We start from the raw sequence: 63045 nt of genomic DNA on the forward strand, positions 1-63045 counted from the left end.
ACTCACATAAGGCTGTTCCTCCATAACCTAGAGTCTTCAGTTCTTTCTCTCTTTATTGTGCCGACCCACATCCTTCGGTTTTCTTTCTCTTGCATCTCTCCACCACTTACTTGTTCCTCTTGGTGGCACCTGGGGTCTCTGGGTGTCTAGGATCCTCCCAGGAGCGCTAGGCCCTGCTTGTGCATTATGGTGCCCGGCAAGGGTCATCTCAGGCATGGTCTGCCACACTGGGCCTGCATGCTCGGGCTGGTGATCTTGGGCTAGCTCCTTGTCCAGAACCCATGGAGTGGGTTTGGTGGTCACCTTCAGCTCACATTTTTTAGGGAATGTTAGGCTATTAATTATTCAGATGTTCAGAATGATTCAGGTCAGAACACTGAGTGGAAACATAGCTTTCCTCCTCTCTGCCATCTGCTGATGCACATGGGACACGCAACCACAGCTGCAACACCTCTAGGGGCAGGACCACTTCTCTTTTGTACACGCCAGTTTTGTGATTTCTTCTTTCAGTGCTGGGGATTAAATACATGACCTCATGCATTCTAGGAAAACGTTCTACCACCAAGCTGTATCAGCACCACTTTAAGTCTGAAAACAAAATAGACCTTATAGATAGAAGGAGATGTCTCTGTAGGCAATTTATAAGTGAAGAAACTGACTAGTAAGTTCTGTGATCTTAAGCAAGTCAATGAAACTCTCTGACGTAGGGTTACTTGGTTAACAAATTAAAAGACTGGGCTGAGGGTGCAGTTTAATTGGTAGAGTGCTTGCCTAGCATTACAGAAGGCCTGGGTTCAGACCTCAGCTCTGAGTAAACTAGACAGGGTGGCACACATCTTTTTTTTTTCTCTTTTCTTTTTTTCGGAGCTGGGGACCGAACCCAGGGCCTTGTGCTTGCTAGGCAAGCGCTCTACCACTGAGCTAAATCCCCAACCCTGGTGGCATACATCTTTAATCCCAGCTCTTAGGAGGTAGAGGCAGAAGGATCAGGATTTCAAGGTCATCTAGGCTAGTTATTGATTTCAAGGTCAGCCTAAGATCCCTGGGTACATATGACCCCATCCCCCTCCCCTGCAAGAAAGAAAGAAAGAAAGAAAGAAAGAAAGAAAGAAAGAAAGAAAGAAAGAAAGGAAGGAAGAAAGGAAGAAAGGAAGAAAGGAAAGAAGGAAGGAAGGAAGGAAGGAAGGAAGGAAGGAAGGAAGGAAGGAAGGAAGAAAAAGAGAGAAAAGAAAAGTTAAGAAACGGAATTTCTGTGCTCGCACATATACTAAAATTGGAACGATACAGAGAAGATTAGCATGGCCCCTGCGCAAGGATGACACACAAATACGTGAAGCGTTCCATGTTTTTAAAAAAATAGGAAAAAAAAAAAAGAAACGGAATTTCTTCAGCATCTAGATTCTTTCATCCTCTTGATTTCTCTGGAGTCTTCTCCTGGCTATGATGCCTTTTTGAATGACTCAGTTATGTTTTGAGTCTTAATCTCATGAGCTGAAAGCAAGGCAGTAATCCCTTCCCTCTTTACCTTGAAGGCCTATATTTCACTAGAATCTCAGCTCATACCAGACAACCTTTATTATTCCCAAATGGCTATCTATCTGTTCCAAAGCATTTTTTGATTTAACTTAAATTTTTGAGACAGTCTCGTGGCTCTCAGGCTGGGTTCAAACCCTTCACCTCCTGAGTGCTAGGATGACAGAAATGAATGTGTCACCATGCCCAACCTCCAAGACAATCTTTCCATTTTTATAAAGGAAGCAAGAGACAGGTGTAGAGGAGCATGTCTTTCATTCCAGCACTTGGGAGGCAGAGGCAGGAGGATCTCTGAGTTCCAAGCCAGTCTGGTCTATAGAGTGAGTTCCAGTACAACCAGGGCTACCTCAAGAAACCCTGTCTCAAAAAGACAAATAAGATGATGATGATGGTGATGGTGATGGTGATGATGATGATGATGATGATGATGATGATGATGATGATGATGATGATAATAATAATAATAATAATAATAATAATAATAATAATAATAAAGAATTCTTACAGTGCCAGGAATCAAACCCAGGGCCTCCATGTTCAGAAAATACTCTGCTACAGACTACATCCTTAACCCCATGATAAGAGTCTTCAGGTAGATTTATGAGGTGGCTTCCCCTCAGTATTATCTTGGAAAGAGTCTAATGTAGACCGTATTTGGATGAAGTCTGAGAGATGGCATTAGATGGGTGGTTCTCAACCTACCTACCTACCTAATGCTGTGATCCTTTAAGACAGTTCCTCATGTTGTGATGACCCCTGACCATAAAATTATTTTTGTTGCTACTTCATAACTGTACTTTTGTTACTGTTATGAATCATAATGTAAACATTTTTAGAGATAGAGTTTTGCCAAAGGGGTCACCACCCACAGATTAAGAACAGCTGCACTCGAAGCTTTCTTGAGTCCTTGTGAGCTGTGTAGGGAGCCGCTTGCATGATAGAATCAATTTGTATAGATACTGAGAGGCATGCTGAGAGATCCCATAGGACAGAAGGGAACAGAAGGTAGAACTAGAGCATCTACTGAGGAAGAAGATGGATGTGTCTGGGAAGAGAGGCCAAATAGACAAGACACAAACAGACTAGAACAGACTAGAGCTCAACTCCTTGGATACACACTTTAGGCAGACAACTGGTATCTGCTTTGTTAATTATTCCTCTTTGTATTCCTAGGAGGATGTCAGGCTGCTGAGGGGGGCTGTGGCTTGGCAATCTTTTCTATTTATAAGACAATATTACAGTATGATAGGGACCATGACTGCCTGATTGGTATGGTTGGGAAGCTTGGGAAAGAATCCAAGAACAGGACAAAGTGTCAGGGTGTCATCATCAGACACATAAAAGAAGAGGAGGTAGAAAAGGATGCATTTGGATTTCAGAGTCAATAACGAGCCAGAAGTGAGTGTTAAATTATTCAACCTCCTTTATTGATCCATTGATCTCTATTTGCAGGACTTGGTTTATTCTTGGTTGGCATTTCCTGTGTCTGAGGACACTGAAAACAGGGGATTTTGAGACTCAGAAAGAGACAGGAGATAAAGGGCATGGTGGCATACACCTGTCACCTAGTACTTGGGATGAGAGAGCATGAGGATCATAAGTTTGGGGATAACCCGAGCTACTTTTTTGTTCATAAGATTGCTAGTTTTTCTTAAGACAGGGTCTCACTATTTAGTACTGGCTGGCCTGGAAGACCAGGCTGGCCTCCAACTCACAGAGATCCTCCTGTCTCTGCTTTATCTCTCCCTCTCCCTCTCTCTTGCTCAAGTATTGGGATTAAAGGCTTTACCATCATGCTGCCCAGCCATAGTGGGTTCTTATCTGAAGAGGGGGGTTTGGGGACAAAGAAGAGGAAAAGGCAGTATCACAAAGAAATTTAGCAACATAATATGTATTGGGAAATTTACAATGTCTTTATCTTTGGTTCTAGTAGTTCTACTTCTGAAAACTGGTACTAAAAACACTATACAGATCTTTTAAGAAAATGTCTATGCATCACAACCTTCATAGCAGCCTTATCTGTAATAATGAATAACAGGAAACAATGTAAATGTCTGTGTGATAGTGAATAACAGGGAACAATCTAAATGTCTACGCAATAATGAATAATAAGAAATGATCTAAATGTCCAACAATAAGGGCTTGGAACAGTGGATCAAGAAGGTGTCGTTAAGAATATTAAGTGGTGGGTTGGGGATTTAGCTCAGTGGTAGAGCGCTTGCCTAGCAAGTGCAAGGGCCTGGGTTCAGTCCCCAGCTTCGAAAAAAAGAAAAAAGGAAAAAAGAATATTAAGTGGTGTCATGGGAAAATGCTTGTACCATAGGTTTATGGTGATACCCTTCAAAATTGTACATCTCGAATGTCAGAGCTCTGTAGTAAAGTGTGTGGATGGAACAGGCCAAAGGAAATACACTAGAATATTAGGAATTGTCTGTTGTTAGTGCGGTGCTGGTTTCTTGGGATATTTTTGTTGGTGATGGTTTTGAGATGGGGGTCTCAGAGTATTGCCCAGACTGGTCTTGAACTTGTGGGATTAAAGTTCAAGAAACCTCCCAACTGCAGTCTTTGGAGTATCTGAGTCTGTAACAATGATTGCTTTTAAGCTGACAGAATATTTATTTTCCATAATTCCTAATTGCCTTTTTTTTACAAAAAAAATGTGCTTTTTTTAAAATAATTTCTTTAAAAGTTCTAGTTCTGTTCATTAGCAGAGTAAAAGAGTGGAGCCAACAAGATGGCTCACTGGGTAAAAGGTGCTTGCCTCCAAGCCTAGCAACCAGAGTTTGATCCCTGAGATCCACATGGTAGGAGAGAACTAAGTCCCACAAGTTGTCACCTGACCACCATACATCCTCATACCATAGCATGCACGCTCCCCACTTGCCCAAAATAAAATGTAACCAAAAAGAAAAGGAGGAAGAGGAGGGTTGGGAAGAAGTACTCAGTCACTCTGTGGGAAACAGAGGCCCCTAAACTTATATTTAAAGGATAAGCTCTCCCTGCAGAGAAGAGGGAGAAAGTCATGCCAGAGGCATGTGGGAAACATGAGCAGCCTAGTATGGATTGCAGGGTGCCATGGGGAGAAATGAGAGATGGGAGTTGGAAAGGAAAGGAAAGATTGTCTAGGGTCTGGCATGCTATGCTGAAGGCCTTTGTCTTTCTGCCAGGAAAAAAAAAAAAGAAAGAAAGAGGAGACTTGGGGGAGGGGTCTTAAGCAAGAGCATGGTGTGATTCAAGTTCATGGCTGATATCCCCTAACCTGTCTAGTCTGTTTCCCATCACTTGCCAGAAGTTAGTGGGGGAGGGGGAAAAGCATTAGTACAGCTCCATAAGGTCAGCCAGGTCTCTTGACCCTAGCCAGGACCTCTTCCCACCACATCAGGCTCCCTCTCCATCCTCAGGCACCCAGACAAACCCCTCCACCGACTATGACAAAGAGGCTCATTTGGAGCCTGGGCAAGATTTGCAAACGTCAACCTTGTAATTACAAGGATGAAATCATCTGGTTCCTTTTAAGCAAAAGGGTTTATTGATCCCAACACTGAAGAAATGCTATTCTGGGTAAATTTGCTCCTCTTTCCTTTCCCTATGGCTGGGCTGCACTGGTGGGGGAGGATGACAGGAAAGCTGAAAGGGGTAGGACAGCTCTGGGACAAAAGAGAAATTCTATAGGGCCCAGGGGTGACTTTATGGAATGTTGAGTTGTACATCAAAAAGAAAAAAAAGTTAGAGGCCCAGGAAACTGCCTTGCTCAGGCAGAAGACACATTTGTCCTGGATAGTGGCCCATCTTCTGAAACCCAGAAGCTGAGTGGAACCAGGGCTTTAGGCATGGTGCCAGCTACCAATTTCTCTTCCTTCCCCTCATGCCTCATTTGTGGCTTAGATCCCATTTCAGCTTCAAGATGGTACAATATTTCCCCAGTAACTGAAGGGAAACCGTTTTCCTTAGGAAAGAAGAAGACTAAAGGCTCAGAGACCCTGAAAGTCAGATGTGGGTAGCTCTGATACCAGACCCAGAAAAGCCATCCTCCCTATTGGCCTTGGGGGAACAAGCCAGCTAGACCTTGACTTTCCAGGACAGAGAAGGACAAACAGCTGGGTTCAGGGTTGGGAATGAGTAAATCAAATACAAGCGTTGCACCCTCCTACAAAAGCCTATAATAAGATTCCATATTCAACAGTAATGGGCCCCCAAGAGATGGTGGGTCCAATTACAGCTTTTTGTGGGTTTACAACTCAGTAAGAGATACAGGCAGGACTTTTGGCCTTTCCACCAGTGGGAAAGGAGGATGGTTAAGATGATTGAAATTGGAGGTTTAGCTTAGTGGTAGAGTGCTTGCCTAGCAAGGACAAGACCCTAAATGTGGACCCAGCACCAGGTGTGTGTGTGTGTGTGTGTGTGTGTGTGTGTGTGTGTGTGTGTGTGTGTGTGTGCAAGACACACACAATACTCTTTCTAGGTATGGTGGCGCATACCTGCACTTGAGAGGCTGAAGCAAAACAGCTGAAAATTTAGGGACAGTCTAGACAACATGGAGAAACTGTCTCAAAACACAACCTCACACAATCATGGGATCATTCAGCCCTTCTGAGCCTCAGTTTCCTCATCCATAGAATAGTTGCAATGATGTTGAGCTTGCAGGGCTATGTGGTGTAAATAAAAATGATACAGTTGGTGCTCATAACCCAACATGTGAGGGTCTTGTAATTTACCTTATTTGCCTTCTCACTCTAATTTCCTTATCTTCCCAATAGGCACAGAAGACCTGACTTAGAAAATGCTTGTGTGAATGAACTGAGATGAGGGCAGGAAAAATACTCGGGCCATGTTTCATAATTGAGCTAGATAGTGAAAGCTTCTCGATTCCCACTGGGTTTATTGAGTCCTTTTCTTTGTGTGTGCATATGAAGGGTACACATGAACACATGCATGTATTGGTGGGCCAGGGGTTGGCATCAGTGTCTTCTCTAGTTGCTCTCTTTTTGCATCTTTCATTGAACCTAGAACTTATCAATCTAAGTATTCTGACTGGCCAGCAAGTCCCAGTGATAGCTCCTGTCTCTGCCTCTCCAGCATTGAGATGGGCCACCAGGCTCACTTTTAAAAGAGGTGGGCTTGGGGCTGGAGAGATGGCTTAGTGGTTAAGAGCACTGACTGCTCTTTCAGAGGTCCTGAATTCAAATCCCAGCAACCATATGGTGGCTCGCAACCATCTGTAATGAGATCTGGTGTCCTCTTCTGGTGTGTCTGATTATTAATTATATAATAATATATTAATTAATTATATAATAAATAAATTTAAAATAAAACAAATGCTTTAAAAAAAAGAGGTGGACTCTAGGGATCCTAGTACTTATGTAGCAAGCACTCTGCTGACTGATCCATCTCCCCAGTATCTCTAGTGTATATTTCTGTCTACTGGAGGTCAGACTGGGGGTCCCAGGAAATGACTACCCAGACAGAATGGTAGGGAAATGCTCAGGGGAGTGCCTAAGCTAGTTGGATGCTTAGGACAGAAAGCTTCCAGGCAACAAAGATCCAGGGGAATTATTAGTGTCTGGGACAAGTGATGGGGAAGGTTTTTCTAAGCAGCACAAAGACACTCACTGGTTGCCATACTTGGACCTGAGTAAACTTCACAGGTGTCTGAATCAATCCATACTCAACCAGACTGCTGCCAGAACTGTTAGGAGTGCAGGCCCAAATGTACCTCATTTGCATGAAATTTTCCTTTATAATTTTTTTAAACCCCGTTTTTAAAATAAGGCATACAGAGGTCAGCTGAGGAGAGTCCCCACAGCCACAGCTTGTTCCCAGACGTCTTTTCCCAGCCAGGCCACTCACAGGCCAGACCCTGGTGAGTGTGGCTTACCCTGTGGCCTGGGGTTGCTGGGCAGATTTTGTCACTTATTTCCCTAAGGATGTTGCCCATCCCCATTCAGCTGACAGTTAGAGTAAGTACTCTGGTTTGCTCTGCGTTTCCCTGAACTAGTTAGTCCAAATCCCTTGTCCTTGAGATTACTTTTCCTTTCAGGGGACTATAATGATCAGTTTTTCTTTCTTTTTTCTTTCTTTTTCTTTTTTGGTTGTTGTTTATTTGATTGATTTGCTGTTGTTGTTGTGTTGTGGTGTGGGGGTGGGGGTGGGGCGGGGGTTGGACAGTCTCCTGTGTAGCAGCCCAAGCTGGTCTGAGACTTGACATGCTCCTGCCTCAGTCTCTGAGTCCTAGGCTAGCGTTACAGGACTGGGCCATCCGTTCCAGCTTCAATTTTTATTTCCAATATAAGAAACAATTACCGCACAGAAAACATAAATACATAAACAAAAACTGTACCTTTTGCCAGATATAGCTGATACAGATTATTCAGTGGGCCCATAGCACGTCTTTGTTCATTCTGTTTTTGGGGGGAAAATGGCTTTTTTTCTCTCAATTTATCAAACTGTCTCTGATGCTGCCAATCACGGGCCTTAAACCTCTGATGAATGGGCATATAATGTAAACTGATAGATTATATCAGTACGTCTGTCTGGATATTTTACAGAAGGGAGGCTATGTGAACCCAGGACAAGCGAGCAAACAAAGTCCTTCCCCGTAATTTTCAAGAAGTTGAAAAACGGCTGATGCTATCGTTTGCCAGGAAACAGATGAGGTGGCTAAGAGAGCCTTTTCAAGAGTGAAAGGAAAGGAGAAACAGAAGTGGGGACTTACGTCTGGATGATTTCATTTGTACCTGTCTCTGGTTTGTTCACTTGAAACAGGTGACCTCTTTCAGTTTTAAGTTTGTTGGAATAGGGTTTCGGTCCCTTGCAACTGAAAGGGGACTGAGCAGAGCCAGCCAGAGAGCTGAGCAAGCTAAAGAGCGCTTGCTGTGTGAGAGCCCGATGACCTGAGTTCAATGTCTGGAACCCAAGTACAGGTGGCAAGGGACAACTGACTCCACAGAGTTGCCCTCTGAACTCCACATACAAGCCATGGCGTATGTGTCCACATGCAGGCCTTATACCCATGTCTGTGCATGCACAAGCACACATAGATGAAAACATTAAAAACAAATAAATGGGAGTTGGGGATTTAGCTCAGTGGTAGAGCGCTTGCCTAGCAAGCGAAAGGCCCTGGGTTCGGTCCCCAGCTCCGAAAACAAAAACAAAAACAAAAAAACAAATAAATGAAGCTGGGCAGTGGTGGTGCACACCTTTAGTCCCCGCACTTGTGAGGCAGAGGCAGGTGGGTCTCTGAGTTCCAGGTCAATCTGCCAGACAGAGTGAGTTCCAGGACAGCTAGAGCTTCATAAAGAAACCATATCTCAAAATAAATAAATAAAAATAAATAAATAAGTGAAAAGATTGTAAAATAGCTGAAGGTCCATCAATGGCAGTGGTTGACATCTTTGGCTGCATCCTCTCTATTCATGCACCTATATCTATTCTACAGGCTTGGGAGGAATGGGAGGTACCTGCCCCAAAAAGGAGCTAACTCCATATCTGCTAATGGAAAGAATATGTCTTTTAAAACCATCAACCTAAGGACCTCCTTCCTCCTTTTTTTGTTTCTCTTTTGGTCCAGGTCCTGTGCTCAAGAAATCTTCCCACCTCAGTGGTCAAAGTCACTGGCACTGTAAATACATGGTGCTTACAAATTTCACTGCTAAAAAAACCTGGACCATGAAGGCTAGGAATGCAGTTCAGTGGTATAGTACTTGGTGAGATGAATCCCTTGGTTTGAACTGCATCACCCAGACTGTGATGGTTTGAATGAGAAATGTCCCCCCATAGGCTCAGAGGTTAGAATACTTAATCCCCAGGGGTGGCACTGTTTAGGTAGGTTTAGAAGATGAGGCCTTGCTGGAGGAAATATGTCCCCAGGGCCATCTTTGAGGCTTCAAAGCCACTAGCATTCCTAAATCTTATTTTGCTTTATGCTTTTGATTTAAGATGTGAGCCCTCAGTTTCCTGTCTCTGTAACCATGCCTCACCGTCACGAACTCTAACCCTCTGGAGTGTTAAGCCTACATAAACTCTTCTATAAGTTGCCTTAAACATAGTGTTTTATCACAGCAGAAGAGTAACAACACACACACACACACACACACACACACACCCCACTCCCACCAACAAACCTTTGACTTTGGGCAATCAACTCTCCAGACTTCAGTTAAGATGTTTAGCCCTGGGGTGGAGAGATGGTTCAGTGGTTAAGAGCACTGACTGCTCTTCCAGAGGTCCTGGGTTCAATTCCCAGCAACTGCATCGTGGCTTACAACATTCTATAATGGGATACAATGCCCTCTTCTGGTGTGTCTGAAGACAGTGACAGTGTACTACATACATGAAATAAATAAATCTTTTTAAAGAAAAGTCCAACCCTCCTAGTTTGTTAGGGACTGAGCAGCTTCTGAGTCTTGAGGCATGGGTGGTCATTGCTAAAACAGGAGCTGTCTATGGCAAACTAGGACAGTTCCTTAGCCAAGTTTAAGTCCCTATCTAATGAGATCGGGCTGGACTGGCAGTGAAATTCTGCCAAAATCTATTCAAACAGGAGTTAACAACTGACTTCAGAGCTGATTCCAGTGACTTTAGGTATCTTTTCACAATCCTTTAGCATCTGGCCAGCTGCTAGATGTTGCATTGCCATTTTTGAACTAAACTTTTAACAAACTGCGATTTTAAGGATCAGGATTTATTGAGGGTCAGTTTTAGATCATGCTCTGTTGCAAATCCAGAGTCAGACTTTCTTCTGCTCTGGCAAGTTCTCTAAAACTTGCAGATCTTGGTTTTGTTGTTGTTGTTGTTGTTGTTGTTTTGTTTTGTTTTCTTTCCCGTATTTGATTGCACATTTGGGTAAAAATATGGACTGGCAACGGGTTACATATAATTAAGATAGTTTTCCTTTAAATGATGTGCTAGATCTACATAAACACTCTCCTACTAACGCTCTGAATTTATGAGTGTGCTTTTTGGAAATTACTAATCTGAGACTTACTGGTCTGGTACTTGTCTAAACCTTGTCTGGGAACAGAACTACGCAGAATCCTAAAGCCAACCTAGCCCCAACAGCCACCAACTTTCCACCAAGATGCCTACTTCCACCTTTCAGTGTACAGTCCACATCCCTCCCTATCGGTGTGGAGTATGCAAAGTCCTCAACGACTTAGGTTTCCTTAACTTCAAGTGGCCCATCTGGGGTTATTCTGCGTGGCTGGCTGGGGAACCAAGAAGTTCCAGATCGCCCATAAAGGGCAGAAAAAAGGTCTGCGGGGCCGTTCCTACTTGCTAAGGGAGGGGCGGATCCCTTCTAGGCGGTTGTTCGCAGAGAAGCCCGAGAACAGGCTAGGGGAAGGAGATTGTGCTGCGGAAGGAGCTGGGTTTCACTGCAACCAAGCCGCCCCGCAAGCTAGTGGGTGGCGCATGCGCGGCGCGGGTCGTGGAGTTGTGAATGGTGCGTCTTGTTTGCTAGAGTTTGAGGCGGGCGGGCGCGCGAGGAGGAGGAGGGGTGGGGCCGGCGCGGGGCGGGGGTGGGGGACGGGAGAGCGAGGGGGGCGGCGAGAGGAAGTGGCGGCTGCGGCCGGGGGAGGCTAGAGCTGTGTCTGCGCGGGCGGCAGGCAACGGCTGAGGCGGTGGTAGCGTGGGTTGGGCTCAAGCAGACGGCCGCACCTCAGACTCCCTGGAGCGGGAGCCCACGCGGGCGGGCTCCTGAAACAAAGAGAAGCGGGAATCCGGACGCCGCGAGTGGGCGATCAGCCCGTCAGCACTAGGGCCCGCCAGCGGGTGCCCGCGCTAGCTTGGAGCGCGGCCGGCCGGCGCGGCCTGAGGGCGGGAAGATGCCGCGCGTCGTACCGGACCAGAGGAGCAAGTTCGAGAACGAGGAGTTCTTCAGGAAGCTGAGCCGCGAGTGTGAGGTGAGGCGGCCGGGAGGCGCGGAGGCCTCGGCGCGCCCCGAGTGGGCCCGGGAGGAGAAAAGTTTGAGTGGCTCGGTTCCCGCGAAGCCCGAGGCGACGCGCCGGCCGAGGGTAATCTCGCCGGAGCAGCAGTCCGCCCACAGACTCTGCTTGCCCTTATCGGAGCCGCGGGGTGCGGGCGGGCGAGTGGGCGCCGCCGCGGATTTGACTCCTGATTTTGGGCCGTCTCTGCCTTGCAGATTAAGTACACGGGCTTCAGGGACCGGCCCCACGAGGAGCGCCAGACACGCTTCCAGAACGCTTGCCGCGACGGCCGCTCGGAGATCGTAAGTCGCCGGGCCCTGGTGCGCGGGGAGGCCGCGGGGACCCAGGCGCGCGCCAGTCACTTGTTGCGCGCGGCCCCGGCGGGTTCCGGACTGCGCCGCGGACGCTACGGCTCCCGGAACTGAGCGGGCGCAGGCTCACTTCCTAGTCCGGATTCGAAAGGCAAGAGGCAGATGCTTGGCGGGTCGGCCCTTGGGCGGACTCGCGTTCTCCTCGGCCCGCCGCGATGGTTCGTGTGATGGTTTGCGTTTTCCAGTGCCGGCTCGGCTTTCGGAGCGGAGCTCAAACCCGAGCCAGGCAGAGGTTATCGTCTAGGCTGCGACCTCCGTCAGGGATGGATCGGGAGTGCTTGTAGGAAGGATACAGCCCTTTGTGAAAAGAATTATAGGAGGGATCAGCGATAGGCTTGTTTCTGAGAAGCGAGATTGGTAAATCTATATGAGAAGCTTTCTCCCAATACAGCTTAGAGTAAATCTACTCCACTTCCCTGTCGTCCTAGTAGTAGATGGGAGGGGAAAAAAAGGACCCCAATAGATGAACCATTTTCTTAAAATGTTAAGAATCCGAAAGAAATCTTTATTCTTCCTTTTTCTAACCTAAACATGTCTGTCTTAGTATTGGAGTTGCTAAAGAATCGCCTGGTGCTACGAAAACAAACCCCATAGTTGATCTAGAGGCTCCTATTTTATGTTTGAAGAAGACTACTACATACTCATCAAGTCCTGGGTTGAAAAATATTGAAGTGATCTAGTTCCTCTCTTGCCCCTTCGTTATCCTCCTTAGAGGTGTTGGTTAGGAAGCAACAAAGAGAAGAAACTGTAGGAAAGAGACTTTTTTGGTTGTGTGGTTTTCGTTTTTTTTAAACTGAAGAACTTTGTAATGAAGTCCTAATATTTGCTCAAGTGACAAGCCCATTGCCTTAGCTCAAACTTGAAGTGAAGGTACAATTTGAATACAGGTTAACAGTATAAGGCGAATGTATTCCGTACCCCAGTATTTTTTTTTAATTGAGATTTAGTTCATATAACGATGAACTCAACTTTTTGTCACTGAAACCAGATTTATTTTTAAAGATTAACTAATATTTAAAGTGAAGGCTGTTGGAATTGAATTGCTAGTGAGGTAACACTAAATATAGCAAGAACTATAGAATATTTGATCATTAAGGTGTTTCGTAAAAGAGAACCTACCACTTTCAACCCATACCTGGTAGTTTCTTGAGAGGAATTGTGATAGTTACACGATTCAAAAAAAAAAAAAAAAAAAAAAAACCCTGCAAGAAATGCTTTTTAGTTTTGGCCCTGAGCGGTGGAAGAAAATCCTTCAGTGACGATGGCATGCTCGGCCTGCATTTCTGGCCTGCAAAAGGCAGATGGTATGCTTGGTAAGGGATTTCCTGGATGTGGCTAATGTTAAGTATAAAGATAAAATAAAAATAAAATAACTCGCTGTATGTTAAGTTGATTTTCTTTCTTAAATGCAGTGATGCATAGCCAGTAGGATTTGTTTGTCCTATCAGAGTTTGGTGTATGCAGTTAACAGACTGGGCGTATGATGTACAATGTGTCTGTCTGAAAAACTGTATTTAAATGTTGTGATACAGCAGTGTCATGTTTGCCTTAAGTTTCTTTTTAGGATGAGTTAGACATCCAAGGGTCTCTTCTAAATATTTGATCCTACAATTTGTATTTTTCCATTTTTCTTTGAGAATAGGTTGTATGTGACCCAGGTTAGCAATATGTAGCCTTGGATGAATTTACAGACCTCCCATGTCCTAGGATTATATAGGTGTTTGCCATGCCTAGTACAACTGAGAAGCCTGCCTAGCTCCTTATAAATTTTAATAAGCTTCGTTTATTATTTTTCTGAAAATTTTTATGTTAAGAATGATAGGTTGAACTGGGCATAGTGGCAAAGGCCTTTAATCCCAGCTCTCAGGATGCAAAGGCAGACTGATCTCTTAGAGTTTGAGGCCAGCTGGTCTGCATAAGTGTGATCCAGGATATCCAGAACTACAAAACACTCTGGAGGGGGGAGATGGGGAATGGAGGGAATGGGAAAGGGATTAAATTCTGTAAGATTTGCATTTATGATATATATTTTATTTTATTTTTTACACTTTATCTATTTATTATTTGGGTGTGTGTGCATGTGTGCCAGGATGTACATGATGGTCAGATAGCAGTTTCCTCCTACCATGTAGATTCCAGGGATTGAAGTTGTCAGTCTTGGTAGCAAGCATCTTCACCCAGTGAGCCATCTCACCAGGTCTTGTCCCCTTTTCCTTATTTTTCTTTTCCCAAGCTGGCTTGGAAATATGTTTCTTCATTTTGTTTTTTAATTTCTTGAAACATGACTTTATAGCTCAGGCTAGCCATGTCTGTACAGCAGGCCTCCCATCTCAGACTCTTGTATGCTGAGATTACAGATGTGAGCCTCCATGTCTAGTTACAGGTCTTATTTTGTTGAATAATTTATTTTTTAACTTAAAAAGAACATTTTCATTCCATACTCTTTTGAGATTATAATTACATTTCTCCCCTCCCTTTCTTTCCTCCAAGCTTTCCCATATACCCTCCACTCTTCTTCAAATTCACGGTCTCCTTTTTCATTGTGTTCTGATATGAATGTACATACATATTTCTAAATATAACTTGTTCGGTCCATATAATGTTGCTTTCACGTATGTTTTCAGGACTTACCATTTGGCAAGGACAGCCAGTCAGCAAGCTCTTCCCTATACTCTAGCTAGACTACCTCTCCCACTCCCAGCTTCCCTCCCTTGGTTGTCCCAGTTCTTAGTGTAGGATTTGATTCCTAGTGGGCTTGTCCCTGGCCACTTTGGCATGTCCAATGTCATCCTTGTTCAGTTCTGGTTGGACAGTGATGTTGGTGAGCTTTATGAGTATAGCTTCTGACATTACTAGGAAACACAGTCTCATAGCAGAATCCCCTGATCCTCTGGCCCTCAGAATCATTCTGTTCCTCTTCCTCAGTGTTACCCAAGCCTTAGGTGCAGGAATGTTTTACAGATGTATCCATTGGGACTGTCTCCACAAGTATTTTTTTTCTTTTTAAACATCTTGATTTAGTGGAGTGGGCAGAATGTATGCCATGGTGAATGGGTGGAGGTCAAAGGATAATTTAAGAAATTGGTTCTTTCACCTCAAATTCACAGAGATCTTCCAGCCTTTGCCTTCCAGTGGACCACTACCATGTAGCTTTTAGTGCCTTCTGACTAACTAGGATTTTGTTACCTGTATTTATTTCATTTATTTTTGATAGATTTAGGAACAGAGGCAGTAGGCAAGTTTTCAAGTAGCCCAGACTGGCCTCAAATTCAGCATGTAGCTGAGGATAGCCTTGAACTGATTCTTTTTCCTCACATTTAAATATAGGATCCTCTGGTCTAGGGATGCAATAGCCAGTGATCGAAGTCCTGCCTAGCCCTTCTCCAGAGAAAACTTACAGAGGACTCTTAGCTCTTAGAAGTAGAGATCATATTCTGAATATCTTCGGAATACAGATCATAGGTTTTTTTCTTTTACATCAAAAATACTTGATAATCTGAATACTTCAGGGGTTATATAATTTAATGCCTGAAATTTATGTCTTCTAAACTGGCTATTCTGGAACTTAACTTTGTAGACCAGGCAGGCCTTAAACTCAGAGATCACCTGCCTCTGCCTCCTGAGTGCTGGGATTGAAGCTATTGCCTACACATCTAGTCATCAATTCTTAGAGTAAGCATGTTGGAAATGTATTTAATACTAATAATACAACAAGAAATAATTATGAGAAAAATTACTTAATCAGTCATTCTGCTGTGAGAAAAGTAAAAGCTAGTTCGCGTGTGTGTGTTGAGACAGGTTCTCACTTTGTAACAGGCTAGCCTCAAACTCCTAATCCTCCTGTCTTTAATATATACACTACTATTTTATTTATTTAATTTTTACTTTTTCATTGTCTCACTAATATATATGTGCCTGAAATTTGAATGGTAAGAAGTTTGGGGGTTAAAAACAGTGTGCCATTTTACTATTTTCAGAGTTTTCCTAACTCTTTTATATGTGTAGTTATTCCTTTAAAAAGATTTTATTTGTTAAAGAAATAAAGCACCAGATGAGTTATCTGGTGTTTTGCTGGGCAAGATGGCGAACCTCTTTGATCCTAGATCTCAGGAGTCAGGCAGATGATATGAATTTCAGGCTAGCCTGGTCTCTGGTGAGTTTCAGGCTAACCAGGCCTACATAGCGAGACTGTCTCAAAAAACGGGAAGGAAAGAAGAAAAAGATGGGGTTATAGTACTTGCTTATCAGTTTCTGCCACTTTTCTTCCTCATGAGAGGAATCTTTAGATAATCGGCATGAAGTTAGGGAAGCAGAAACTTTCTTTTTTAATATTAAATTTATTATACACATGTACAAGAGTACATGGGCACTCTCGCATGAATGCTGTACTTGTGGAAATCAGAGGACAGTTCAACTGGAATCAGTTTTCTTTCCACCATGTGGATACTGAAGGTGAAAGTCAGTTGTATGGTACCTTTATCCACTGAACCGTCTCCCAAGCCCCTTTTCTGTGTTTTGAGATAAAGATTTATGTAGCACAGGCCAACCTTGGAACTTCTGGTTATCCTGCCTCTGCTGCTTGAGTACTTTAATTATAGGTGTGAATGATACCTACCTTAGGAACAGGCTAAGGTTGCCATCCAAACAGAATGTGAGGTAATAGGATCTGTAGTGTCTTGTTGCAGAGCTGATTTGGAGCACTAGAACTCGCCTCTTAACAGTTATCAATAAACGCGTCTCACAGGCTATATTTAACCAGCCAACTCTCTGCTCTGAAAATGTCATTATCCAAGGCTAAGAGACTTTGCTCTCAGGAATTTCTCTTTGGTTGTGTATAGGTTTCTCCTGTAGTCTCAGTACTGAAGAAACTGAGTGAAAAAGATTCCTTAGGCCCTGGAGCTTGAAGAAAGCTTGGGCAAAATAGCCAGATATGGTCTCCAAAAACAAAGACAGACCACCCACACCCCTGCTTATGATGACAGGTCTTGGGTACTCAAGACTGCCTTGAATTTAAACAACATGGCTTCAGACCTACTTAAGGGCATTCTGTCAGGGAAGGATTAATTCTTATATTATTTGGCATACATTTAGTGCTGATTGGTACTTTTCTAAGCTTAATAAATAAGGCAACTGAGGTATGCCTTAGGTCATATAGCCTAAGCAGATTTCCATCTACAATAATGGTTTTCATTTTGGGGGAAAGATAGGGTTAAACAGGATCTCATGTAGCCCAGGCAGGTTTTAAACTTAAGGTGTAGCCAAAGTTGAACTTGAGTTTATGAATGTTTTTCATTTGAACTTGTACTGATGGGGCTTTTAATGGGTAAAACTTACCCAGTTTAGAGATTGAGCAGTTAGGCTGATAAAGTGTACCTACAATACTGGTAGTAGAAGTAGGAGGTGTAGAAGGAAAAGGTTTAATTCAAGGTCAGTTTGGGCTGCATAGTGAGGCCCCCTTCTCTGAAGTTGTTAATCCTGAGGGTGAGGAGAACTGATGTATAAATGTATTATCTAGTGACTTTGAGCACATCCCCTGATTTAAGCACCTTGCTTTCAAATGAAGATTATGTTTCAAAACAATTGATGCTTCGAAATTTAATTAGCAGAATAAAACTGTGCTTCCAGCAAAGAGTTCATAACTAGATGACTTTAAAACTTTTTTAAAATGTGTATGGGTATTTTATTTTGCCTTCACATATGTCTGTGCACTTTATAATGAGCCTGGTGCCCAGATAAGTGTGAACCTCCACAAGATGTTTAGAATTGAACTAAGGTCCTCTGGAAGAGTAGACAATGGTCTTAAGGGCTAAGCCATCTCTCCAACCCCTGAAATGTCTTGTTTTTTCTTTTGTCTCACAACATAGCTCTAACTGTCCTGGAACTCACCTTATAGACCAGGTTGGCCTCAAACTCAGATAACGCCTGCTTCTGCCTCCCAAGTGCTGGGATCAAAGGCATGTACCACTATGCACAGCTGAAAAAAAAAATTTTTTTTTGAAATGCAGTTTTTACTTATTTCTTTGTAAATCTCTCTTGGAAAGAGGAATAGTGGTATTTCTGTTTTTTGTATGTGGGGGGAAGTAAGAGTTAAGTTGACCAGAGACACTGACACTTTTAGAGATGGTTTTAGATTGTTCTGTGTTTTGAGCTATACCATCTAACTTTTTTTTCTCCAGACAGGTTCTCATTTTGTAGCCCTGGCTGTCCTGAAACTCACTATATAAATCAGGCTGGCCTCGAATTTATAGGGATTCACCTGCCTCTGTTTCCAGAGTGCTGCTAGAGTCAAAGATGGCTTCCTAGTACATTTTACTCATGCCCATGATAAATGTAAATACTATGTTGTTGTTGTTGTTGTTGTTGTTTTTTAAATAGCTACACATGGTTACATTTTCTTGAGTCAAAGACCCAAGAAAAAGATCTCGTATATACAACTTTATATTATGCTTTAAATTCACAACCATGAGTGAATTTCACATTTGAAAATAAAGTTTAAATGCAAGAATAGAGGTTCTGGTTAGACACAAGCAATTGAGTTCCTAACGTCAGCAAAAAAATGACCTGAAATAAAGTATTGATTCCATGTCTGAATTTATATTTAAGCAGCCAATGGCAAATGTCCTTAAAGTGGAATCAGATGTTTGTAACTTAATACTTAAGAAAAATGATGAGTGCATGTTTTTTTACTTTTAAGTATTCTTGGTGCTTCCTGGCTTAAGACATAAACTGATGTAAAAATAAATGACTGCCTGCATAATTTATGTAATGTCCTGCTTCTGATCCTGTTTGTATTGATTTTTCTAAAAGGCTTTTGTGGCTACAGGAACCAATCTGTCTCTCCAGTTTTTTCCGGCCAGCTGGCAGGGAGAGCAACGACAAACACCTAGCCGGGAATATGTCGACTTAGAAAGAGAAGCAGGCAAGGTAGGAAACATATTTTTTGCAATTTCAGATATTGTTGATTGTTTTATTATTGTCTGATTACCTGCATTTTGATAAGGAGATTATTAGTCTGACCACCCAGATGATCAAATTTGTTTTCACGTTAAAAGAATGTAAAATTAATATAATAACATAACATTTGATTTCTAATTTTATAGATAAAATATTTACCATGGGAAGTTCTTATGAAAGATAATATCCTACATTTAATATTCAAATTTTTAATTTCTTCAAAAGTTAGCAAGAGGGGTTGGGGATTTAGCTCAGTGGTAGAGCGCTTGCCTAGCAAGGCCCTGGGTTCAGTCCCCAGCTCCGAAAAAAAGAAAAAAAAAAGGTTAGCAAGAAATTTTTTGTACTAAAATGTTACTGTAGGACTGAAATTCGGCAGTGGGGGTGGAGGGGTGATGTGACTGGACATGACAGTTTAAGTTTTTCTTAAGGTTTCTGTATTTAGAAACAAGTTATAGTAACTATTTTATTAATATAGCCAATTTGATTTTAAGAAAACTCTTGAAAATATTATTTTCTATTTTTAAGAAAAAGTTTCTGGAAATTAAAATAAATATGCCTTACAAGTTTTATGTTAGAAGTTGAATTTATGAAAATATAGGTGGGAATGTTTATATTGATAGCTATTAAAAATCTGTATATTTGGGGTTGGGGATTTAGCTCAGTGGTAAAGCGCTTGCCTAGGAAGCGCAAGGCCCTGGGTTCAGTCCCCAGCTCCGAAAAAAAGAACCAAAAAAAAAAAAAAAAATCTGTATATTACTTGATAAAAATTTAATAGTATTTTAGATTGGTTGATCTTTGATCAAGGAATCAGGGAGATATCATGAATATATATTACATAAATCTATGAAACTTTAAAGAATAAAAAATATTTTTTAAAAAGTTCAGGAATTGATTTTATGGAAAACAATCTGAAGAACTCTTGTATCCAGTTGTATACTCAGTATTTCTATTTCCTCTGTAGAATGGTTTTGCTTGGCTTTGGCTGGTGTTTGGGGTTTTTATTTGTTTTCCAGGGTGTTTTTGTTTTGAGACATGGCCTCTTATAGCTGTGGCCAACCTAGAACTCTTACTCCTCCTGACTCCACCTTGGACTGATAGGGTTACAGGTGTGTGCCACCACACCCTGCTTGTAGTATGTTACCATTCCTGTTTCTAGCAGCATGGTAAATTATTTTTTGAAATGTCATTATGAGTAGCATAAACTTTTGAGTTATTTGCCTGTGGAATGACAGATTTTGTCTGTTGGTTTGGGGGAAGCTCCTGGACTTAGTGAGTTCCAAGTCAGCCTAGGCTATAGTGAGACCTTATCTCAAAACAAAACAATGTTGGTGAGGTGGCTCAGCAGGTAAGGGTGGGTGCCTGGCAGCCTTGACCTGGGTTGGATCCTCAGAATCCTTAGGAAAAGCCCAGTACTGTAGCTGTAACCACAGCTTCAGCATTCCTACCATAAGGTGGGAGGTAGAGCCCAGAGGATCTATCAGAAGCCAGTGGAGTAAGTGTCTCAGAACACTTCAGAACAGAAACAACAGGAGAGAGACACTGCTTAGAAACAAACATAGAAGATCCGGGACCCAAAAAAGTTGTCCTCTGGTTTTCAGACACATCTGTACCCCTACAACTTAGCAAATAATAAAATAATTCTTAAAAAAAAACAAAAAGAAACAGAAACATATATACACTAATTAAAAGATTTATCTGTTTTAAGTACAGTGAAAGATTTTGTTTACTTCTATGAAGTTATTTTTATTTTTTATGGGTAACCAGTTAATCTTCAGATTGAAAGGGGAAAGACTTCAGGATTTGTTTTAAAAAGTAATAGTTATATAATTTACTTTTTTATAAACTAATTTATTGAAAAATGAAAATTAGTAATCATAATGTTTAGATTTTAGTAGCAAATGATAAAACTGATGTATGATATCAGGAAATTTCTGTCTTATTAATATTGATTTTAGAAATTTGTTTTTCTAAAAGAGACAGATAGTAAATATTTTCAGTTTTGCAGGCTTGCTTTCTTGTTGGAGCTATTCATCTCTTCAGTTATAGTGTCTAAAGAGCTAAATACTGCACATAAACAAGTGGGTAAGGCTGTATTCCAAGAATGTGGTAATGCTAACCAAAATCAGGGTCTTACATATGGTAAATTATGTATACATACAGACGACAGATCTTTCATAGTTTTGTCAACAAAAGAAATGCAGAAAATAAACTCCGCCCTAACATTGCTGTATGTGGCTAAGATAATGTACTCCGTTTGATTAAAGAATGCTAACCTAAGTTTTCTCATCCACGCCATTCAGACTATGGGGTCAGATGTTTTCTTTCTCTCTTTTTAATGCTTTGTTTTAATTATTAGATTTTCTGTCTCCACAGGCTTAGGATTGACTGCCAAAAAACAATTAGAAGAACTTTTCCAAAATGCTAATTATTTGCCAGTGTTAATTCTTTTTATCAGATACCAAATGAGTTTCATCTCATATATTTTCAACCTTGTTTGAACTCCTGATCCTCCTGCCTATACCACCCAAATTCTAGGGTTACTGGTGTGTAAATCCCATCGCTTTAACCTAGATACCTCCCAAACTTTTATTTCTCTTGGCTGATAAGTAACCAGGAATATTTGTAATTATAAATAGGTGGTGTTGTTGGGAGAGAAGCTGTTATTTGGGCAAACCCTAGAGAAGATTAGGAAGTGTTGTGCCATTTAGGCATCTAGGGGGAAATGTTCTAGATAAGGAAAAAGGTCTTTTACCATTGTAAAGGTCCCAGAGTGGGAGCACACACTATATTTTATATAAACAGCAAATAGGCCAGTATGGCTAGTTAGACTAGGACGGGAGTAGGAGACGAGATAAGGGAAATAAAACAAGGAGCTGGTTTGTTGTTTTGTTTTTTTATTTTTTTTCTTTTCTTTTCTTTTCTTTTTTTTCGGAGCTGGGGACCGAACCTAGGGCCTTGCGCTTGCTAGGCAAGCACTCTACCACTGAGCTAAATCCCCAACCCCTGTTGTTTTATTTTTTGAGAAGTTTCTCTGTTTCCCTGGCTGTCCCGAAACTCACTCTGTAGACGAAGCTGGCCTTGAACTCAGAGATCTGCCTGCCTCAGTCTGCCTCTGCCTCCTGAGTGCTGGGATAAAGGTGTACATCACTACAGACTGAATTATAGATTTTTTTTTTTTTTAGGGAAGATGTTATTATATTTTTATTTGTATCTATGCATGTGAGTATACACAGGTAGAAATCAAAGGATACCTCGTAGGAATCTGTTTTATGTGTCAGTCCTGGGGATTGAATTAGGGTTATCAGGCTTGGCAGCAAGTGCTTTTGCCTACTAAGCTGTCTCATCTACCCAAAGGTGCTGGTGGTTGTTGTTGTTTTGTGGGGTTTTTTTGTTTGTTTGTTTTGTTTTTACTTTTATTTTTTAATTTCTCCTGTTTTATTTGTTTTAGTTTTTAAAGTCAGGGTCTCACATAGGTCAGACTGATCTTGATTTTGCTACATAGTTGAATCTGGTCTTGAACTTCTGATACTCTTCCCTCAACTTCCAGTATACTGGGTAAAATGTGTGAACCATTACATCTGGCTAGACATGGACTTTTATTCTGAATGAAATGGAGAGTGGTTTCAGGGTTCTTTGCAGATGAATGATATGGTTTGTGTTTGCTTTTGACAGGCTCACTCAGCATTTTAGACTGTGAGGGCCAAAGTGAAGTAGGGAAACCAGTTTGATTATTGAAGTAATCTTGGCAAAGCAGTAGAGGTGTAGTGAGAGGTGAATGTGTTCTGAAATAAAACCATCTGGATTTGTTTATGGATTGGATGTAGTGGGTGGGAAAGAGAGTACTAAGGACAGCTCTACCTCTTTGGCTAGAACAACTAGAAATATGGAAACCATGATCTGAGATGAGAAAGGCTGTGTTCAGATGGAGTAAGGAGCAGGTTTACTTAATTTACAACATGTGGATTTATGATGGTTGCTTGTTTTTACAGCTTCAGTTTCCTTACTTCCTATCCTGAACTCCCAGAGTTTAGCAGACTGCTTTTTAAAGTAACCCTTCATCTGTTTATCTTAAGAGTTGGAAAAAGGTCAACATGATTGAAATGCAGTTTAAATATAATAAAATGCTCCTAGTTTAATGGCATAGTTTTCACTTTAACAAATGTTTGTGTACATATGAATGCCTTTATGATTAATATAATGTTTCAACCACTCTCCTTTTCACAAATCTGGGATTGTTGTAGCTGTGTGGTTCTGGGTCAAGGTCTCTCTTGAGGCTACAAACTGTTAGATAGGGCTGGATAGTCTCTGAAGACTTGTCTAGAGCCAAAGGAAATACTTCTAAGCTCATATGACTTCTATTTCCAGACTTCTCTGGAATGCTTCTCTATACAGAGAAAATTAATGAAGTCACCATGCTTTTTATGACACTTCTCCAATCATTTGTGTCTCGTTCGGTTTATTAGCAGCTAGTCACTAAGTCTAGGGCATTATTACTCTTGGGTATGAATACAGGATGATGGACTCATTGGCCATGTAGGAGTCCAGCCACAATAATAATTCTTAAATTTAGTGTATTCAAAACAGCTTACAATGTTAATAAAGAAAAATAAATAATTCTTTTAAAATGGTAGTTTTGTGATTTAAGGAAATGGCTTCAGAAAATAGCCCCTTTTATTCATTCTTTGGCTTTTGTGATAGCAGGAGTATTTTTACCTAGGCCTATTGGCACAGGTCTATAATCCCAGCTTCTCAGGAAGCCAAGTAGGAGGATCAAAAGTTCAAGGCCTTCCTGACTTATAGAGTGTGTACAAGGATAGCCTCAGCAACTTAAGGAGACTTTATTTCAAAATAAAAGGCAAAAAGAGGGCTGAAAATGTAGATCTGTTGTAGAGCTCTTGCCTAGCACTGTGAGCCCTAGGTTCAACACCACCACCACCACACACACACACACACACACACACACACACACACACACACACACACACACTCGGTTTTCCCCTCAAACCTAGCAGCTTTTGTTTTCATTTATTTTTATTAAAAAAAAATTTATACCAAGTGTCTTTAATAAGTAAGGTCTGTTAGTGACTGTTATCTATAAATGAGTACTTCGTGTGAGATCTAGTTAGAGCATAGTATTACATATTTTTGTTTTGAAGTACTTGAAACTTTCTTTGGGAGGACAGGGTCTAAGTATATAGTTCGGACTGCCTGGGACTCATTATATGAACCAGGCTGGCCTTGAAACATAAAAAGAAAATTGTATATGGGTGTTTTGCCTGCTTTGTAAGTATGTCTGTGCCCGGTGCCCATGAAGAGGCCAAAAGAGGACATTGGATTCCCAGGGACTAGAGGAGAGAGGATTATGAACTGTCTGCACATGGGTGCTGGGGACAGAACCTTGTCCTTTGGAAGAATAGCCAGTTCTCTTTAACTACTGAGCTGTCCCTCCAGCCCCATTGAAACAGTTGTCTAGTTGAACTGTCTGTATTTGGCATGCTGTTGGTTTTGTTGGCTTTAGATGGTGCCGGACATGGAACCCAGGGCCTTGAATGGGTTACTCAGTACTCTGCCACTAACTATGTTCCCAGCCCTTACCCCAGCTCTTAGTGTCTTTCAGGAAAGGTTTAAAATACAGTATAGTGGAAAGGTAGAGTCAAAGCTGATCACAAACTGCTTGCTTATTCTAAAGTGGTAAGCAGAATAAACCTCATGTGAGGATTAAATGAAGTATCAGAATATATGACAAATATATTTTGAAATTTGAATTGTTTTGAGACTAGTCTCCTGTAGCACAGGCTTGCTTCAAACTGTCGTTTGTTTTGCTTCTACCTCCCAAGTATATGGATTGTAGGCTTGAGCCAGTATGCTGAGCACTGAAAAAGCATCTTCAATTGCAAACCTTTCTCCAAAGCTAGGCTATTAGATGGTTCTGTAGGGTAAGTTGCAGCTGAATCAGAGTCAGTGATGTAGGATGACTTGGGTAAGTTCATTTCAGGTAGGCATGCAATGCTGCTGGGACACTTCATCTTCCCCAAGTAGTCCATCCTGGTGGCTATAAACCTTTGTAACCAAGATGCTTTTAATTCTTTTTTTTTTTTTTTCTTTTTTCTTTTTTTCGGAGCTGGGGACCGAACCCAGGGCCTTGCGCTTGCTAGGCAAGCGCTCTACCAGTGAGTTAAGTCCCCAACCCCTTTAATTCTTTTTACGCTGCTTCCTTTACCTAAGCTGTCAGATGACAGCTAGGAAAAGGCAGCTTATCAGAACTTAAATCATTCCTAAATTGAAATTTTATAGACTTGGCTCAATTTCTTTGCTCTTTCCTCTTAGGTCATATTTCCAATTATATTTTATTTCAGATGAATGCAGATGATTTTGGTTGACCATAATTAATAGTCTTGAGAGGTTACAATGGTTTCTTCCCCATGTAATCTGTGTTTTATAAAGCTTCACTGGGGTTTTGATTAAATGACTATATATGGTAATTGTATGATCCAGTTAGTCTAACAAGCATGAAAACTGATTTCAAAAAATGAACTTTATTGTTTTACTGTTCATTAACCCATTTTTCCACCCTACGGAAATTGACCGTTGTATTCCTGTACTGGATTCAGGAAGAGAGAAACTCTTCCCTAAAAGAATAATTTTAGTATGGTCCTACCCCTTTTTTTCTTTTTCTTTTTTTTTTTTTTTTTTTTTTTTTTTTGAGACAGGGTCTCACTAAGTAGACCAAGCTGGCTTCCTACTTACAGAACTCCTATCTGCCTCTGCCTCCAAAGTGCCAGAACTAAAGGCACCATGCTTGTCATAGGTATTTCTGATCCTTTTATCTTAGCCTTTCAAGTGCTGGGGAGTATAGGCTTGACCATGCTTAGCTTTAACTCATAAGAAGATAAAATAACAAAGCAACTTTTAACAGAATTTGATCTAATAGATGAAGAATTAAATTTTTGAGTAGGTTCCTCTGTTCTAAGATATATTATATTGCCTCTTATTTTCCTTCCTTCTTGATTTGTAACATTTTGTGTGTGTATGCGTGCGTGTGTCTGCGCGCATCTGTCTGCGCGCGTCTGTCTGTCACAAGGCAGCTGTGGGCATCGGTTCTCTTTCTTTCACCATGTGGATTCTAGGAATTGCAGCAGTTGCTCTCACCAGTGAGCCATCTTAGCAAATTTCAACTTTGACTAGTATTTTCAACTTAAAAACTGTGTATATCCCACAATCTGGGTATGGCTAGGACATAAATATGTACTGATGGCTCACAGAAGGAACCAATCATGAGTATTTTTAGAGGGAACAAAGGTGTGGAAAAGGGCTGTCATTTTCAGATGAAGTTCTTAGAAGAGGAAAAGCTAGATGAATCTCGGCTCTGTTGCAGATGTTTAAGGGCTGTTGGTTAGCAGCACTGTTGGGCCTGCCCACCTTCTGAGTTCTAACTCAGAAGCATACAGTGAAAGCAAGTAAAAAGTGTATAGAAAGCATAATACTGACATGTTAGTACAAGCTTTATTATGTGAAGAAGTATACAGAGCTCATGTTATTGGTCGCAGAGGTGTGAAACTCAGTCCTAATGTAGCCCAGACTGGCATTGAACTAGCCAAGAAGTACAGGATGCCCCTCCTGATCTTCTTGCTTTGTCCCAAGTGCTGGGATTTCACTGTGCCCAGCTCTTGTGTAGAAGTCTGAGGTCAGTTAACATAGAATTTTTTTCTTTTTTGAGATAGGTTCTTATTATAGCTCGGGCTGATCTCAAACTCAGTCCTTCTACTTTAGTGCAAGTACTAGGCTTACATTTTCTTGCCACTGTTCCCAGCAGCATACTAATATTATTGAATATGTGTTTAACTGTGTGGACATACAAGTTTCAAAAATATTTTCTAGTTTTCTATTTTATGGTTTGCCATTTGAACTATATGAAGTAGGTTTATATCTTGCGTCAGATCACTATAAGAGATACTACATGCAACCCAGTTATTTCGGAGGCAAGTATGAATGTGAATGAATGACTGTAGTGACTATCTGACCGTGACTGACTGCACTTAACGATCAGAAAGGACCATGCGGCTAAAGGAGCATGACTCAGAAAAGTTTTAGAGAGGAATCTGTGAACTAGTTCACAGAAATGGTTGCAGCTGGGCAGCAAGGCACATAGTTCGTCAGTGGGATCTTGTTTTCCTGGGTGCTTTTGGCCAGTCTATCATTTCAGCTAGCTTTTCTGATGACTCATTATTTTGTGGGTAGAACAACTGTTCATTGTCTAGGTGGGGGTGGGTAGGGAGCTAGCTCTTTGCCTTAGGAAATGCCTGCCAGGTAGAGCATTGGCATTGGTGGGAATGTGTATGTTAGCAGTGTTGCTGTGGTGCTCTGTGTTTCACACATTTTACTTACTTTGATCTCTCTAATTTTACTAAAGGAGATACTTTCATTGATTATAAAATGTGAGGAATCTGGTGCTAAGTGAAAAGTTTTGAAGGCCAGGCATTATAGACAGTACACACGTATAATCCCAGTTTTTAGGAAGTTAAGACAAGGAGTTCCAGCCACACTGAGCTACATAGTGAGACCCTGTCTCAAAAACAGAAACCTCAAATAAACAATAACAACTAAAAATAAATAGTTTGGAAATGTTAGTACAAGGAAGCTAAGAGCTTTTTTCTTGCTCTTTTATTAATAAGTATTTAAATATTTATTATGGGAGCTTGGAGAAATGACTTAATGGTTAAGAGTACCAGCAACTGTTTCAAAGGACTCTGGTTTTATCCCTAGCACCCCAGGGCAATTCAAAACCATTCATAACCCCAGTTCAGCAGATCCAATGGATGTGCCTTTGCTTTTCTGGCCTTTAGGACACCAGGCAAGAAAAATTGGTACACAGACATACATGTAGGCAAAGCACCAGTATACTTAATAATTTTTAAAATTTTTAAATATTCATAAACTAAGGGGTATTCATTTTCTTTTAATGTTTCCCTGGCATTTCAGTTTATAGACTAGGCTCAGAAAGAAACATTTTGAATGTTAACTGTTTGTTGGTTTGTTTTTTTGGTTTATTTTTTAATTAGGGTTTCTTGGTAGTCCTGACTTTCTTGGAACTCATTGTAAACCAGGCTAGTTATAGATCAGGCTAGTCGTAGACCAGGCTGGCCTCAAACTCACAGCCAAACCCCTGCTTCTCCTTCCTGAATGTTGGGATTAGAGGCCTGTGCCACCATTCCCCCCCCCCCCCCGCTTATCTGTTTATTATAGAGAAATGAGATACTCCCCAATTAAAAGATTATCTTTTTTTTTTTTAAGAATGAAGTCTTTGCTTGCTTTTGTCAATAGCTTTGAGGTTGGTTTCTGTACATATTGGTTTGTTACTCAATTACTAATGTGCATTGTGTATTTGTAAATTGACAATTATGCTGCTTTACTTATCACAAAATTATCTTTAGAATAACTTAAAACATGGAAATACTTTCAGTCATAGCTTTTCTACTTTCAGTTTGCTTCACCTCAGCTACCTAGGAACTAGACATATCCCATTGTCAAAAAAAATCCCTTTTTTAAACATAAAACATTAAAATGCCACATTTTGTCAATCTGAGGTTATTGAAGACCATCTGTTTATATTTATAGTATATCTGAATAGGCAAACATTGTTTCTAACTATTTACTATCTGTTTAAACTAGGAAACACATTTCTGTAACTAAACTAGTATCTAACATGACCATGAGTTTGATTGACTGGCTACTAGCTTGTGTTATTTAATTATCCTAAACAGTCTGTAATACCAGCCTTCAAAAGGACTAGAATTAACAGTGCATTTTTAAGAACACATAGATACAATACCTTAAATGAGAGCTGAAACATATATACAGAATATATTATAACAATATAGCATTAATCTGTATCAATATACAGTTTATACCAAACATAAAATATTTGGTTTGTTCCTTGGTTTAGAAGTAGATTAAATAATCTACCCTTTTATTCTATTATTTCTATAAAAATATAATAAACTATCAATGTACAGTTTTGGGATTGTAGCTAGAAACTGCTCTTTCCTAAAATGGGATCAGCATAGTAGAGGACAGACAGCTGAGCTGAAGGTACCACTGCTGCTTCCGAATTGCTTATTCTTAGAACAAGCAGCCTCAAGACCCTCAAAGAAGGAAATATTATTGTACAAGCTAATAAATGAGAAGTTGATTGGATTTCCTTATACCTTTCTTCTGACACTTAAATTTCAGAACGCAAGTTTACTAGCTATTTAAGGAGAGAGGGTGGAGTTAAAAGAAGTTTGAGGTTAGGGATCTTGTTCTGTGGTCATACTAGCACACACAAAGCTTTAGGTTTGATCCCCAGTAACAAAAATAACCCTCCCCCTCCCTCTGTTCTCTCTGTCCATTTACCGGGAGAAAGTACTTACTGTCTTATATTCTGTACTACAAAGATCTTGGTGTCTGTCTATGAAGGAGGATTAGCAGTTTTTACCATCATACTGAATGCTGTTTTCCTTTGCATACCCTTTTGAGAATCTAATGAAGCAATAAATTCTTTAGGGGAAAAAAAACACCTGGATTCAAAAGTAAGTAATTACTCAGAATTTTACAAAGTGTCTGGTCTTACTGAAATGAACCTATAAATTCAAACCACCTTCTGGGTTTTCTGAACACTAATCCCTAAATTTGGGAGACAGAGGCATGTGAATCTCTGAGTTTGAAGCCAGCCTGATCTAGTTACAAGTTCCAGGCCAGCCAGAGCCACATGTGAGACCCTGTCTGAGTAAAATAAAATGAATCTGTTATCCAGTTATGGTAGTAGATCTGTAGTCCCTGAACTCCAGAGGCTAAGACAGGAAGCTTGAGTTTGAGGTTAGCCTGAGCACTAGCAAGTAAGGAGCACCCGGCCTGTAAAGCTGTATAATTAGACCTGGTCTGAAAAAGATCAAAGGGTTGTGTTTATGACAAAAACCTTAATATAAATAAAGGTAGTACTAAAAACTTGAGGGACCTGAGGTCCTGTAATATTGAGCTGCATAAGACACCTAACTAAGGGAAACGTCAACCTAAGATAGAATGTGTTTTCATTTGCTTAGCTTTGCTATTCATAGTCTGCTCTGCACTGTTTTCTTCTGTGCAGATTGAAAAGCTGGACTTTATTAGAGTTCTTTATTGGTCCCAATTTCCAACTTATTCCTCAAGGAATCTTTCTTCCTTCTTCCAGATTTGAACCCATAGTGTTAGTGATCACCATATTTATTATATTAGCCCAGATCTCTTAGAAAATTGAAATCTTCTATATTTCTTTTCTCTCTAGATTTGTCTACTATAAGTGATTTAATAATTTTGACTTTTTTTTCTGCTTATCACTTAGTATAATATTGGGTTCATCTGTGTTATAGAAGCAATACGTGACTTTTGTTGTTTGAGTTTTTGTTTTGCTGGTGTCTGTGATGATGGGTTTGGTTTGATTGACAGTCATCTTGTATAGCACAGGCTGACCTTGAGTTTGTACTGGTCCTTCTACTCTGGCCTTTCAAGTAAGTGCTGGAACTAGAGGCATGTGCCATCATCATGTCCTGCATTCATTTCCTTTTTATGACCAAATAATATATTAATGTATTAATATATTATTAATTAACTAATATTAATTAACTAATATTAATTAATAATTAATATTAATATGATCTATATTAATAATAGAGTTGGATAATACAAGCATATTTATTGAACTTCTTTTCTGGCTTGAATGTTGGAAAATTTGAAGCTATAAGTTGAAAATAAAATAATTTATATAATTTGGATTAAACATGACATCAAAAATACTGATGTTTAGCTCTTGAGTTAAACTCTTCTAAACCACATTTTACCTTTTTAAAAATGAGTCACTTTTAAACCTGTGAAATCTCATTCTGCAGTATTTAACTTTTTAGAAAGATAAGCTGTTTTGTTGCGTCCTGTGATTTGCTGCATCTATAAACCAGTTTGTTAAGACTTTGTGGAATCCATTTTCTATAACATAATTTTTTCCTGGACAATTGAGCTTCATTTTGGGACATACAATAACATTTCTTTTCAAAGATTGAAATTAGGCATCATTTTCAGTGAAACAATGCCTTTGTGTTTAAATGACATTATTAAATTAACATTACAAAATACCAGCTGTTAAGAGACAGCGGTATATTTTCTTCAGACTTTGAAGCCTGCTGTTCATGAGTATAAAAACACCAAACATTTACTTTGAATATTACTTTGAACACAAAACTGTTTATTTCAATGTGAACTTTAAGTAAATCACCAGGATCATCAAATGTTATTTTAAATTAGAAGTCCAAACATTATTCTTCATAACAAATGTATCCATTTTCTAAAGCCATTTAGAAATTTCCCAAAACATATTAATGGTGCTCTCCTTTTCATGAAAGATTTATAAAGAAGTAAAAGACAAGCTTTAAAAAGTGAATTACATAAAGGAAATATTTTTTACTGTAAATGTTAATATGAATAAGCTAAAAAATTGTAGAATCTGCAATTTTAAAAAATATAAACCATTTGTGAAGAAAACAAATGTGGTTTAAAAGTAGCATGAAGTTGACTTTTGCTCAGCTATTACATGAGAAGAATTACCCATGGTTTGTATCAGGAGTTAGCATACTGTCTCTACCATGTGCTCTAAGGACCAAAGTCCTCACTGGAGGTATGGTAAGTCAAGTCCTTTGATGTAGAGTACAGTGGGATATTGTACTTAGATTTCTCTGGGGTGTTGCATGGGAGGTGAGTATTGTCACTTGACACACTGATAGAGTCAATGTGGCTGGACTCAATGGTATGTAGTTGTGCTTACCAGCACAGAGAAGATGAATGAAGAAAAAGTTCAAGGTCACTCAGCTACTTAGTGGCCAACCTGTGTCTCAAAAAAGGATAAATAAACAAATAAGTAAATAAATAAATTTATAATATGGAAAGAAATGAGCACTTATCAGAACAAAAGGAAATATGTGGTTAGACGGTTGTAACTATAACCTTAGACTGTTTCCCTTGCTCCAGTGGGAGGAGAAATAGAACCTTATGTTTTTAAAGATCTTCTTTCTTTTTTAAATAGAGATTGGTCCAACATAGTTTATTGAACTTTTATTTTTAAAAGAAGTTGTTTAGCATAAGGAGAAAAACGTACATATGTAACATAAAGGCCTAAAACCTGTACTTTCATGTTACCACTACTTGGGGAGTAACTTTTCTATTGTTTATAAACTGACAGTTTTTAATACGTATCCCTGAAAACAAAAAGTCTAAAACTTTGCTCAGGAGACCACTTAATTTGGATGGATGGATAGATATAGATACAGATATAGATATTGGGTGTAAACACACACACACACACACACACACACACACACACACACACTGTTGCTGTCTTCAGACACACCAGAAGAGGGCATCAGATCTCATTATAGATGGTTGTGAACCACCATGTGGTTGCTGGGAATTGAACTCAGGATCTTGGGAAGGGCAGTCAGTGCTCTTAATCTCTGAGTCATCTCTCCAGCCCCCAGCTTTTCTCTTAAAAGAAACGTTCCTACTATTTTTCGGTCATGTTAAGTAATAAAGATGCCAGCTTTAGCTCATGAAGCACTAGATTTGTCTGGTGACAACATATTTGTGTACATAGATGAAAATCTCACTTATGAAGATGTGTTCGATTACTTGTAGCTTTGAAAATTCATTGGAGTTTTATTCTATACTTTAAATATCTTACTTAAGGTAGTAAATGATTTAAATTTATGCTGATTTTTATTTTGTAATAAGTGAGGTAGAAAAAATTTAAAGGAAAAAAGATTAAGTAGTCAGGTATGATGGACACAAGCCTACAATCCCCATACTTGAGAGATAATTACAAGAAGATCATCAGTTCAAGACCAGCCTGTGCTTCATGCTGTTCTTTCTGAGAAAGACAGAGACAGACAAACAGACTTTAATTATTGTTTTTATTACAATTATTTAAAATTTGAGATTATAATATAATCACATCATTTTCCCATTCCCTTCTCCTTGACTACTTTTGTTTTCTCTTGTTTGGGTTTTGTTGTTGTTTTTTGAGACAGGACTTCTCTTTGTAGCCCCAGGCTAGCCTGAAACTCAAGTAGATTAACCTGCCTTTGCCTCACAAATACTGGGTCTAAAGACTTGTGCCACCAAGCCTAGTGGGTATGGTGACTCTAAAATGTAATCTCAGCATTTAAAGTGGAAGTAGAATGATTCTGAGTTCAGAGCCATCGTGAGATCATAACAATTTGACATTAGAGCAGAGAAGATTGTAGGACTATGATAAATTCCTCTCTTGGTTTCATATCTGTGTCATACAATATCTGTCTTGACAACCATTCTTTACATTTAAATCCTTATCAAGAAAAATCAGCTAATGTGAGAATTAATGTGATTGGAAGCCTGGGTTTGGAAATTCTACTAAAGTGACTTGCTCTGATGTCATTTATTTACTTGGAAACTTGGGGACTGTATTGGTTAATCTTTAGAGAGGATAGTATAAAACTGGAAACTTTTAGATCACCTCTGTGTGAGGATGTTGGTATTTTCTGATAGTGCAAAAGGTTTATAGGATGGATATTGTTTAACTCAGTAAATTAGAAATAAAGTTTATTGATAACTTTTAAATTTATGGCATAAAGTGTATTACATATTTTACATTTTTCAGTGATGTTACAGCATCCCAGAGTGTTCCTTTTGGATATTTCTCCAATATACAACTGTCTATAACTATAGTCCTATTGAATCCAGTGCCCTCTTCTGGTGTGCAAAGTGTACATTTAGAAAAAAGCCTCCATATGTGTTGCATGATGTTTTATCACACTGTGAACCCCCAAGATTGTGTCATTTACAGAAAAAAAGTAGTGTGGCTCAGCCCTTCACACACGCTTTTAATCCCAAACTATGAAGGTAAAGTTAGTTTGTAGAAGGAAGCACCCAGATTTGGAAGTGATGTCTAATTGAGTGACAGAGTGACAAAAGAGAAAGATTTGACAGAATAGGATATGCCCAACTCTCATGAGAAGAGAGAACAAAGGAAAGCTGCATGAGGAGCAGTACAGAGAAAAGAGAGAGAAGGCAATTTTGCCAGGACAATTGTAGAGAGAGGACTAGCTAGACACAGATAAAGACTGAAGCCTGAAGATCAGAACATATTGCCAAAAGTTAGTATGAAGCCAAGGAGAGCGATTCAGGAGAAGCTGAGAGAAGCCAGTTTGAATCAGTTAACTTGGAGAGGAGTTTGAGCTGGAACAGCTAAGTTGAACTAGCCTGCCAGAGCTCAGAAAGACCTAAGAAGGGGTAAGCTAATTCAGCAGCAAGTCTGAGAGACTAAGAACATTCTAGGTTTAGATAAGATACTCATGCTAGAAGCTTCCAGGATTAGGTCTAGGTTAACAGACAGGCAGTAAGCCCCAAGAGACAACAATTACAACAGGAAAATAAAAGTTACACACACACACACACACACACACACACACACACACACACACACACACACACACACACACTTGTTTATGTATGTCCTGAGGAAGAAAACTATTTTTTTGTTTTCACCAGTCTTTTTTATGTTTTTTAGGTATACTTGAAAGCCCCCATGATTCTGAATGGAGTATGTGTTATATGGAAGGGCTGGATTGATCTCCACAGATTGGATGGTATGGGTTGCCTGGAGTTTGATGAGGAGCGAGCCCAGGTAGGATGATTTCAGTCTTTGCTGGGTATAGTTCTTTTATTTAGTCCCTAAACTTGTCTTTGGGGAACTACTTTACCTTATCTTTAGAGAAGTATGTTTGGGACTCATGAGATGATTTAGCAGGTAAAAGTCACCTAAGGACCTGAGATTGATTCCCAGGACCCACATGGTAGAAAGAGCCAACTCCTCTGACCTCCATACACATGCTATGTAACTGGTGTTCACCCATACACATGTATATACCCACAAAGTAAGCAAAATATAGAAACCCCCCCCCTTTCCCATCTCCCAAGACAAGGTTTCTTTGTGCAACTGCCTTGAACTTAAGAAATCTGCCTGCCTCTGCTGGGATTAAAGACACGTGACACCACTGCCTGGGCTTAATAAAATTTTTTAAAATTTATTTTTATTTTATGTTTGTTGGTGTTTTGCCTACATATAAGTTTAAGGTTGTCAAAGTCCTGGAACTTGGGTTACAGACAGGTGTGAGTTTCCATGTGGGTGTTAGGAATTGAACCTAGGTCCTCTAGAAGAGCAACCAGTGCTCTTAACTACTGAGCCATTCCTCCAGCCCAGATTTTTTTTTCTTTTTTTTTTCCGGAGCTGGGGACCGAACCCAGGGTCTTGCGCTTCCTAGGTAAGCGCTCTACCACTGAGCTAAATCCCCAGCCCCTCCTTTAAAAGATTTTTAAAGAGTAAAAAGTTTTAGGGTTATTTTTGCTCTGATGAAACACCATGACCAACAATTGGGAGGAAAGGGCTTATTTGGCACCCACCACTCACAGTGGGCTGGGCCTGTCATCAAGTAAGAAAATGCCCTAAGGCTTGCCTATAACCTGATCCCATGAAGACATTTCTTTATTGAGGCTTCTTCCTCTGTGATAATTTTAGCTTGTGTCAAGTTGACACAAAACCAGCTGACATAATATGCTCACGCAGTGAATAATCTTGAAAGTGTTGAGGACTACATTCCAGTCCTAATTTTGGAAGTCTTTCCTTCAGTGGAAATCAACTGGTTCATCATTGGATTACCTGTATCTGTCTGGTGGGAAGTTAAAAGTCCAGTAAATGATGCTTTCCAATATTTTTTATTGGTTTATTGGGACAGTATGGGGGAGAGGAAGAGAAACAATTGTAAAAGCAACATATGAGAAAACCTTTTTTAGATTGACTGAGGATCTTGCCAAATAACCTCCCTAAAAGGCATTAATAAACTGGACAAAACTTGTTTTAAAACAAGGAGACAACTGGGTGGCACATACCTTTCATCCCAACCCTTGAGGAGCAGAGGCTAGTGGATCTCTATGAGTTCAGGTTCAGCCAGGGGTACAGAGTGAGTCCCTTTCTCAAAACCAAACCCAATCCACTGTTGTAAGTACTTTGGAAATTGACCAAAGGATACAGATTGAGATGCCTATGTTCAGGCAGAGCTTTTGATTTTTGTTAAGATCAGTAAGTCTGTGATATTTTAGTCAGAAGCTGCTGCCCTTCCCAAGTCTGTGGTCCTTTAAGTTGTTCTCTGGGCAAGCCATAAGGGCCGCTAGCTCTGCTGTCATGTTTAAGAGAACTCTTTTCCCAAGAGCACAACTTGAGAGGGTGGGATCCACACACAGAGGTGTTAGAAAGCAACAGGTTTCATTGGCAGATAATCTAGCAAGGTTATTGTTACAGGAAACAACAAGGTAACAGACCAGGCAGAATTTGACCATCCCATGTAGATACAGGGAAACAGATAGCTAAAGTGGCCTAACCAAGACCACATGCATGTGGTCTGAAAAGCTTGTGCAGGCTATACCTGCTCCAAAAAGAAAGAAGGCTTGTGGAAGCACTTACTGCATGTATAAACACAGAGTGGAGTTGGTAAACTCTCCAAACTTGGGAACCATTTGCCCAAGCTATACATTACTTTACCTACTGACCCATTTTTTTAATCCCATTTTTTGGAGAGGAGTATTCTATGTGTAGAGGTATTTTGCCTCTGTGTATGTCTATGCACTATGTATGTGTCTCGTGTTTATGGAGACCAGATGAGGGCATTGCATCCCTGGGACTGGAGTTACAAATGTTGTGAGCTACCATGTGAGTTCTGAAGACTCCTGATTTTGTTCAGTCTGGTATCTTAACTCCAAAGCTCATGTGACCCTCCTGTCTCAGCCTTCCATGTGGTGGGTACAGGTACCTGTCACAATGTTCCACTCCAACTTTGTAATGTTGACTCATCTGGCCGCTTTATGCATATTTTCATATAAACAATGAAAAGACAAGTTAGTATGACACATGGCCGCAGAGACTAAAATTTTGCAAATTCCTCTAATCTTTGCCTGAGGCTGGATAAAGTTACTTGTCCTTAGCCATTCGTCTCCTTTCATGGTGAACAGTAATTTAATTAGCAAGGTAGTATCCTTAAAGGGAGATGTTAGAGGACAGCATGGCACTGGTCATTGCCCCTCAGCTTTCCTAGTTTGCCATTTTCAGAGAGTAAGAATTCTTTTCACTATGCACACATCTCACTTGTCACCAGAAAAGACCATGACAGAAGTTGGAACTAAGAAATTGAGAAATACCAAGTCATTTTTTTTTCTATATCAACTAGTAATACTTTTCAGTGACTTCATAGAATGAGTTTATGTGCATTCTAGAGTACACAGTGTCTCAATAACTTTCTTAGGGAATTATGTCATTGTTCCTGTATACTCTCATTTTATCCTCATAATTCCTGTTGTACATAATCACAGTTGATAACTTCATGTGGATTTGTTAATTAGGTTTATTTGCCACTGACCCCAGCAGCTGTATGGTAAAAAAAAACACTATTGTTTCATGTTGTATTAATAGCACCAAGTACAGTGGCCTACCCATAATAAAGGCTGAGTAAATTTGTGAAATAAATGAAAAAGTGATAAGAACCAGTAAGATGACATAGTATAAAGACACTTGTCACCAGACCTGGTGACCTTTGATCCACAAGCCCCACAAAATAGGAAAATGCAGGTTTTCTCTAATCTCTACATCTCAACTGCAGTGTGTGCACAGATGCGCAAATGTATGCACTTAAACTGAATGTAGTGATTTTTTTTTTTTTTTTTAGAAAAAGAAGGTGGTATGCCTTGTCATCCTAGTCCCAGTTTATATAAACTTACGAACAGACAGCATTCGCTTAGAGCTGTATAGAATATTCTGAAAGTATAGTAGAAAAGAGTAATTATCTTTAGTTATGTGTATGACTTTTATATGTCCATAAGTACTTATAATGTAATAGTGCTTACTGAATACTGTCTTAAGCATTTTTGTTTGTTGTCTTGCACAATTTTAACAAAGGTGTGAAATATTATTATGCCTGTATTTTATTTTTTTATTTTATTTTTTCATTTTTTAATGACGAAAACAAAAATACATCTAAAAGCGAACTTGACCTTGGCCTCCCGCCTGGCCTTGCATTTCATTGCTGAGTCTCTGAACACATCCTTGTTGACAGCAGTTTTGTCCAAGGGGATATCCACAGAGTACCTTGTGGGCATGAGGTGATTGTAGTTATAAACTTTCACAAAGGACTTGATCTTGGATCGCTTGGTGATCTTCTTCTTGCCCATGGCGGCTGTCACTTTTCTGGGATAGCGGTCAATTCCAGCCACCAAGGCATGGCTGTAAGGGCGGTTGGAGGTGCCATCATCAATGTTCTTCACGATGATGGCTTTGCATCCGGAAGTAGCGCCCAGCCAGGACCAACACCACTTTCCTGGGTTTCATGAACTTGCCCATTTCGACAGCAAGCAGCTGGCACCCAGCAAAAAGGAAAGCTATGCCTGTATTTTAAATAAATTTACTGAAGCTTAGAAAAATTAGGTATCTTTCCTTGGATCCTAAGACTAGAAAGTAATCATAATGTGTTTTGGAGGCTGGAGATATGGCTCAGCAGTTAAGAGAACTGACTTCTTTTCTAGAGAACTGAGGTTCAGTTCTCAACACCCAAGTAGCAACTCATATCAAAGAATTCTACACCAGGGAAGTCCATCAACCTCTTTTGCCTCTACAAGCCCCCAGATACACAAGTAGTGCACAGACATACATGCAGGCAAAATACCCCCCCCCCCCCAAAAAATACTTCAGGAAAGGAAAAAGAATGTTTCTAGGTTCTGGAGATTGGACCTGGGGCCTTGTGTGTGCCAGGCAAATGCTTTACCACTAAGCTCCATTTTCAGCCCCAGGTATGGGAATGTCTTTCTGCTATCTTTCCGTGCCCTCACCATGGTGCACATGAAAGTCCTGGAAGATGTTCTCAAAAGCAGCAACAAGGGCTGGAGAGATGGCTCAGTGGTCAAGAGCACTGGCTGCTCTTCCCGAGGTCCTGAGTTCAAATCCCAGCAACCATATGGTGGCTCACAACCATCTGTAAGGAGATCTGATGCCCCCTTCTGGTGTGTCTGAAGACAGCTACACGTATACTTATCTATAATAAATAAATATTTAAAAAAAAAAAGCAGCAACAATGCTGAGAAAAGAGGCAAGCACCAGGTCTTCAGGCCATGCTTTTAAATCAAGATTTGGTTCATAACTGTGTTGATACGAAGTGTGGCTCCATTGGAGAATCTGGTGTCATTGATGATAACAGCTGGGGAAATCATAGGCACTTCATAGGCAGGTTGAACAAGTGTAGAGTGATCAGCCCTAGATTTGATGTGCAACTTAAAGACCCAGAAAATAGAACAGTCTACTCCAACTTGTTACTTAGCTTCAATGTACTGACAGTCTCACCTGGGGTCGTGGACCAAGAAGAATCAAGACAAAAACACAGAGGAGGGAAAATCTTGGTGTTCTTTTTCTAGAGATATAAAACAGGTAAATCAAAGGAGGCCTCTATGGACTGTGAAAAATAAACATTAATCTTGTTAACATAATTTATTCACACAGTAAAGTAGCTAGCATAGTCAGATCCAGCATAACATTTATTACAGTATCAGGAGCCCCTGGCCCACTGCAGCAATCCTGCAGCTCTGTCTTATTTGCCAGGTGGCTGCTAACTCTGAACATTGTATCAATTCCCAGGAAAGAATAATTGTGAGAGCTCTTTTACATAGCTTGGAAAATCTTATTAGGTGTCTTCTGCTGTTACCTCATTGGCAGAAGTAAGTTACACTGCCAACTTTTGTACTGTTCTTGGGAAGTGAGTATTGATGGCCTTTTTTTTTTTTCTCTCTCTTTTTTGGTATTGTTCTATTTTCTGAATCTTAGTTTCTGCAAGCATACCATTAAAAATATAAGTGCATACTATATATGACTGGCAAAGCTTGAACATTTTATGTTGAAGAGAGTAGGCAGTGAGGGAGCCTTTAAGGTTAAGAGTCATTGTGATTACATTGTGCTTTAGATACACATGAATAGCAGAGGGAGCATTGAGGTGCCTTAACAGAAGGGAACAGGGACCGATTTTGAGAGAGACTTATAATAATCTAGTTTACAGTTCTTTGGGTTCCAAATTAGAAAAATATTTATAGAAATTAAGATGGCAAAATAAAAGCAGCAAATAGGTAGTCTGCTAATCCAGTTTACAGAGGTAAGAAAAAGGGGCTACAAATTAAAGATGGTTCAGATTCCTGTTAGAATGTGGTGCCACATGTCAGTTATTCCAGCGCTGGGGAGGCAGAGGGATTGTGTTTCAGACCAGCCAAGAGCTGTAATGAGACCCTCACTGCAATATAAAAATACCTCTGAAATTAGTGCAGGATGGGGGGATTAGTATTGATATTTTAAGAATTACTCTTCGATTGGTTTCTTTCCCAAAAAATCCCCAAATTTAGTCATTTTTACATAAATCAAAATAATTATTTCATGTACCCTGACAGCAGGAAGATGCATTAGCACAACAGGCCTTTGAAGAGGCTCGAAGAAGAACTCGAGAATTTGAGGATAGAGACAGGTCTCACCGGGAGGAAATGGAGGTGAGAGTTTCACAGCTGCTGGCAGTAACTGGTTAGTACTTTCCCCAAACTCTCAGGCTGTGTTTTTGATGTTTGTGCATAATGTGTTTTTTGGTTTAACTTTGTCTTTTATTTTTAAAAATTGTATATTCTTGCTTGAATTAATTATATGCAATTGTTTATAATTTTAAGGTTGTATATGGATTTCTCATTTATTGGTCTTCACAAAAAATGTATATGTATGTGATACATTTTCTTTTCATTCATTGATTCAGGTATCTTTGTTCCACCTCTTGCTGCTCCGCTTTCTGAGTACTGGGATTACAAGAGTGTGCCATCACACAACTACTTGTAAAATGTACCTCTTGTTAATATAGAGCATGATCAAAACATTATTTAAAACATTACTAAAATACTGGCAGGATGGTTCAGCATTAAAGGCTAGGCTCACAACCAAAAATATAAAACATTACTAAAAAACCTTAAAGGCAAATATTATTGTCTACTTTTGTATGATTATTTACCTTGATTTTGAAAGTTACAAAGATAGGTTTCTTTATTTTCTCACATGCTAGGAAGGTTACATAGATGTTTTATCACATGATTATCACTGGGAATGACCATCTTGAAACAGAATAGTCTTCGTCATTTGTTTAACTCTTTAGAGGATAGCTTAATATTTTCAAATACCCTTAAGAATGGAGTTAAATGGGAAGAATGGAATTAAATGGAATTAGTTAGTATACATTTAGAGATTAGAGAAATAAATCTAATAATTTTTAATTTATTATGAAGTAAAATACAGATTATATCTATATAGAAGGAATATGTAGGCTGATGAATTACGATAGATCTAATCTCCTAATAACTACTTTCAAGATAACAAAGTAAAACTTTGATATCACACCAATCCCCTCTGTATGCATATATGATTATAACCTTTCTCTACTCAAAAGTAATCATTATCTCAGTTTTTATAGTAATTACCTTCTCTTTCTGTATGGTGTTAGTACATGCTTAGTCTTTCTATATAAAATCGTTTCCTGATTTAAATGGACTTAGTTGAAAAAGTTAATACTTAACTATTTTTGAATTAAATACATTCTTGGGGAATATAAATTCTGTCTCCCTCTACCTTCTTTCCTCCCCACTGATTTTCTGGTGCTAGAGCTCAAGCTTGGGGCTGTTCTTCATTCTTCTATACCCACAGCTTAAGAAACACAAACTTTGAAAAAGCCAGTAAAGCTGACCCAGTGGTAATGGGTTATCAATGCTAATATATATATATCATTAAAGTTGTACACGGTTCCCATTTGGTAATTTGACTGGCTGTTCTGGCAGAGGACCTAAATTAATTCCCAAAGCCCACAGTGCAGTTTGTGTGTGAAACTTTACAGTTCTTGATGTCTTATATTTCTTATATTTTGCTTGTTGTACTGTATGAAATGTACTTTGCTACCCATTCATCGGGTTCAGCTTAAGTTATATCAAGCCCTTCTCAAGTCTTTTTTTGGTTCTTTTTTTTCGGAGCTGGGGACCGAACCCAGGGCCTTGTGCTTCCTAGGCAAGCGCTGTACCACTGAGCTAAATCCCCAACCCCCCTTCTCAAGTCTTAACCATCTTCTACTTTGGAATTTCCACAGTGCTTAATTTTTTCCTCTCTTATTTTCCCTTTCTACCTCTCCTGACTTGGACCACTTTCCTTCCTTCCTCTTGCCCCTCTTACGCTTATTTTTTTCTGTGTGTGGTTTGTTTGCTTTGGGGTTTTGTTTGTTTGTTGAGACAAGGTCTCATCTAGCACAAGCTCACCAGGAAATCCCTGTATAACCAGAACCAGAGTTAGACTATTGATCCTCCTAACTCTAGCTTGTAAGTGCTGGAGGTAGAAGCATATGCTGCCACTCCCACCTACCTCTTAGTTATGTTTGAGCATTTATCAAGCTGTATGTTGAAACAGCTATAAATATATCTGTCCTTCCCTTCCTTGAGATCCCATAAAATGAAGACCTTATTCTCTGTGTCCCCGAGTTATACATAGTGTTTGTGCATTGTGTTTACTTGGTAAATGAACTTCTTTCAAAAAAGTTTGTTCTGGCCCTGGGTTCGGTCCCCAGCTCCGAAAAAAAAGAAGCAAAAAAAAAAAAAGTTTGTCTGAGAGCTAGAAGTATTTTGTTTTATTTTGTTTTGAGACAAGGTTTCTCTCTGTAGCTCTAGCTCCCCTAGAATCACTTTGTAACCTCAAACTCCAAAGAAATCCACTGCCTCTTCTTCCTGAGTTTGGGAATTAAGAAAGTACACCAACACTCTTAGCTTCTACATAGATTTTAATAAAAATACTTAAATTTGATGATTTGTGTTAATTGACTAAAAGTGTACACAGCTTTCAGACTTGCCAAAAAGTTGGTGCAAAAACAGGCAACTGCAGTGTCACTTGTCTGTGCAAAAGCACTTCAAAGGAAGATGGTGGCAGTAGAAGGCAAAGCATGTAGGTCAGTCCTGCTTGGGAACTTCACAGAATATAGTTGGAGAGATTCAAAAGAAAAATGTGTTTGTCAGCTGAACAGACTGGGGAAAACTTCTGTGCAAAGAAATGAACAAATATTGGATGGAGCTTGTCAAGCCAGAGAGTATGGTCAGCCTTTCTGCAATAAATGCATACATTTTCAGCAATAACCAAGAATTAATGGAACAGTTACTTAGAAGTTTTCATACCTATCTTGGGTTAGAGAAAGTTTTTGTGACAGATCTTACTGTGTAACTCTCAAGCCAGAGAATCTCCTAGTGCTAGGATTAAACATATGCCACTGTGTTTAGCACAGATTGTCTATTTTAATAAATACTTTTTTTTATTAGTTTACAGTGTTGTCACTTGAACATATTTTGATGTTTTTATGATGGTTGTGAACAAAAGTAAAACTCGTTGACAGAGGTGCCAAATAATTTGTCATTCAGATAGAATATTCCATTAGCATGTCAACAATTGAGAGCCTGGGCTTTGTAGTTAGGCCCAATCCACATTCCTGTTCAATCACTTTCCATTCTCTGAGATCCCAGTTTTATCACAGAAAGAAATTGTAAGAGTTCAATGAGGATCACTTAGAAAGCACTTAATACGGTGCTCAGCCCATGTGTGCCAGCAAAAAGAATAGTTCTAAAGTGCTTCCGTAGTGCTGAAAGCTCTGCCTGGTGCTGGCTCCAGCTAATCGAATTGTCTGGCTGATGGAGCATCCTTTTAGTTCTCTAAAGTGTATTGGGCACTAAAGCATTATGACCTAGAAGGTAGAAAAAAACAGTTAAATTTTCATCAATGATTTAAGATCCTCTAGTCCGGCATTTCTCAACCTGTGGTTCACAGCCCCTTTGAGGGTTGAACAGCCCTTGTACAGGGAACACAAAACAGATATCCTGTATATCATATATTTATATTGTAATTCATAACAGTAGAAAATTACAGTAATAAAGTAGCAACAAGAATAATTTCATGGTTGGGGGTTATCACAACATAAGGAACTGAATTAAAGGGTTACAGCATTAGTAAGGTTGAGAACCACTGTTCTAGTTACTTACGTCAATAATTTGAAATATTAGTTCTCTTATAGAGCTGTCATCTAAAAGCCCTGGGCTGGAATCTGTCTCCAGAGTACACACTGGCAACTGAAGAAGGCATTGTAGTCTGTGTGTCTTGTGTTTTGTGTATATATATTTTTTGCCCTTCTCCACTGTATTCCTGTTTTACCTATGAGTACTTCCTAAAAGCTTATTTCTTGCTCTTTACCTCTTTTTAAAAAGCAACAGTGGAAGAAAACATTTCCTCCCTATGATTCAAACTCTTTGGATCTATGTATGGTTACCATGGAGCGGAGGAGAGGCCAGCTTAATCTGCATAGCAAGTTTCAGACCATCATCCATATTTAGTGAGGCCCTGTCTAAAACCACACAAGGACACATACACAATCAAATATCTTTGGGATTTAAACATATCTAATTCACATAAAAATAAAACTCCCAGAAAAATTGACATGCTCTCTTTCCAACAGTTTCCTGGCAGAAGGAAGAACAAGAAATTATGCCATAGTTTTGAACCAGGGCATCTGCACAAATATAGTTTAGCAGTAGGAAGTAGAGAGGATTAAGCTGAAAAATAAAATCTGTCAAGGGACATTAGAAACCATTTTCCCTGGAATAGAAAAGGCTGAGGCAGAAAAGAATAATATTGGTTCTAGTGGGTGGTCCTGATGCCTGACTGGAAATGAGAGCCAGGGGACAGTGCTAACTCATGGGTGGCACTGGGTAATGATCTTTGTAAGCCTGAGATTTTTGGCAGCAATGAACCATAGGGATGTTCACCACTGTTTGAATAACCTCTGAAGTCTCTAGCCTTGTTATACTAAAGTTGCATGGGTCCTGCTCATAAACACTTAATATGTATCTAAAGTGAATGTTGTATTTGAGGGAAGCAGAACTTCAAGTGGTTGGTGTCTCAAGCTTTTCAGTTTTCACTGTTGTTTTAATATGAAATTCCTTCCTCCATGTGCATGCTTCCAATTTGCCATTTGTAAAATGTCGTATTCTGTCTACCTTTTAATTGGCATGACAAATGATAAACTTTTTCTAAAATATTTTTAAAATAAATATCTCCTATCCTAAAAGAAAATACACATTTTAGTAGCCTTAACCAGATATTGTTAAGTAATCTTAAAATGAGATATAAACTTATGTGTAATATCTTACTATAAGTATTTTTAAGATGAATATGTTTGTTTGAACGTGCATAGTTCTCTAGTAGGTAACATAAGAAACTGAAACTAGAAACTAGTACAAATCAGATATGGGGGATGGGTGGCAAAATGGAGAGCTGTTGGGACTGAAGAGATGGTTCAGCATTTAAGAGTACAGACTGCTCTTGGAAAGCACTCAAACTTGGTTCCCAAGAACCTCCAGATCCAGGATATCTGACATGTTCTTGCTTCCATGGGTACCTGCACATACACTCAGAAACTCACACACATACGTGTAAATAAATCATGGGGGCTGGAAAGAGATGGCTCAGCAATTAAGAAGGCTAACTGCTTTTGCAGAGTTTGATTTTCAGCACCCATGTCAGCTGCTCATGTCAACTGCCTTCTAATTCCAGAGCCATTGTGGTCTGATGCCTCTGACCTTCCTGGACACCAGCACTAATGGACACACATTCACACAGAGATACATATAATTTTAAATTTAAAAAAAATTCTAAATGGAGGGCTTATCTTTGACTATATATCCTTACTACTTCATGGATCTGATATCACATACATCTGTTCTTTATTTAGGAAAGAAAGAAATTTTCATATAAGGGGCTGGAGAGATGGCTCAGCAGTTAAGAATATTCAGTGCTCTTACAGAGGACTAGACTTTGGTTTTCGGTAGCTACATTGGGTGTCAGAGGGCTCACAACCATCTGTAACTTCAGCTGCAGGGTATCTGGCACCACCTAGCCTTCTCAGGAACCACCATGCATGTATGTGTATAGACATGCAGACAAAACATAAATTTTTTTTTTAAGAAATAGAAAAATTGTCCTTGGTATAACACAGAATAATAAACAGAAAATTCTTTGTGTTCCGAATGTATTGGCAGATTAGCTTTCTTTGTTTTGTTTTGTTTTGTTTTGTTTTGTTTTGCTGAGGGAGTAACACTATGTTGCCTTAAGTGGGTCTCAAACATCTCATCTTCCCACCTTAGCCTCCCAAAGGCTGGTACATCCTGTAGTAAATAGGCTACGTTTTAGACAGCAAAACCCTTTCATCTGAATTTTGTACTGTGCCCCATTATATAAAGTAGAGAAAAGGTTACTGCTTTAGTCAAAGCAATAGAAATTATTGATCTTCCTCTGGGGTTCCTGGGTTGTTTTCAGGGACTCAGAGGATTACTTGGTAGTAGATTACTTGGGGACCTTTGATATGTAAAATTAACATTTGCTATAGCTGTGACATATATAACATTAAGCAACTTACAAAAGAAAATGTTTAATTGGCCTTAGGGTTCCAGGAGTTAGAGAGTCCATGATAGAACAGAGACATAGCTGCAGGAACTGAGAGCTCACTTCTTGGTTACAAAGTAGGAAGCAGAGAGGGAACTGACTCAAAATGGCAGGAGTCTTCTGAAACCTTAAAGCCTGCAGCTCTTGACATACTTTCTCCAGCAAGGCCAATGCCTCCTAATCCTCCCTGTTATCAACTGGAGATTTATTATAAGTACACTGTAGCTGTCTTCAGACACACCAGAAGAGGTCATCAGATCCTTTACAGATGGTTGTGAGCCACCATGTGGTTGCTGGGATTTGAACTCGGGTCCTCTGGAAGAGCAGTCAGTGCTCTTAACCGCTGAGCCATCTCTCCAGCCCTCTTGTGCTTTTCTTGGAGGCTAGATGGAATGTAGTATGTGGCTCACAATGTATCTATTAGGCTAATGGGCTTATCCTAATTTTAGACTGAAACACAAAGATACATTGCCAGAGTGTTTTAGATTTTAGCTTTTTTGGTGGTACCTATAAGACAGTTTCCAAGCAGCAAAAAAAGTTAAACTTTGCCTGGTTCTACTAACTACAGAGGTAGCAGTTTCCTAGACTAGAATAGTGCCTGGATAGTGTTTTGGTCATAGATGAAGTGGGAAAGTACTTCTCTTGTCTGTCTAGTAGCAGTTCATGTATTGTCTGTTGCAAGAGACTACTTTTAGTTTAATTGTCTGGACCTAAGCTAATAAAATACTGTTGGTACATTATTTGGCCACAAGTACTGCAACAAATTTTCCCTAGCATTATGTACAAAATGCTTCTCTCTGGTTAGATTATGAAGTATTAGTAAGTAGTTATTTTTTTTTTTTTTTGGTTCTTTTTTTCGGAGCTGGGGACCGAACCCAGGGCCTTGCGCTTCCTAGGTAAGCGCTCTACCACTGAGCTAAATCCCCAGCCCCAGTAAGTAGTTATTTTTGATACCATGGAATGAATTAATAATTACTGAATATTCTACCTTTTAAAGTTTACTTCTCAGCAAATGAGGAGACTTTAGATTAGAAACCACTTGGAAATAAACAATAAAACATTATATGAGTTTTAGACTTGTGGCAAATGTTTTTGGAGACTGTATAGTCCAAGCAAAAATAATAACTCATCCTCTGTTTATCTTAAATGCTTCAATATTTGTATTTTTAGCACATTTAACTTTGCACAAAATAACATTTTTTGTAAGAAAAAAATCATCATCTGTATTTGTATGTGTAATTCGGTGGTCAGAAGATAACTTGCAGTGATTGGTTCTCTTTTTGCACCATGTGAGTCCTAGGGGTTGAACTCAGGCTTGTCAGCAAATGCTTTTCCCCACTGAGCCATCTCTGACCTAGTTTTAACCTTTTTTAATGAGTTACAAGGGAAATGCATCAACTCAAGTCCTGAAATTTCTGTTTTGTATCTCTGAGCCTTAGCAACAGGAAGAAATAGCAGTGGCTGGATATGTCAGGTTTTTTTCTAGACTTAATTCCCTGTGTGTGGAGACATCACTAACTCTTCCATATTGCAGGCTTATCGACTGTATGAGAGTGAAGCCAAATCTCTTCAATACTAACTTTTAGTCAATTATCAAATATAAAGTAAATATGAGAAGGTCATATTTGTCTACATGTACATACTCAATGAATTGCAGCTCTTCTCAATGAGTAAAGCATTTCTCCACAGAGTTTTTCGCATTTGTTTTCTTTAATAAAAGAACAGCGATCAACTAGAACCTTTGATTTATTCAACTAGCCCCGTTCTTGGCTATTTCTCCCAAGTCCTTGCTAGTAACTGCTTTGTCATTCTTCTATATTCATCTTGTAATGACATCCTGGAAACTGGATTTGCTATATTTCTGAATGATGTTGTATTAAAAACGTAAGAAGCAGAACAGATAATATGTGGTCTGTAATGAATTGTCTAGATTAATTTTTTTTCTTTTATATTTTTTGGAACTGGGGACCGAACCCAGGGCCTGGCGCTTGCTAGGCAAGCGCTCTACCACTGAGCTAAATCCCCAACCCTATCTAGATTAATTTTTTTTTCTTTGACCCAATTGGTAAGATATAATTGCCCACTTATACATAAAAAGCCCAGTACCATCCATCCCTTAGGAACATTGATAACAACCTGTAAATACACAGAGCAGACTCTTAACATCCGCTGCATTGGCTTCTCCCCTCTCTCCGTCTCCTGTCTCCTCCTCCTCCTTCAAACTTCTCTTCCCAGTAAGGTTTCTTTTATGTATGTAGGTGCCCTTGTATTTGGAGCATAGATATTTAGGATTGAGAGCTTATCTTGGTGGATTTTTCTTTTGATGAATATGAAGTGTCCTTCCTTATCTTGTTTGATGACTTTTAGTTGAAAATCGATTTTATTCGATATTAGAATGGCTACTTCTCCTTGCTTCTTCAGACCATTTGCTTGAAAGTTATTTTCCAGCCTTTCACTCTGAGGTAGTGTCTGTCTTTGTCTCTGAGGTGTGTTTCCTGTAGGCAGCAGAATGCAGGGTGCTCATTGCGTATCCAGTTTGTTAATCTATGTCTTTTTATTGGAGAATTGAGACCATTGATGTTGAGTAGATTAATTTTTAAAAGCAAACTATGGCCTTGATGTTTAGAGTAAGTTCCGAGAGAATTTCTTTGCCATTACTTACTATCCAGAGAACTTCCTCTCAAATATCCAACGTATGTTAGAAATGGCCAAAATTTACATGAGATGTGGATTTCTGTGAATTTGAGGCTAACCAGAGCTACACAGTAAGACCCTATGTTTAAAAACAAAAAACAAAACAAAAAACAGCCAAAATTGATAGCATAGCTTCTCAAAGAAAGTCTTATCTGTAGAAGCTAGTCACAGGTCTGTTTCTGTATGTTTTCCTTCAGACAGCCTGTCCATCTTCCTTCCATCTCTAGAGCTCTCATTCTCTGGTCTGCTTCTTATTTTTGGTCCTACTTTTCATTCCTGACAGGGAGTGACTGAAAGTCACAACACAAGCAAATAGCAAGGTTACTTTTCTTTACTCTTGTTTCCCATTCTTTCTATCAAAATATACAATGTTGTAGACAAGTGTCCCTTGGCTGTTTCAACACAGCCAGAACTAGTACAAAAAGACTCCAGCTGTTGGTGACTCACCCATTTGAAATTGTTTCATTATCGTGAATAAAATTTGAAAATAACATCAAAGACAAAGACTATACTAGTCACAAAGTATTGTATTGGTAGGTTAGTGATTTATAAATATATAATTGGGATTGATTTTCTTTAGTGTTTCCTCATTGCTCAGCCTCTTTCTGACCTTCACTGACTGAAACCAGATACCTATATCACAGTCTCTGCTTCTGCAGAATTGACTGGTCTTTACAGCCCGCTTGGCATTGATTGTGTGGAGTTTAAATAGATTTTCTGGTACATGGGCACCCATAGCTTTTTATCTCATCTGGCTCTACATCATAACATTACTGTGAATATTCTAACTGAAAGGAGTATGTGAAACTGAGTTGTGAGAAGTCTCCTGACAAATTCATCTGCTAGGTGAATTTTATTTTGTTCAAAATTAAATAAGGCAAGCTGTCTTTTTGGTGTGTTTATTTGGCTTTTGGTTTTTTCTTTTTGGTTGTTTGGGCACGGGGTCTCCTAGCTGACCTGGACCTTGCTGTGTAGTCAGATTGGCCTCAGACATAAGATCTGCCTGTCTCTGCTTCTAGAGGGCCATTACACAAGGCAGTACAAATGACAAATGTACAAATGACATAATGTTCTTAATTGATAACACAGTTCTGGATGATCTAACCAAAGCCATCTTAAGGCTGGCTGTAAACCTAGCCTTGGTACTGGTTGTGCCTCATTTGTAGAATGCATTCTCAGTGTGCACAGACCCTGGCTGTAATGCCTAGCACTAAAAAGATAAAATTTGACTTTAGGTAGGTCAGGAATGTTCTTTCTCTAAGAACTGTTTTTTGAAACAAGATTTTGCTCAGGTTGTTGGCCCTAATCACACTCCTGGTCTTCCTGCCTCAGCCTTGCTGGTGCTAGAATCTACTTCTGTGTGTCATGCTCAGCCTAAGTAATAAGATCTCTTTGTTAAATGTGTTTCATATGTAATCAAACATTACATAGACAATAGAAAAGTTAATTGATGCTTTAGTACACGATTCCAGAAATTTAGCTAAATAAATCATAGAGGTAATTAAAGTTATTGACTGCTGGCATATATCAGATTCGCCAAGAACAACATGCATGGAAGTTGAACGTGGTTGTGGCTTGATCTAGAGAGAAAATGATAGAGGTAGTCGAAATGGCCAAATTAAGGACATCTTTCCAGATGAACCATTAGAATTCATTGTTGGGTATGGGGAAAGGACAGCTAAAGGTAACCCAAGGTTTTCTGCCTTAATTTACAACTGGCAAAATGAAGTTACCATTATCTAAAAATTAAAAACTTGTGTTGCAGGAATCCGGTTCTGGATACAAATAGATGTTTGTACTTAGCCAACATTTGGAAGGACTGAAAAAACTGTAAAATATATTAGAATCTGTACAAGAAACTAAAAGAAAAATGTTGCATGTGGGGAGCTAGTAAGATACCTCAGTGATAAAGGCACTTTCTGCCAAGCCTGATTACCTGAGCTTAGTGCTCAGTACCTCCTTCTCTTCCAGATGATTGTATTTAGGCCCCAGTGCCCATGTCAGGCAGCTCACAACCATCTCTCTGTAACTCTGTCTTCATGGAATCTGACTCCCTCTTCTGGATCCCATAGACTCCTGCATGTACAACACACATAAACTATTAAATAAAAAATAAATCTTTACTTTTAAAGTTGTACATGGACCAAAGGGGCAATATATTATATATATTTTTTAGACTGCCAGAGAGTAGCATACATGATACTTTACTTGATATATGTTACCTATTAAGTGATTGGCCATAGGTAGTTTAAATAGGGTATGCATTCTTCAGTGGACCTTGAAATGCTCAGTGTTTGTAATTACTGTTTCTTAATTGTTAAATACTATCAAAAAGAATACTTAGAGGTGTGTTCTATTTTTAATTTTCACTTATAAAACTAATATTCTGAATTTAATTTCTTTTTTTGGTTTTACAAGACAGTGTTTCTCTTTAATCCTTGGCTTTCAGGAACATGCTCTGTAGACCAGCCTAGCCTCGAACTTAGAGATCTGCTTGCTTCTGCCTCCCAAATGCTGGGATTAAAGGCATATGCTACAACTACCCAGTTTTGGATTTTATTTCTTGAGATTTCTAGTTAAAATTCATTTAGCAGAGATTAAATTTGTTGTTATATTTTGTTGTTGTTTTTGTTCTTTTGAGACAGAGTTTCTCTGTGTAATCACCGTGGCTGTTCTCAAAAACACTGTTGTAGACCAGGCTGGCTTTGAACTCAGAAAGATGCCCCTGCCTCTTCTGAGTGCTGGGGTTACAGGCATGTACCATCAGGCCCAGCCATTCGATTTCTTTATAAAATGGAAAAAAACTAATAGTACCTCTGTAAGTTGTTGGAACCTATTTAGTTATTCATGAAGATTACTCGAAGACAGTGCCTAGCATATAATTGTTGCTTAAGTAAATGTCAGCTATTACTAAAAGAAAAGGTTTGCTTCTAAGATGATTAATCATATTAGTGAAATAAAGTTAAATCTCTTATTATGGGCTGGAGAGATGGCTCAATGGTTAAGAGCACTGACTGCCCTTCCAGAGATCCTGGGTTCAGTTCCCACGACCATCTAATGGGATCTGATGCCCTCTTCTGGTGTGTCTGAAGACAGCTACCATGTACTCATGTACATAAATAAATCTAAAACAAAACAACACAAAAATACCCCTCTAATTCTAAAAATAGACCAATAGACTTTTTTCTTTTATATATAATATATGTGCATGATACCCGTTTGAATATAAAATTATTGTTGTTGAGTATTACAAAATGTCATATAGTTGTAATTGCCTTGGCTGTGAAAATATTCATTGGAAAGTTTTTGGCTGTGAACATCTTTGTATGACACTGTGTCTTAATATCTTGTGTATCTGTTAAGTTTTCAAACCATATATATGACTTCATATTACAATCTTGTCATTGCAGGCAAGAAGACAGCAAGACCCTAGTCCTGGTTCTAATTTAGGTGGTGATGATCTCAAGCTTCGTTAATAGGAGCACAGCACATGTGCCCCCCATCTCTACATACACACTGCTTCTAGTTGGTATAAATAACTCATTGTGCGACCAGAAACTGTGATAACTGGAGGTACTACAGTATATTTCATGACCTGAGGCAGAAAAGACACCATTAGCTGCCATGGTTTTGCACTATAATACCTGCATTTCTGATTTTTAAAACATGTAGCCAGTAATAATTTGAAATTTTTTTCTATGCAAGCTTATCTTGTTGGCATTATTTTAGTTGGGTTGAAAGTATCTACTTTCTTCATTTTAACTTAAAAGTTCATGTCATTTAGAAACAAGATAAGAAATTAAAATTTATATCAGGGTTGCTTAAAATTCTTTTGTACTTTCAGACTAGTTGGTTATACAGCTTTTCTTCTTAGATAAGGGTTCTTGGTTTTTGTTTGTTTTCTCTATATCATTTTGTGTTTTTGTATTCTGCACCATTTTACAAATTAAAATGTGTTTTCTGGTTTTTTTTTTTTTTACAAGCTAAGAACCTAGAATAGAGCTGTCTGCCGCAGCCTCCTAAAACAAAAGTTTACAATTGTTAAAGCCACAGTATCCTTTTAATTGCTAATAATCAACCTTTCTTTCCCTTTTAAACATAAAAATTTAAATTAGTATTAATTTTTGTCTCAGATCTTGTTTCAAGTTATATTCTGTAATCATAAGTTAGGTAGAGATATTCTTCATAGGTGATAATGTTCTACAGAAATGCCCAAAGAAGTCACAGACTGGCTTCTGTTTTATTCAGGGATTTTTTTTTTTTAATCAGTCAGAAAAAGGATACTGGAACTTCTTGTATGTAACAGCATATTAAACTGGAGGCAGTGATAAATCAGCTACAGAAGTAAGTAAATTGTATTAAAATAATGTTTAAGATAGCTGCTTTCATGTGTATTTTGTATTGCATGCTTTTGTAGAAACAAAATTGATGATGGAGATTAGTCTTAGAAAATATTCATCTGTGCAGAAGATACATTTTCTTCCATTAATTCTGGGCAAAACATTCACAGTTATATATGATGGTATTTTACAAAAGGACTATTAATAGTGCCTTTTGAGATGAATCAGTATAACAATATTTTTAAAACAGGCTTAGTGTCAAATTACAATTTTTTTAACTATAAAAACTGGAAAAAAGTGCTAAGTCATTGGCACATGCTTACAGATACTTTTCGTGGTCATATTCATTAAATGTTACTACATTTCTGAATTTTTGCAAAAATGTATTTTATCATAAAATGGCATTATTTTAGAGAATTTTAAAAACTGACATGGTCAATTCAGAAAAGTCTGAATAAGGTCATTGCATTTAAAAAGCATATAAAGATACTTGATTGTGGAGGTGTGACTCATTGTATATAGGTCTTATAATTCATAAACAAGTACCCTGTATCTCAAAATAAAGATATTTGTTATATATTTGAAGTCGTGCATGATAAGCATTGTGTTTGAATTATTATAAACAATGTGTTACAAAAGACCATGCTGACCTTGTATTGTTACCAAGCACTATGAATGGATTTGGTTGGTATTTGGTGTGCGGTTCACATGTTTACACTCTGTGCCGTAATTCCTTTGGGGAATTACCTTTTTAAAGTGATCCTTCATTTTTTAAAATAACATGTTGATGGTACATTTTCTCTGTTGCTTCTGGCCAAGAGCTTTCAGTCCAGCAGTAAAAAGATCACATGGTACTCCTGTTGTTGCCATCCCTCTGTAAATAGTGAATGTTTCTTACTAGTTCTGCACTGCTTCTGTCTGTCTTAATGCTGGCGTTAAGATCATATACTCCTTTTCTCCGGTAGTGCAGGTTTTGAAAATTACTTTTAAGTTATTGATGCAATTTCATGTTTTTTCATAATCTATATTTAAGATGACATCATTGCATCATTTTTTTCTAAATTCATCTCCATTAAAACTTGCCTTAAGCTACCAGATTGCTTTGCTATTAGCTTTACTGTACATCTGTATGTTTTATTTACTTTCACATTAAAATTCTGTGTAGTGAAAACAGTCTTGACTCTTCATTGGTACGTGATCTTTTCTATCCTACTACTAGCTACAATTCTTTTATCCTTTTTAACCTGTTTTAAATAATAACAACAACAGTGCCATCTAGTGGTCATATCTTCTAATTCCAAAGAGGCCCTTTAAATCAATGTGAATAATTTCCCATTATATGATATGGCTTTCAAAAAGTCTGATTGAAGTGAGAGCAGGAGTTCAAGGTCATCCTGGGCTATATGTTCTCAATAACTGAAATAGACTAGAGAGATGACTCTGAGGTTAAGAGCTTTAGTTGTTGCTAAAGGTTACAGGAGTGTGATTCCCAGCACCCAGACAAGTTCATCCCAGTACCCAGGAAACCAGTGCCTCTTTCTGGCCTCTGTGACCATGGCACACATGCACACAGGCAAATAGATGCAGATACACTAATTGTTGTTTTTTTAAAAAGCTTACAAAGTTTAAGTATAGATTATGAGAGTGGTAGGGTGGACTGGGGAGATGGTTCAGTGGTTAAGGGTATACTGACTACTTTTCCAGAAGACCTGGTTTAACTCTCGGCATCTACATGGCAACTCTGTTTCAGGAAATCTAAAGCCCACATATGGCCTCCTTAGGCTTAGGTACAAATGTGGCACCCAGACAGACATACGTGTACACAACATCCGTAACATACTACAAGAAATAAAATTTTAAGACAAACAAAAACTAGGGTCACATCTGTAACTCAGTTCTTGGGAGGCTGGGACAGGAGGATCACCATAGATTTATACCATAAAGACCAGATCTTGAGAAAGCGCCCTCCCCACTCCCCTTCCCCATGCAACAACAGTCTCATGGGTTTATCCATTTTCTAAGGTATGACCATAAAACAGTGACTCCTAGGGGGAAATTTCAAACATAATATATCCTAATTAGTACAATATTTCAGACTAGTACTTGGCACATTATTATATGGGTATTAAACTCAACATTCCTAGAATAAGAATCTGTATCAGAAAATTAAGAGCATTCCATAAGTTTGGTTTGTAATAAACAGATAAACAGACTTAAAAATTTTGCTTGCTCACTAATAAATTTCATACAAATAACAAAAACACCTAAAATACTAAGTTGACACAATTAGGAATTTTGAACCAGAATCAGGAAGACTGAAGCAAGAGGATTATGAATTTAAGACTATCCTGGGCCACATAATGGGACCCTATTGGGAAAAAAAGGAAATATTAAACAATTTTAAATGCCACTGTAAGAGAGGGTGCAGTTGTGCTTCAGAGATGGCTCAGAGGTTAAGAGCACTGTCTGCTCTTCCAGAGGCCCTGAGCTCAATTCCCAGCAACCACATGGTGGCTCACAACCATCTGTAATGAGATCTGATGCCCTCTTCTGGCCTGAAACCATACATGCAGGCAGAACGCTGTATACATAAGTCTTTTTTTTTTTTTTTTTAATCTTTATTAACTTGAGTATTTCTTATTTACATTTCGATTATTATTCCCCTTCCAGGTTTCTGGGCCAACATCCCCCTATCCCCTCCCCCTCCCCTTCTATAGGGTTTCCCCTCCCCATCCTCTCCCCACCCCCTTTTTTTAAGTGCAGTGAAACCGCTGAACCAGACAGTCCACAAGTAGAAAGGAAGGTTGCTAGGGATCAAACTGCCAAGGCTGTTTCAGGAATTGGGAGACAGAAGAGCAGAATGGGGGAAAGAAGGCAGTTCTCACTATGTCTACAGGGGTCTTTGAGCTGATTGACCAGGACCTAGATGCCTTTACCTGAAATAAAGTTGACCTTTGGGCAGGATTAAGAAAGAGGTTCCTGGTGGCTTAAATGAGACTCCTGATGAACAGAATTTTAGACAGTGTCAGAAGCGGTGCCATTTTGGGGGTGGGGTGGGGTGGGGGTGTTTGACCTAACACTATGTATTAAAATGACAATATTTAATGTAGCTACCAGGAAATTTTAAATTGCTTATGTTGCTGCTGTCAGTATCACCAAGATTATAAATGGGAAATGAATTATAAAATGGAAAGAATTCAAAGAGAATGTTGAAGCTATATGGTTTTAAAAATTATTAAAACAAAGTGTATTTCCAGGGACTAAGGCACTACCTAAAGACTATACATGGACTGACCCTGGACTCTGACCCCATAGGTAGCAATGAATAGCCTAGTAAGAGCACCAGTGGAAGGGGAAGCCCTGGGTCCTGCCAAGACTGAACCCCCAGTGAACGTGATTCTTGGGGGGAGGGCGGTAATGGGAGAATGGGGAGGGGAACACACATATAGAAGGAGAGGGGAAGGGGTTAGGAGGATGTTGGCCCGGAAACCAGGAAAGGGAATAACAATTGAAATGTATATAAGGAATATCAAAGTTAATAAAGATGGAGGTAGGAAAAAAAAGTGTATCCGGATGAAAAGACAGCTCATCAGTTAAAAGTACTTGCTCCTGCAGTGGATCAAGGTTTGGTTCTAGCATCCAGATGGTGCCTCAGTAACCATCTCTTAACTCCAGATGGCAGTGGACATAACAATGTTTTCTGAACTCGGTGGGCACCAGGCGTGCACAGTGTACATATATGCGTGCAAACAAGGCACTTAAATGCATAAACTTTAATCAAAACTTTAATCGTTTAGCTTAGTTTAGAGGAAACAATATAAAGTGAGTGCCCTAAATAGGCATTATCTCTGACCTGGAACCTAGTCTATCCCCAAAATTGATCCAATGTAGTAGCAACCTTTAAATTATACAGGAAGCGTTGGCAGTTACAGTATGTCTCTGCTGGTCGGGATAGTCAGAATCAACTAACCTGAAGAGACTTCTGGGCTGAAAGCTGCAATCAACTAGAGAAGATACTGAGTGCAGGAGTCAGCTAGTCATGGCTTAGCCAGTTTGAAGGAACATCAGATGAGGGCTACGGCGTGGGTTTGCAAGGGGCTGCAGAGGCCTGGGTGAGAGACATGAGCAGTACTAGGCTTATTTTGACAAACACATGGAAGACATTTGGGCCTACTGCTTAGGCGAGGACAAGAAGTCACCAACAGAGTGGGAGGTTTGAGAAATTTTCTTGGTTGAAAAGATCAAGGCCAGAAACAAGTTCTCTTTTTAATCATAAAGTAATGTTTTAGCCTGGTTGGTATGGAGACTCCGAGTTAAGAGGGGAAACTCTATAGGAACTGTAATTTTTTTAAAAAATTGTATCCACTTTCTCTGTTAAAAAAATGGTCCATTATGCTATCTTAAAACATACCAAAAAAATGGAGCTAGGGAGATAGCTCAATGGTTAAGATCTAGTTTCTGAAAAGCTAACAGAAAGCTTGAAATTTTTGAGCCAAATATTAACAGTGTGCATAGCTTTATACAGCAGAACTGAACACTGCCCAAACATTGAGACAGACCAGAAAGGAGATGATATCACAAAGAAGGATTTGGAAATACCTGGAGCTGTCATGTGTCTTCTGTTTTCACTGGACCAAGCTAGTCACAGTGTTAATGGGATTCCCTCAAAGAAGACCACTCAGACACAGTCTAAGAGTCAATTCAAAGTCTTTATTCTAACCAGAACGCAAATGCAGCCCCAAGCCTTTCTCATGGTCCACATTTAAGCAGCATGTGCACACGCTCACAACACACACACACATCCTGGCTGGAAAGCCCCCAAAATTCCTTTCTCATAACTGCAAGCTGATAGTTACAGAAGCTGGAAGGGAAGCCCCAAGGTTCCCTTTCTGCAGCTGCAAGCTAAATAGATTATCACAAAAGCCAAATTATTGGGTTAGCAGAAATAGCAAGGTCAGGCAACCTTTCAAAGAACCCTCATCCTTGAGTTGTTTTTCTTCCCAGAATTATTTTCCTTAAGTTTCCCCTTACAGTTATTATTACTTTACTCAGCATGACAAAATTCATTTGAGGTACCAAAGTGGAGTTACCATAGTCAACTTACAGCCCTTGTCACAGCTGCAACACTCAATCTTCCAAGGTTAGGGATTGCATCCTAATTTTTGCCTAGAAGAATCAGGATATTCATGGATAGCTCTAATGACCACCACATGTCATGTTGTATGATAGCACTTGTTGGGCATGTACAAGGCTCTGGGTTAGATTCCCAGCACCACAGGAAAAAGAGAAAGGAGGCCAGGCAGTTGTTGAGCACACCTTTAATTTCAGCACTTGAGAGGCAGAGGCAGGCATATCTCTGAGGTCAAGGCCAGCCTGGTCTACAGAGTGAACTTCGGGACAGCCAGGGCTACATAGAGAAACCCTGTTTCAAAAACCAAAAGAGGGGTTGGGGATTTAGCTCAGTGGTAGAGCGCTTGCCTAGGAAGCGCAAGGCCCTGGGTTCGGTCCCCAGCTCTGGAAAAAAAAAAAAAAAAAAAGAACCAAAAACCAAAAGAGAGGGGCTGGAGAGATGGCTCAGTGGTTAAAATGACCTGGGTTCAATTCCCAGCACCCACATGGCAGTTCACAACTGTAACTCCCATTCCAAGGGATCTGAAGCCAGCACACAGATATAAATGCAGGCAAAGAATACAGCAAACACAGAGGCGTATGCCAGCAGCAAACCACTGAATTGAGAATAGGACCCCCGTTGAAGGAATCAGAGAAAGAACTGGAAGAGCTTGAAGGGGCTTGAGACCCCATATGTACAACAATGCCAAGCACCCAGAGCTTCCAGGGACTAAGCCACTACCTAAAGACTATACATGGACTGACCCTGGACTCTGACCTCATAGGTAGCAATGAATATCCTAGTAAGAGCACCAGTGGAAGGGGAAGCCCTGGGTCCTGGTAAGACTGAACCCCCAGTGAATGGGATTGTTGGGGGGAGGGCGGTAATAGGGGAAGGATGGGGAGGGGAACACCGATATAGAAGGGGAGGGGGATGGGTTAGGGGGATGTTGGCCTGGAAACCGGGAAAGGGAATAACAATCGAAATGTAAATAAGAAATACTCAAGTTAATAAAAATAAAATAAAATAAAATAAATGCAGGCAAAACACCAATGCCCATAAAATAAAAATAAAACAATTTTAAAAAAAGGAAATAACTATTCTTGGTACATAACTGGTATATCATTAGAAAGCCTTTCTGAGGAGACTTCTTTGTCTTTTAAGCCCAATGATACCTTGCTTTCCAAGTTAGCACATGATTATTACCAGAAAGAATGGTGTGCTTGCTCCTCTAACTGATTTCTTAAATGACTCAGCCATCCACCTGAGCTAAGATCTAGTTTGGTTTTGTGTGTGTGTGTGTGTGTGTGTGTGTGTGTGTGAGAGAGAGAGGGGGGGGAGGGAAAGGGGGGGAGAGAGAGAGAGGAAGAGAGAGAGAGAGAGAGAGAGAGAGAGAGAGAGAGAGAGAGAGAGAGTTGTGTGTAGGCTGTACTTGAGAAGGCCAGAGAGGGCATCACATCACCTGGAGCTGGAGTTAAAAGTGGTTGTGAGGTGCTGAAAGCCCCCGGGGCTGAAGAGATGGCTCAGCGGTTAAGAGCACCCAACTACTCTTCCAGAGGTCCTGAGTTCAATTCCCAGCAACCACATGGTGGCTCACGACCATCTGTAAAGAGATCCCATGTCCTCTTCTGGTGTATCTGAAGACAGCTACAGTGTACTTATATATAATAAATGAATAAAAAAATGTATTAAAAAAAAAAGAAATACCCCCCCGGAGCTGGGAGACCCTCACTCAAGTCTCGGGATGACGAGACCCCCCAAGAACTCACGTAAGACCATCCTTGCTGTAATTTACACGAGGTTTATTGATAGGAACCAGTGCACTTGGGTTGAGACTCATATCCCACGCAGGGGTACAGGAGTTCGGTCACCAGTAGCTGGGAGAAGGGGTATTTAAAGGAAGAAGCCACAACCCAAGGGGACAGGGTTGGTGTCATGTGAAAAATCACAAGAACTTTCCTGTCTCTCAAGGTTGCTTAACTTTGGGTTGGGGATTTAGCTCAGTGGTAGAGCGCTTGCCTAGCAAGCACAAGGCCCTGGGTTCGGTCCCCAGCTGGGGGGGGGGGGGGAGATTGCTTAACTTTATTGTCCGCTAGTTCCTTCCTGCTTCTCAAGGTTGTTCTCTGAGATTTTAATCCAACTTTATGGTTGGGAGAAGCTTTCTTTACTAGATCGGGAATCGCATATCTGAGGTCCTTATCTTAAGTCCTTTTATCTAGTTTCTGGGAGAGCAGGTACAGGAAATGTGACCTTTTACTTACTTACAGGTAGAGGGCAGAGTCTGGAATTTGAAGTATTTAGGGCTTCTTAGGGGTGAGATAGCATTTTTTTTTTCTTTTTTTCAGAGCTGGGGACCGAACCCAGGGCCTTGCGGTTGCTAGGCAAGCGCTCTACCACTGAGCTAAATCCCCAACCCCAGAGATAGCATTTTTAAACTTCTGACTTCTTGGCTGCTTTTTTTATTCTTTCAGTGCCTGGCATGAGTGCTCGGGACTGAACTTGGGTCTTCTCTCCAGCCCCAGGGTTGACTCCCTTCTTCCTCTCCTGTGTGCAATCTGTAACCCCTGCCAATTCCATGAAGTAATTTGTAAATTACATTCAGAATGTTTTCATAGAAGACAGACACAAAAGTACAGACATCCTAACAGATCTGTGAGGTAAGTGAATGGTTGTTTTACAAGCAGAAAACAAGCTTTCTCAAGCCTTTGCCCAAGATACAGAACTAAAGTAGAACTGGGATTTATCAGTCCATTTGCTTTGTTATTAGCTGCTGTTCTCTGAGGCTGCCCTCTAAATTGAATTTGTAGGATACTATGATTATCTTCCTGAATACAGTCTTCATTAATTACTTTCTCATGTTTTCGAACATCCCTTATTTTAGGAAAATTGTCATTTAAAGGCATTCGCTGGAGTTATGCTACTTCTCTAATGTCCACTGGATTGTTTGTTTGTTTGTTTTATGGCTTTGTTTTTGTTTTGAGACAGGGTCTCTCGATAGCCTTAGATCTTCCAGAACTCACTATGTATATCAGGTTAGCCTGGAATTTGCTTCTGTTGCTTCTGCCAAGAGTTTTTCTGCTGTTCAAAACTTCTTTTACTTATGACAAAATTTGAGTGGGTCAAATTTAAATAAGCAAAGATAACATCCTGTATTCACAGAAATCACTGCATACTACCCTAGTTGGGAGTCTCCTAGGATTTGCTTCAATATTCTTCCAGGTTTTGTGGCTTATCCAAACTTTAAAAATCTTTTGGGGTTGGGGATTTAGCTCAGTGGTAGAGCGCTTGCCTAGCAAGCACAAGGCCCTGGGTTCGGTCCCCAGCTCCGAAAAAAAAGAAAAGAAAAAAAAATCTTTTTTACTTTCTATTTAGAAGCCTGAGCTTTTGTCTTTGTTTTGCTTTTCCTGAAAGTCCACTCCACCTACTGTGTACCAATTCAGGGCCCCAGACCCTTTCTCCTCATAAATAAAACCAAGTGTTTTCTTGTTTGTTTGTTTGTTGTTAGCATATTCCTACTCTAGTATGGATTAGAGTTCAAGTTAGAAAGTTGGTGGGGAAAGGATCACCTTTTTTGGTTTGTTTTGAGATAAGGTCTCCTTTATCTCAAGCTGGCCTTGAATTCATTTTGTAGCCCAGCATGACCTTGAACTTCTTTACTGTCTCAGACTCCCAATTGCTGGGATTTCAGACAGGCACAAACCAACACACCCAGCCTCTAAACATAACCAACAACACACGTCAGCATTTCTGTAGCCACTTCCCCACTGAACAGCCCAGTGACCCAGTTGTTTCGGCATGAAGCAATGCTTCCCAAAGACGTCCTATTGTTTTTGTTTTGTTTAATGCCCGTAACACTGAACTTTGGTGACGTCTGCACTGTTAGGCTCCTTTGTAGCTTTTGAGTATTAAGCCTGTCACTTAATTCCCTGCTAAATACTATCCTTAGGAAATATAATTGAAATCGGGGTTAGCTGCTAAGATCAAGGAACCTTGGGCAAAGTCTTTACCCTCACTGTGCCTCATTTATTCCTCTATAAAATGAGACTGAGAGTGTGAGGTCTTGTCATTATAAGAGGCTTCAGCTGCCTTTTAATTTTGGTGTGCCCTAGAGCAAGCAGGCCAAAAATTCAGGCTGAATAGCTTAGAGGAGCCCCTCTTCTACTCATTGGAAACGGAGGCACAGAACTCTTACGGATTTAGTCAAGCATTAGCCCATAAAGCATTAACAAGCAGCAAAGCTGACTCCAGGCAAAGCCTCTGTGCTTAGAAAGTACTCTCTAGAGTGAACATTTCTGGATACGAAACCTGGCCCGGAACCCTTCACCCTTCTAACTCAATCCTCTTACCTTAGCCCTTGCCAGCACACTCACACATCCTAAACTCTGAGGTCGACCCTGCTCAGAGACCACTGGTTCCAAGGAGAGTACATTTCCGCACAATTTAGGCAATAGCAGCCAGCGTCAGT

At 39.6% G+C, this 63045-nt stretch overlaps 1 protein-coding gene and 3 pseudogenes across 4 annotated transcripts; 2 read left to right on the forward strand and 2 right to left on the reverse strand.

Annotated features, from left to right (window-relative positions):
- Positions 1-325: 325 nt before the first annotated feature.
- Positions 326-464, reverse strand: LOC120098688 (small nucleolar RNA SNORA17; annotated as a pseudogene).
- Positions 465-1252: 788 nt separating this feature from the next.
- Positions 1253-1350, forward strand: LOC120098746 (U6 spliceosomal RNA; annotated as a pseudogene).
- A 5762-nt stretch (positions 1351-7112) lies between these two features.
- Cbfb (core-binding factor subunit beta) lies at positions 7113-54641 on the forward strand. Of its 4 annotated transcripts, none has more exons than XM_006255502.5 (6): positions 7113-11432; positions 11672-11758; positions 18635-18751; positions 34383-34499; positions 40340-40435; positions 52541-54641. In XM_006255502.5, the coding sequence occupies exons 1-6, from the start codon at positions 11355-11357 to the stop codon at positions 52604-52606; spliced, it is 561 nt and encodes a 186-aa protein (XP_006255564.1). In that variant the 5' UTR covers positions 7113-11354; the 3' UTR covers positions 52607-54641. The 4 variants fall into 4 exon arrangements, with proteins under 4 accessions (XP_006255564.1, NP_001013209.1, XP_038953754.1 ...); NM_001013191.1 differs by having other exon boundaries at positions 11076-11432; positions 40340-40466; XM_039097826.2 differs by lacking the exons at positions 7113-11432; positions 11672-11758 and adding an exon at positions 11800-11985.
- Positions 37458-38529, reverse strand: Rpl27-ps10 (ribosomal protein L27, pseudogene 10; annotated as a pseudogene).
- Positions 54642-63045: the final 8404 nt, after the last annotated feature.

Source organism: Rattus norvegicus, chromosome 19, assembly GCF_036323735.1.
Source record: "Rattus norvegicus strain BN/NHsdMcwi chromosome 19, GRCr8, whole genome shotgun sequence".
Taxonomy (NCBI): Eukaryota; Metazoa; Chordata; class Mammalia; order Rodentia; family Muridae; genus Rattus; species Rattus norvegicus.

Excerpts from the sequence above, each read along its gene's own strand:
- Cbfb (XM_006255502.5), top strand. The coding sequence starts at position 11,355 with ATGCCGCGCGTCGTACCGGACCAGAGGAGCAAGTTCGAGAACGAGGAG. Across the intron at positions 11,433-11,671 it reads AGCTGAGCCGCGAGTGTGAG|ATTAAGTACACGGGCTTCAG; the intron begins GTGAGGCGGCCG and ends TCTGCCTTGCAG. Across the intron at positions 34,500-40,339 it reads TTGATGAGGAGCGAGCCCAG|CAGGAAGATGCATTAGCACA; the intron begins GTAGGATGATTT and ends GTACCCTGACAG.